The following is a 72089-nucleotide window of genomic DNA, read 5'->3' as shown; positions in this document are numbered from 1 at the left end:
TGTAAAAATCTTTGCTCATTAAAACCTTAATGCTTTAGAGCAATAGTTTGAACAAAGTGAGGAAAGCACAGACATGTATATATGTCTGTGGAGGAAAGACTGCGCTTGAGAATTTGTATGTTATGTATGTTTTTAATAGACAAACTCATAAACAGCTCATTCTTTATTAGTAGAAGCTGAATGCAAAGACTTAGCGGCCATTTTCTCAACAAATATTAACGGTTAAATGCAGTGATAAAGTGATTTCAAAATAAAATTTTCAAATTTTAATATGTCCAAAAGATATAGGTTTTCGTTAGTTACGCGCAACATAAACACACCAGCCATAAACTAGTCGGTTTCGCTAATAAAGTTCGGTAGAAACGGTGACAGAGTTTTATGGTGCTCGTAAAAGAGCAACCGAATAACGTTGGCTGATTGGTATTTCATAAAAATACTGCATTTTTCTTCTATGTTGCTATAAGTGAGATTTTTGAGGAATTTCAGTCGAATTAAATTGACTTGACAAATAGTATGATTATACCTATATATATATACTACTAGCGGTCCGCCCCGGCTTCGCCCGTGGTACATATTTACGTTTTCTCTATATAAGAACCATCCTCGTACTTCAAGGAATATAATAAAAAAAGAATTATCGAAATCGGTCCACCCGTTCTCGAGTTATGCGCTTACCAACACATTTTGCGATTCATTTTTATATATAAGATAAGATATAGGCTACCTTTTATCAAAACACCACGCGGGCGAAGCCGGGCCGCGGGCGGAAGCTAGTTTGTCTATAAATTCAAATAATAAAATGTAGAGTTATTTTAAATGCCTCTGTAAAAGGTAAAATAATTATATTAAGGCGTAAGTCAATATTTTCACTCATTTTTTACAATAAAAAGAAAAGTATTGCATTTTTAGAAGACATGTTTTTGAATACATTATTTTCTTACCGAGATAAACGTATCATAAACATTTTTGGTAAAAAATAACAGTAAATATATTATATAATATATAAATCTCGTGTCACAATGTTTGTCCTCAATGGACTCCTAAACCACTTAACCGATTATATTAAAATTCGCACACCATGTGCAGTTCGATCCAACTTGAGAGATAGGATAGTTTAAACATGTAGGTACCACGGGCGAAGCCGGGGCGGACCACTAGTATTATATAAAAATCTTTAAGCAGTACTTGAAATCAAAGCAATGGGGACCCAATTAAAGAGGGACTGTTTAAGGGTCCATAGACACGAAATCAACATTCTCTTTTTGGTTTATAAGAACCTTGGTGCTCCGCACAAGGTTTGAAAAGTTTTTATGACGAACATGCAGAGAAATCTGACAAGCCGAAATAACAAGAATCATTTATATACGTTCAGTAGTTTTAAGTTATCAGAGTGCAAGCAATTCAATTCACTTTTTTTATTTATAGATTTACTAGTTTTCCGCCTGCGGCTTTGGCCACTTTTTCTAAAACCTCATAAATTGTATACTAAAACCTTCTCTGGAATCACTCTATTAAAAAAACCGCATCAAAATCCGTTAATTTTCAGTTCGTCCGCGTAATTTTAAAGATTTAAGCATACAAAGGGACATAGGGACAGAGAAAGCGACTTTGTTTTATACTATGTAGTGATGAGAACATTTATTTATTTATTTAACATGTAGGACTATCCCTAATACAGATACTTATTTGATTCTGAAATACTATTATCTAGATTGTATTGCTTGTTTTTTGTTAAATTTATCAAATACATCCTATCACGTCTTTTATTTTAGACCTTAGATCAACGAGATAGAAATATATACCTTAAATCAATTGAGTTGAGAGCTATGTTCTATTTTGAGGAGATCTATTGAATTTGTGTGATTTTTCCAATGGAAGTTTGATCCTATTTTACAGCAAATACATATATCATAGACGTGCAAACTGCAATCTATAAGTATTTAGAAACAAAATATTATGGCTGATTTTGTACATTTCAAATTATTAATATTCAGGCTCTAGGTATTTAAATACCTAGAGCCTGAATATTAATAGTTTTTTAACAATATTAAAATTAATTAGTGTTTAATATTGTTAAATAATTATTAATATTCAGGCTCTAGGTAGGTATAAGTAATTTGTACATAATTATACTACCTTATATTTGTATTTAACAATATTAAAATTATATAGTACTAGCTTTCCGCCCGCGGCTTCGCTCACGTTTTCAAAGAAAAACCCGTTCCCGTAGGATTTCCGGGATAAAACCTATCCTATGTCCTTTCTCGGGTATCAAAATATCTCTATACCAAATTTCATGCAAATTGGTTCAGTAGTTAATGCGTGATTGAGTAACAGACAGACAGACAGAGTATAATATTAGTATGGATTAATATAATATTATAAGTACTCTATGCTAGTTTACAGTTTTAAACGTTATGTTAAAACACACAATCAATACTTATCTACAAAAATCATAATTCTAAAAGCATAATTTATTATTTCAGTCACACATTTTCAATAAGTTAAAACAAAAACCACTTAAATTAAGTACATTTCTTTATAACTTGGAAGCAACGAAACGAAAAGACACTCTCATTAATAATATTAAAGACGAGGAGTCACATTAAGAAAATTCAGAAAATATCCATTAGAGATATAACGCTGAATATCCAAAGGCAAGTTAAAAGCCCGTATTTGGATTAGCATAATTCATAGGGTCATAGATCAGGGTAAAAATGGTTCTAACGAGCGCTCTAGTAACGAAGTGCCCTCGTGGGGATCTACACGATGAAAATACGCGATTAGGTTGGGACGAGCCACATCTGGACGTACGGAAAAGTTGTTGCTGAGATGTTCTGATGTATCATAATAATATGTGGCACATAATATATTATCATCATACGTGTAGTTATAAATTAGAATGATAATGAAATATAGATTAATGCATTTAGATGCTTCTAAAATCGCGTAAGTATGAAAATTAAGATGTATGGATACTTTTCACTCATTTAAAACTACATAATGATCCGATTAACACATACGTAGTCCTGCTAAACCACGAGTAACGTTTACCAGCTAGCTTGGAAAATTCTACAAATTAGTCGTTTGCGATATTTTCACGGATAAATGTAGCGTGTCCCTTTCAACGGCTCGTCTGATTTATACACATTGAGAACAATTGCACGATTTGGCAATTAACGCGTCCTGACTTCTTTGTAATAATGTTTGGAGCAAACAGAATATACTGAGCAATTTTTGCGACACAAATTCGCACGGATAAATGTAGTTAGTGTGTGTATTTTTAGATGATGATAGAATAGTATTCTCTTACGTTTGAGTATTTATAATAAACATTTATACTACACTTGTAACAGCATTTATTTGTATAGAATATGCTTTTTAACGGATTTGAAAGGAGATTAACATTTGAAACGACGGGATAAAATAATATAATTAATAAATCGAGTTTGAAATCCGCTAAAGTCTTTAGACGAGGCAAGATACCTACTATAATCTATATTACTATATAGATACTACCACTACCACCACTATAGATACTACTACCTACTGGTATCTTGCCTCGAAGTACTACTTATTGTATAATTCTATACTTTCAATTGAAAAATATATCGACTAGAAATATCTATTTCTATAACATTGTGCTGTTACATATTGGAACTGAATGATTCTCTATTTGCGTTTGGAAAAGTGTAGGAAAGCTTTTCTAAGTAGGTATATATGGATCATAACACGTATTATATTGAATCAAGTTCAAGGAGTTTGTTTAAAAAAGAATAATTTATATTTAAATCCTCTCACTTAATTTAAAGAATATGAAGAAAATAGTAAAAACATTAATTTGATTATTTATTACAGATTCAATAGATCTATTAATGTATAATACAAATTTAAAAATATTAATTCGATTCGATAGTACTAAATTAGTTATACAATTTACAAGCTATTATTAGAGTTCTAATATAATTGTTAATCAAATCAAATCAAATCATTTATTCATCATAAATACAATTAACTACAATATAATTAAATTTAAATATCATTATCTTAATTAATTAACCCTATAAAAAAATTATACAAGGATATTATAATAGAATCTGTTCATTAAGATATGAACTGCAGGCCTACACTAAGACAGCTTGTATCGTAGGCCTGCAGGCTGCAACCCTTCCTAATTGCAAATAAGTTAAGTACTCATTATATTATAATAGGTATTAAAAATTAAAAATTATCTGTTATTATCAATTAAAATTACTTAAACATAAAAAATTATATTAAGATTAAATTTACATTTTTATTTATTAATTTATAAACTAAATGAAATCTGCGCCTATATTAACGCCTAAAAATATACAAATAACATCCCCTTAACATAATATTATATTAAACAATTAGCACAAATCACGTTTGGAGTGGGTACTTGTAACTAATATAGCAGTGAGATATTATACCTTATTAACTAGATTGTTGAAGCAATCAAGGCATTAATATAACATTATTATAAATGCGTAACTCTAAAAATAAATAAACAAAAAAAAAAATGATTCTATATGAGCATTAATATTTCTCAGAAATTTACGATACGTACAGACTTTGAATGACCATGGAATGACTCAGAATTTTGTAATAAATAATAATATTATCTTTAATTAGATAAATAAATAATAATATATAAAAATTATAATATCTTTAATTAGGTTTGGAAAGCTCAAATTCTTCAAAAAATGATGCTAATTTCATTGAATATTTTTAAAGGCTAAGCAACAACTAAAACTTAACTCATGATATATTGTATTTAGACCTATCCTTTTACAAGTCTCTTATCAAAATTATTATTTATAAGCTAGTTATTTATAACTATACATATTTTTCCGTATACGTCCTACTAATATTATAAATGCGAAAGTTTGTGAGGATGTGTCATGTGTGTGTGTGTGTGTTTTTTACTCTTTCACGCAAATTCTACTGAACCGATTACAATGAAATTAAGCACACATATAGAGGGTAACTTGGATTAACACATAGGATAGGTTTTATCCCGGAAATCCCACGGGAACGGGAACTATGCGGATTTTCCTTTAAAAACGCGGGCGAAGCCGCGCGCGGAAATCTAGTATTATATCTTATATATAAAATTATCGTGTCACAATGTTAGTCTGCAAACTCCTCCGAAACGGGTGGACCGATTCTCATGAAATTTTCTGTGCATATCGGGTAAGTCTGAGAATCGGCCAACATCTATTTTTCATATTATGTACCACGGGCGAAGCCGGGGCGGACCGCTAGTAAACTTATAATAAATCCGATTATCCCATAGGTTTCGCAATTTGTTCTCCCATGTATCGTTATTAATATAAATTGAACAACATTAATATGCGGGATTTAATTAAAATCTGTTTCCGTGAACATGGAGTTATTCAACTGTTAATGTATTTGATTGTGCTTTTGATTATCTTAAGGTTATGGGTTCGATTCAAGTTCCGAATTAAAATTGAGTTGAAGTTAAAACTAAAAAAAAAAAAACGATAATAAAACTAATATTACTAACGCAAAATAATATACATAAAATGCTTCAACTATTGAGTAGGTAACCTAATTCTTACGATCATGAAATAATATCCAACTTAATAAGATACTCCAAAACTTAATACCACTACCAAAAAAAGAGCGTGTGTGCCGAGCACACGTATCAGAAGTGAAACTTCTTTGGAAAGATTCAAAGATACCAAAATCGTCGCCACTCCAATACGTGACGGTATTGCCACGACGCAACCTTGAAATTATACTCAAGTTTCACTTCAAAAACATGGCAGTATCAACTAAACAGTATTTCAACCACGTCACAAGACGGAAGCGCGTAAGCACGTACAAAATTTCACGCAAAAAGCGTACCTAATAAAGTTGAGCAATTAAAAATTTTCAAAGAGAAGAGCCGGGCTCCCGAGGGGTCAAATCATCAGTTTTGTAATCTTCGCCGGGATTTAGTTTCGAACCACCGACTCGCTTTTTGTTTTAACTTAATTAACTTTTTGTGAAGAACAGCTAGAAACTTTTTACAGGGTGGCATTAGAAAGTGGTGTAATGGAAGTGTTTGAGAAGATTTTATTTTGATTCATTTTTTCATTATAATCATAAGTCGATCAAGTTTAGATCTATTTTATTACCCTATAGTTAAGGTAATAAGGCTATTTTGTAGGTGTGTTAAATGAGACCCTAGAAGGGTATCATTTAACACACCTACAAAATAGTAACTGAAATTAATCATCTAAAATTTTTGTTACGTTTTCACACGAAAACCAGCTTATTGCATTTGAATGAATTACCATCATAATCCATACTAATATTATAAATGCGAAAGTAACTCTGTCTGTCTGTCTGTTACTCAATCACGCCTAAACATGAAATGCATGAAATTTGGTATGGAGATATTTTGATAGCCGAGAAAGGACCTTTACCTACTTTTTATTGCGAAATATGTACCACGGGCGAAGCCGGGGCGGACCTCTAGTATGTAATATTTAAATATGTATTTGTATAATTTATGCGTCTAACATGGTTGATAGGTAAATGAAACATTATCTATAAACATACCACAGCTACCCTTAATAGGTTTTTTTTTTTATTTTTTTTTGTATCTAAATACATCCCTGTACTTCGTTTTCCCTGTATTTATGCGGTTTTTGTTAAAAAAGCGTGGGTGTTGAGAGTTGAGATGTGTAAATGACCGTTAATTTTATTTTGTCTCGTAAACATAACGTCGTGGTGTGAGATAAACAAGTGTCGAGTGATTTTTTGTTTTGTTTTACTATTTATTTTGTCTAGCATTATTAACATAAAATTATGTTACGGATAAGCCACAATACTAAAAATAATCAATCTTTGTAATTTTAAAGTGGAATAAATAAATAGTTTGGAAAATCCAAAAGTGCACGCCTCATATTTTTTTTAAATAATTATTTATTAATTATTATTTTTGTTTATTTAATAACAATTAAATCACATCGAATCAGACCCTGACAAATGAAAGGGTTCTATTCCTGAGCATACTCAAGCGTAAGAGAAAAAAAAGACTCGATTAGTAAAGTATTTCGGTCGCTATCGTGTTAACAAGAAAATCCTCCGCACATACAGACACACCGTGGACGTCCAAGACAGAACTTTTTTAAACTGTTTTTTAACTAGTTTAAATAACAAAAATGACATCAAAAATATCATGAATGTTAAAAATAGTGTTTTTTCTTAATATGTGTGTGTATGTATTATCTTACAAGTGCAATATATGATACATAAAGACATTTTAAGTTTGAAAAATCAGATGTTTTGCGCGAAGTGACAGCAGTACCCACCTCAACGCTTCGCTTATGAGGCGTGCAATAAATTTTGATATTTGACAATTATCTCTAAACTACAGAAACATAACATAATAATATATTTGTCTTATTACAAAAACAGTATAATGTAGTCATGGTTGACTTTAGAACAGTGGTTTAAACTTGTCATTATTCTTGTCAATGGTTTTACGCTAAAACATGTTTTGTAATAAGACATTAATTACTGCGTTTTAGACCCATTTTATAGTTCAACTGTTTTATAATACGTGTTTTATAATACAACTTATAAAGGGTAAAATTAAATATTTATTTGCATATGCAATTTGGTAGATTGTGTGGATGATAAAAAACAGATAGGTATGACCTCTTGTAACCGCAATACAGATAAATAAATTTCATTTATATTCACGTTATAAACTATCTGTGTGCTTACTTTGACCAAAATTAATCATGTTTTACGCGGTTGAGCACAAACATACAAAGATAAATTAAATATAAAATTGTCTATGTATTTTTGGTCTGCAGAGTGCAGAGTATTTTATTTTGTTTGATTTTACGAAGTATTATTTATTTCGAAATTAATCGCGTTTAAAATCCGTTAAAATTTCTAAGACTGCAGATATTATGACATGATGTAACTGACTTGAAGACGATTTTTAAAGATGATTTACGTATCTTGAGATTGGCTTTAAGATATGATTTAAAATAGAATCGCAGTTAATAAGATATTTTTTTGCTTATTTGATGTAAAATTATAATGACATTTCCTATACCAATAATTATAATTTATCGGAGCTTTATTTAAAATATGTTTAGGAACTCATACTTTTTATTTTTTAAATTCGTATTTTTTTACTATAAAATGTATAAATAAAATTGTTTATTATACTGATGCAGGGACTGTCTTTAATAATTTATTTATATAGTAGATGTCGTCTGCAATTGCTTTACATTTTTCTTTACTTCACAAAGTACCTTTTTCTTCCCTTTGAATAAAATAAATTGTAACTGAACTGTTATGAGTAAGAACTATAAAATACAAAGTTTCAGTGTGTTTATTTAAATATTCTTTGAAAATAAAAATGTTAGCACATTATATAATTATTACTCCTTTCACTCTGGTTCTAATTTCATCCATGTCTAAATACTTATTTTACTTTGAACATCTTACTTGCAGTTAAAGCATTTTTGCATTCATAGATACAAAAGATATTCTATAGAATCGAATGAAATAATATGATAAGTATTCGTGCTTTCTTTCCTTACAAGATTATGAAAGTAAGGTTATTTTTGTATGAAGCTCTGTATATTTTTAAACTAGCTTAAATTATTTTTTTGAAGTGAAACTTCTTTATCGGGGTTGGACAAAAATTTAGTGTTAACATTTTTGCGTTACGCCGTACGCGTGACATTTTTGCGTTACGCCATACTCGTGACATTTTTAAGGTCATAAAGAAGTTTCACTTCTTACGTGTGTACTCTAGTACACGCATACATTTTTTTTGTTATACTAGATGCGATTCGCAGTGTCACCCGCGTGGCTCCGCTTCTGTTGGTCTTAGCGTGATCCTAGCCTTCCTTTATCAAATCGGACCAGTAGTTCCCGAGATTAGCGCGTTCAAACAAACAAACCCTTCAGCTTTTTAATACTAACTAATAAAGTATAGATTAATATCTTTTGCCCGCGGCTTCGCTCGTGTTTAGAAGTATTGTAATTGATTAGGTGTGCGTGTAAAAATTATGGCCTACAAAACTTCAGTAAAGGCTAGTGTCTATTATTTTTTATATTAGCCTCAAAAAATACCAATTAATCTTTAACATTACTCTATAAATAGTCTCTTATCATTTGATCTACATTCAATTTACCTAATTAATGCTTTCTAAATAATTATCTCTATCTAATATAATTAGTAAACTCAAAGGCATCGATCGCGCACCTTCAGCTGTATACGTACTTATGTGAAGCATGAAACGTATTAATTAGAACATTATAAACTTAGCATTTTCAATCTAATTATAATCTAATTAGCTGTGCCCGATTTTACCCACATTTCTATAGCCTTCCTCAATAAAGGGGGTCACTATCTATCTATATAAATAAAACTCAAAGGTGACTGATATAGTGATCTTAGATCTATCAACGCACAGCCCAAACCACTGGACGTATCTGGCTGAAATTTGGTATGCAGGTAGATGTTAGGACGTAGGCATCCGCTAAGAAAGGATTTCCCGAAATTCTTGCGGGAACGGGGAAAAACGGGGATGCACGTACAAAGTCGTGGGCGGAAGCTAGTGAAAATATAATTTGCCAAATCGGACCAGTCGTTCCTGAGATTAGCGCGTTCAAGCAAACAATCTCTTAAGCTTTATAATATTAGTTACAAGCTTTCTGTGCTTCTTATATTTTGATTCTTAGTACGAAATGTATTTTTATTAATTTGCAGGTTTCAGGTTGCAAATAAGCTACAATTAAATGACAATCACGATTAAATGTTAATATACTAAAAAAATAAACAACTCAACAGAAAGGCTCTGTACCATATTATACTAGTTACAAATTTTAACAAATAAGTCTGGCACCAGTTAAGTTTAACAATTTTAAGCAAAATTTTATCGCACCGTGTTATAAAATGAAATGAAAAGACAATTGTACAAAACTTTAGTCTACAAAAATTACCGTCTATTGTTACTTTCCTCCATTAGGGCGCTTGTGCACTACAAGGAATTTTACTGTCCGGCATTCCGATTTTTTACGGTCCGGTGTGGCATGAAAAAACCGATGAATTGCTTGTGCACCTGTCCGTCTTTACTCGGATCAGTGCGGTACAGTTCAAGGAAGTTTGGCGGTATAATGCTATCATAAATGATTGTTTTTGCATTTTACAAGTAACGAGTAAAAAATATAGAAGGTGAAATATTATATTATTTCGTTATAATAAAAAGTAAAGTTCCGTAAGAGATTTAAAATGCGTGTTTCACTTATTTATTTTAATCAGTGACGAGGAGCTAAAGCTATTCCCACTTGAACTTTAACTTACCAACACTTACTTAGATAATAATTATAGGTCAATGCTTGGTCAATGTATATAAAATAACAATACCGACTTCTCAAATCTCATTGCCAACTAAAAGAAAGTAAAACAAGAGCTTGCTTTCAATTGGCATAATATGCAGTAAAAACAGTAAAATCCAAGCAAGTGGGCATTCGAAAACAATTATACCTACAGCGACTCGTAGACACAAAAAACCATCCGGAATAGGGAAAAGTAAAATGTCGGACAGTAAAATTACGTATAGTGGACAAGCTAGTATATAGATTAATGGCGTGCCATACCGGACCGTAAAAAATCGGAATGCCGGACCGTAAAATTCCTTGTAGTGGACAAACGCCCTTACGCTAATTCTAAACAAATTCAGGTAGGAGAGCGAATTGTAGTAAAATTTTAAACATTTGCGATTTTATACGTTTAGTAATAGAAAACCGATTTGAATGAGATTACGAAGGTTCTGTAGCGGGTTTTTAACCGACGTTCACAGAAAAGGAAGGTTATTATTTTAATTCGAATACTCCGTAGGTTTTCAAAAGCAGGAATTTTTTTTATGGTTTAGGCCAGCTACTCATGTACCTGCCGTAGGGCCAATATTGGAACAATCTCGATTGGTCGCAGCAATTTCAGTTGTTCTCTAAATTGCCCCTGCTTGCCTATACACATCACAATTAAGGAGCCAATTAAGGGGACAATTCCAATATACAGGGTGTAATCGTTAAGTGTGCACAGGCGATTTTTCCGTAAGTATTACAGATAACAAAAAACTTTAAACTGATATCGAAAGTACTTAAGGGGGGTTAGGCGGTCAGCGAAAATTCAGCTATTCGGGCCTGAGGTAAGCGGTGAGGGGGTCCGCGTTTAGTATGGAATCAACGTGCTCGAAACTGAAAATCGTAAGCGCCATTCACATTTTTATCAAAAAGTGAATGAAAATATTTAGTATTTTCTAAATCTAAAACAGTCACGAAATCGAGAAGGTAAATACCTATGTATTTGTGATTTTCTACGAATTATTATCGTAAAATACAGTTGTAATGAGAATTTATATGATATTTTAGAGGTAACTTCAGGATTTTTTTTTATCGAGCAAAATTTTTCCAATCGTGTTTTGGAAACAGTCATCCCATCACACATACGTTCTGTAATACATATTAGAAATTTCAGTGCGAAAAAACTTCAATATTTTCAATTATAGCTCATAGAAAACAGTCCATTTTTCCGTTTTCACCTACTAAGGGCCCTTAACCTAATGAGTAAAATGGCCGTAATAAATTTTTAAAAATAAATCGAGAAATATCAAAAAAACTATCTTTAAACCCTCCCATACATTAAGTATGAAATATGAATATCCCATATACATTTAATATGAAAGATTTTAGCTTTCTTTTTCTTTTTTGGTTTTCTGCTTTAATTACTTCGCGAAGTAGCATTTTCCACGCTTTTTCCGGACATTTTCACGCATTTTCCGGGGATTTTCCGGGCATTTTCCAGGCATTTTCCACGCTTTTCCGAACATTTCCACGCATTTTCCGGATATTTTCCAGACATTTTCCAGACATTTCCCTTGCATTTTCCGCGATTTTCCCAGGCATTTTCCGGGAATTTCCCAGGCATTTTACGGAGATTTTCCGAGCATTTCCCGGGGATTTTCCGGATGTTTCCCAGACATTTTCCGGACATTTCCCTGGCATTTTCCGGGGATTTTCCACGCATTTACCGGATATTTTCCGGACATTTTCACGCATTTCCCGGATATTTTCCAGGCATTTTCCAGGGATTTTCCACGGTTATTCCGGAAATTACCACGCATTTTCCGAGCATTTCCCAGGCATTTTCCGGTTATTATCCGGGAATTTCCCAGGCATTTTCCGGGGATTTACCGAGCATTTCCCGGGGATTTTCCGGATGTTTTCCAGACATTTTCCGGACATTTCCCTGGCATTTTCCGGGGATTTTCCAGACATTTTCCGGGGATTTTCCGAGCATTTCCCGGGGATTTTCCAGACATTTACAGGCTATGTCAGGGAAATGTCCGGAAAATTCTTGGAAAATATCTGGAAAATACCCGGAAAATGCGTGAAAATGTCCGGAAAATGCGTGGAAATGCCTGGAAAATCCCCGGAAAATGCCTGGGAAATATCCGGAAAATTCTCGGAAAATATCCGGAAAATGCGTGAAAATGTCCGGAAAAACGTGGAAAATGTCACTTCAAATTTGCGAAGTAATTAAAGCAGAAAACCAAAAAAAGAAAAAGAAAGCTAAAATCTTTCATATTAAATGTATATGGGATATTCATATTTCATACTTAATGTATGGGAGGGTTTAAAGATAATTTTTTTTATATTTCTCGATTTATTTTTATAAATTTATTACCGCCATTTTACTCATTAGGTTAAGTACTTTCGATATCAGTTTAAAGTTTTTTGTTATCTGTAATACTTACGGAAAAATCGCCTGTGCACACTTAACGATTACACCCTGTATACCCCTGCTGCAGGTAGGTGAGTCGGTTTGAAATGAAACTGTTCACACATAATCTGGTCCCTGGTGCGCCGTGTGCGGGACAGCCCCAATGAAATCATGCGCTGTATAGCGAGTCGGCTCGACTGCTGGTATGTGAACCACTGCTGCAGACTGTCTGCTTCCTTGATAGCTTTGTAGCGGTGGAGTACATTTCTAGCAGTCATAATAAATATTATTTTTACTAACATAATTTTTAAGATAATAATTGTTACTAACAAAATGAGTCCTGGTTACTTGAATAAATAAATGAATTATTATTATTATTATAATTAGAGCAACTACAGAAGAAACAAAAGAGCAACTACAGAGTTTCTTGCCTCTTCTATGTAGAAACTGCTTTTAAATACAACTCTTATACGATTCTAAAGAGCTTCTAGAATATATTTTTTCAATTATTGAAAAAAAATATTATAAATATATAGTAATATATATATATTAATTTGAGTTAAGTCATGGTTTAATATTAAAGTGGGGATAAATAAATAAATTGCGTTTTACTCACTTTTGAGATATCTTTGAAAAAAGCTTTTACAGTTAGAATGAGATACAAACGTGACTTTTCATTTTGATTTGATCGTTAATTATACCCATTGTTCATTTAATATAGATCTATATGGCCCTTTACACCGTATGATTTAAGTGAATATTTTCGAAGATGTTACAGATTTAAAAATTGCGGGACGTAGCGTTTGCGGCGGTACCGGCCGGCCGCCCGGCTATATATTTTATACCCGTGCGAAGCCGGAGCGGGCCACTATGTTTTTATATACAACGTTCACAGTTTTTCTGTAGTGTATTTAATATCAGCATTGCACCCGTGCGAAGCCGGGGCGGGTCGCTAGTTATGAATAAGAATAATTAGTAATGGATAGTGTTATTTAGTTTGCAGGGCTACCTAATACATATTTTATAAATAAAGTGGGTTTGTTGTTAGGCAGAAATGTCTGTAATTAGTTACCCAAATAATTTCGGAATTTCTTTCATAAGTAGAAAGCAACGTTATTCCTTAGTAACATATACTATTATTAGCTGGTAATTACTTATTAATATAATATTTCATTGAGAAATAACAATATAACCTATAAGTAAATCATTATTTATGTTATTTCTAAGCCCATGTGCCTGTTGCTAAGTGTAAAACTCGAGAATGTCGACTATTGGCTATTTTTTTTAACGTTATTGATGCACATGCATCACATGATGGTTCTTATGAAGAGAAGAAAAAGGGGCAAAAGGGCAGAACAATTGGGGTATCTAGTATAATAAATAATATTTTAATTGTGAGGATGGATGTATGTTTGTTACTCTTTCGCGTAAATACTACTAAACCGATTACAATGAAATACACACATATAGAGGGTAATTTGGATTAATACATACGATAGGTTTTATCCCGGAAATCTCACGAGATAAATATGCTAGATTTTCTTTGAAAACGCGGCGCGAAGCCGCGGGTGGGGAGCTAGTAAGATATAATAATTGTCTTGTTTGCTTTCTATCCGTTTTTTACTGTGGTTTTTTATGTTTATATTTTTGTGTGTGCATTAAATAACTATCTATCTATGTCAAATATATACATATTATATATATTATCTCCTAAAAACCGGAAACTCTGTATGGAATATGTTTGTTAGTTTTCAGCAAAAAGTACGAATCCGATTAGAGTGAAATTCAGTATGCACATAGATTATTTCGTGGAATAAAAATATAGGCTTTTATCCGCATACTATATGAAAAAGCCATAGATAAAGCTAGTGGCAGTAAATTCTTCGTAAAAATCGTTACTAATATTATACAGCTGAAGAGTTTGTTTGTTTGTTTGAACGCGCTTATCTCAGGAACTACTCGTCCGATTCGAAAAACTCTTTCGGTGTTAGATAGCCCACTTATTGAGGAAGGCTATAGGCTAAGACCAAAAGGAGCGGAGAACAGCGGGTGAAACCGCGGGGTATAGCTAGTAAATTATAAAAATGTGTTTGGATTAAAATAATAACCTTCTTAGTTCTTTTATTTCTCTGACAGTGATGTTATAGTTTAAGCAAATAAAAGTAAAACGACATTAATTGAACGCTTGAATGTGCTTGAAACAGAATTGTTTGGGTATATGGGTATAAATATGGTCAAAAGTAAGAAAAAAAAAGACGTGTGGTACTCGGGGACTGCCGCGATAAAGCTATTGCATGCTATGCCTTCAAGCCACACCTCCGTGCCCGTCGGAGTGGGGAGCGTGAGGTTTTTTCGTTACGGAATTTCTGGATTCGGTCCCCGCGCTCAAGGCCCGCGATAGAAGCTATGCAATAGCTTAAAAATAGCTTCAGTTATAGAACTTTGAACCTTGTGTGTTACAATTATTATGAAATCTGACTATTGATATCTGACTATCGGAAAACAACAAAGGCAATGGTTAATATAGTAAGACATTTTACATTAAACAGGACACATAACATACAAATAACCATCTACGTAGGTAATAGGTATCATCATCATCATTGTCAGCCTACACTTGCCCACTGCTGGACATAGGCCTCAGTCATGTCACGCCACTGCAATACTTAGTACATAACATGAACAGTAAGACACATAACATACAATACCATCTACCAATACCAATCGGCTTTTCCAAACGGCTATGAACTGGGGACCTTCAAGAAAAGAGCATATTCCTACCTGAAAGGCCGGCAACATACTCACAATGTCTCTGGCACTGTGGGTACGTATGGGCGACGTGGAGCAGTTACCACCAGGTGACGCGTCTGCTCTGTTGCCTCCTATTGCATAAAAAAAATATTGCGTTACATAATGAAAACTACAATAAAATAGAGCCAAATAATACCTTGTTTGAACTGAAAATGCTTACCTCAGTTACCCTATGCAAAGCTTGATTTTATCTCACTTTTATATGAACTGGCAAGCCGCCCGTTGTAACATTGTAGCAAAAGTAGGATTATGTGCTTAACGGCCTTATACGATAAGTAGGCTTGATTTATTTAGGAGGCCGTTGACCTGTGTTTGGTATAAGCAAGTTCAGTCTGCACGAACTTTTGTTTTTGCATATTATATTTGTAATTTTTAGGAGGGTGTCATAAAAATGATTACAGATTTTTAATTCATAACATTTTATTGCACGCCTCATAAGCGAAGCGTTGAGGTGGGTACTACTGTCACTTCGCGCAAAACATCTGATTTTTCAAACTTAAAATGTCTTTATGTATCATACATTGCACTTGTAAGATAATACATACACACACATATTAAGAAAAAACACTATTTTTAACGTTCATGATATTTTTGATGTCATTTTTGTTATTTAAACTAGTTAAAAAACAGTTTAAAAAAGTTCTGTCTTGGACGTCCGTGTGTCTGTATGTGCGGATCCTTTTTCTTGTTAACACGATAGCGACCGAAATACTTTACTAATCGAGTCTTTTTTTTCTCTTACGCTTGAGTATGCTCAGGAATAGAACCCTTTCATTTTTCAGGGTCTGATTCGATGTGGTTTAATTGTTATTAAATAAACAAAAATAATAATTAATAAATATTTATTAAAAAAAAATTATGAGGCGTGCACTTTTGGATTTTACAAATTATTTTTTAAAGAATACAATAAATTCGATCGCGAGCCGGGATTTGAACCCGCGTCTTTATGTCAAACAGGGCAACGCCTAGCCTCTTTTCGTCGGTTGAAAAAAATGGTATAGTTTAATATGATTAGTGCTTAATTATAATAAGAATTTCATGATTTATATTAACAATATTCTTTTAAGCTCTAACATTGAATTCGGAAAACATTACACTACCGCATTGAAAGCATCCTACATTACAAATACGCTTAAATATTTACGCATATAGCAGTAATCTTGGGTGCGACAAACATACGGCCATGTTAACATAATTAAAGCTGTGAAACGGTTCGAATTAATTCACTGATTATAATATCTTCACATTATTTTCATAAGACAAGGTAGGTATTACATTGTATGAAAATTAGAGGTGTTTCCTGATTCAATCATAAATAAATATATTAAAAAAGAGCGCGTGTGTCGAGCACACGTGTCAGAAGTGAAACTTCTTTGGTAAGATTCAAGTATACCAAAATCGTTGCCTTACTCCATGACGTGACGGTATTGCCATGACGCGACCTTCAAATTTTACTCTCAGCGTGCAATGTTTCACTTCTAAAACCTAAAATACACGTTTTAGTAACACAGGAAATTATTGCATTGTCACCGTCCACCGATCATTGATAAGTGTAGGTACAAGGTTTGAATCACAGACATGTATCAAGATAGACTAAGCGAGTGTATGTACTCCCCGTGTCCAAACTAAGTTTATGAAACTTACTTGACGCTGGCCTACACTCAGTCCGCGCTTGCAGTTCGCCAAGGAAAGACGTGAAGCTGAATAAAGTAAAATGCCGAATTGCGCCGTTATAAACTGTAGAAACTCCACAACTGTGAGTGGCCGAGTTAGCAGAGATGTTTCCTTCCACCGGTAAGTAATTTTCTAATCAGAATATGCACTATTTATTTTAAAATCAAATAAAGAATATCTGTGGAAAACGATCGTGACAAACACGGATACCAACTCATACGAAATGATTCGGAATACATTGCGGCTTTTACTTGGCACGGTAAAGATCGCGTCGTATGATAACAAGCAATGAATAGCGTCTTCTCATTTTTCTGTTCTCATTTTTCTGTCCAATTTTGTGGTTAGTGATGTACATTTGATGCAACAGTTCTCGATTCTAATCGATTTTATAATCGAACAGAAAAATGATAATTTGAAGTAGCAATTTTTCAGAAAAAAGGCATAGATTTTTTTTGTCATTTTTTTTTTGACCTAGAACTTTTAAGTATTTTAATACAAAGGTACTAAAAATAAATATTATGACATGGACGCCATTAGTTAAAGTGTCATCTTGGGAGTTTTTTAAGAAAACTCCTTATTGCTTAGACTATGTTTGTTTTTTCAGTTTTCCAAGTAACCCGAACATAAAAGAAAAATGGATCGATGCAACGGGACATAAAGATTGATTGATTGACAGTTTCATTACTTTCTTTCGATGGCCTCTCTAGTACGTAGTACATGGTAACTCAATGGGCATATGTAAGAAAAAGCTAAAACACATTAGTTTACTTGTTAGAATATTAAAAGGTTTATAATTTTATTTTATCATTCCTCTGTCTATGGTAATTATCATTTTTCTGTCTTGAATCGATTTAGTAATCGATTACGATTCATTTATTTAACTACCTCTTAGACATAGATCTGTCTACCTCTTAAAACCTTTTGATCTGATTTCTTTCGATTTACTTCGATGGGATAGGACGATACTAGAATCGCCGCGCGAGTGGCGTCCTAATCGATTTAGCGTAAAATGAAATTACCATCACTAAAAAGCGCTCGTGACGACATAACGCGTCAAGGTCAGTACAAAAAATATGACACGCTTGGTTTTCATACAGATCGCGGTACTTGCGATGTCTACTAAAATATACATGTCTGTGGTTTGAATTAAAACTGAGTGGGTCAAAATCGAGTCAAGAGTTGGTTACATACAAACCTACAGGTGAAGCTAATAGAAGAAGGACTATTAACTTACTTAATTTAATTACTTTAAGACAAATCTTTGTACGAGAAATCATTTAAGTTTACTAGAAAGTCTCCTTATCTTTATTCAGTATCAACAATAAAAATCAGCATGAATAATTCTAATTGTACACGTTTTACGGAAGTTAAATTCTTCAGCAGTTGTAATACTTGTGAATAAATTTAATGGCAAGCTTATAATTGTTTGTTTAGGGCGTCACGTTTTATCTTATTCGAATTATTTAACTTGTCACGGATTAAAGTTTTGTAATTATTAACTTTGTGTTGATTCATTTTTAGACAAATCTTGTTTTATGGAAATAATATAAGTAAATTCATGTATCTTTCTTCTTATCTTGCTCATATAATAAACGAGAAAGTTTGTGAGGATGGATGTTTGTTACTGTTTCACAGGAAAAACACTGAACAGAGTTTGATGCTACTTGGCAGTGATGTAGCTTAAGTACTAGAATTACAAATAAACTATAGAAAAACTTGCTTATGCCTGCGGGTTCGTCCCCAATTGGTATTTATGAATAAAAACTAAAAACAAAAATTGCATTAGCCGTAGTATATACGTATCTACTATAATAATTTAATTACTCTTTTACTGGACTATGGTTAAAGTTACATTCTTAAGTCTTTTTAGTATGTTAGAAAGAAAGAAAAGAAAGAAAATACATTTAATCACAAATACTTAATTACAATTTTTCACTTATAACTAATACACCTTTGAGAACAATACACATTAATAAATTTTAAACCTTAAAATACAATAAATATATTAAAATATTAGTCGGTATTCGTGATTAGGTGGACTACTCAGCATTTGCCTCTCCGTGTTAGAGGAGAGGCGCCGGTTTTCAGTAGTCCCCTCGACTTGCTACGCTTGGAGTACCAGAACGGGCAAAAGGGGCAAAAGGGCAGAACAATTGGGGTATCTAGTATAATAAATAATATTTTAATTGTGAGGATGGATGTATGTTTGTTACTCTTTCGCGTAAATACTACTAAACCGATTATAATGAAATACACACATATAGAGGGTAATTTGGATTAACACATACGAAAGGTTTTATCCCGGAAATCTCACGGGAACGGAAACTATGCTGGTTTTTCTTTGAAAAGGCGGCGCGAAACCGCGGGCGGAAAGCTACATAATAATTGTCTTTGTTTGCTTTCTATCCGTTTTTTATGTTTATATTTTTGTGTGTGCATTAAATAACTATCTATCTATGTCAAATATATACATATTATATATATTATCTCCTAAAAACCGGAAACTCTGTATGGAATATGTTTGTTAGTTTTCAGCAAAAAGTACGAATCCGATTAGAGTGAAATTCGGTATGCACATTGCACATAGATTATTGCGTGGAATAAAATATAGGCTTTTATCCGCATACTATATGAAAAAGCCATAGATAAAGCTAGTGGCAGTAAATTCTTCGTAAAAATCGTTACTAATATTATAAAGCTGAAAAGTTTGTTTGTTTGTTTGAACGCGCTTATCTCAGGAACTACTCGTCCAATTCGAAAAACTCTTTCAGTGTTAGATAGCCCATTTATTGAGGAAGGCTATAGGCTAAGACCAAAAGGAGCGGAGATCAGCGTGTGAAACCGCGGGGTATAGCTAGTAAATTATAAAAATGTGTTTGGATTAAAATAATAACCTTCTTAGTTCTTTCATTTTTCTGACAGTGATGTAATGCCGGGTCCAGACTGGTGAAACGTAACATGCAATGTAACATTCTGCCTTTCATTGCATGTTCGCTGCTGGTGTGGACGCATAGCGCGCTCATAACGCGCATTCACTACGAACATCCCGCGTTCGTCTGTTTCCGCCATTCTGCCGAGAACACGGCCCTTCGATACACGTTTTTTTCGTGCGCGTCAAACCGGTAGATCACACGAAGCATGGAGTCCGAAGACCACGTTCTTGCTATGACGATTATCAGTACTTCATTATTAATAATACATCAACTCATGAAAACACGCCGAAGACCCTTTCTTTTGCTCATTCCACGCAGTCTCGTCCTCCATGTTCATTGCGTTCTCAAACGACCGTCCACATTGGCTGCTCCGCGCACCCTACGCGCCCCTTTGTGTTCGTCGAAAAACCGACAAATTTCGGATCGCTCCGCGCGCGGCTTGTAATGCTCGTAGCATGCGCGTGTAATGCACAATTCGCGCGCGCAAGACGTCCAAACTATGAGAAATTGTTACAAAGTGTGTTACCTTTCATGATACATTGCAGCAATGTGGACGGTGAATTCTTTCATTGCATGTTACATTGCATGTTACGTTTCACCAGTCTGGACCCGGCATTATAGCTTAAGCAAATAAAAGTAAAACGACCTTAATTGTTTTATCTTATTCGAATTATTTAACTTGTCACGGATTAAAGTTTTGTAATTATTAATTATGTGTTGATTCATTTTTAGACAAATCTTGTTTTATGGAAATAATATAAGTAAATTCATGTATCTTTCTTCTTATCTTGCTCATATAATAAACGAGAAAGTTTGTGAGGATGGATGTTTGTTACTGTTTCACAGGAAAAACACTGAACAGAGTTTGATGCTACTTGGCAGTGATGTAGCTTAAGTACTAGAATTACAAATAAACTATAGAAAAACTTGCTTATGCCTGCGGGTTCGTCCCCAATTGGTATTTATGAATAAAAACTAAAAACAAAAATTGCATTAGCCGTAGTATATACGTATCTACTATAATAATTTAATTACTCTTTTACTGGACTATGGTTAAAGTTACATTCTTAAGTCTTTTTAGTATGTTAGAAAGAAAGAAAAGAAAGAAAATACATTTAATCACAAATACTTAATTACAATTTTTCACTTATAACTAATACACCTTTGAGAACAATACACATTAATAAATTTTAAACCTTAAAATACAATAAATATATTAAAATATTAGTCGGTATTCGTGATTAGGTGGACTACTCAGCATTTGCCTCTCCGTGTTAGAGGAGAGGCGCCGGTTTTCAGTAGTCCCCTCGACTTGCTACGCTTGGAGTACCAGAACGGTCTGTAAAGTAACATTTTTTTGCTCTGATTAGTATTGAAATTAAAAACTCGTACTTCGCAATTTATACGTGTAATTGACGGTAAGGTCAGCAAAATAGCAGGCGGGTAGACACAGACAGCAAGTGTAGACTAATTGAACACCCCTTGGTGTGAAGCGGAAAGTACAGTCGGCAAAACAATGCAGTCTTTGTGTTCTAACGGCTATTCAAATTCGCATCATTTATGTGAGAGCTTTTTATGGTTTAATGTAGCGAAGTACATTGTAGGTACAACTTTGTAGCTAGTAAAGGATTATTCTGTAAGTTTTTTTTTCTATCGCTACATTTCTGCTCATAATATACAGGTGAAAATGTGGTATGCTATCACGCAAAAACAACTGAGTCGAAATCGGTAAAATTTATCTTTAAAATTTAAAATTGAATACATATAACATCTTAGGGATAGATGTCCAAAATGTATCTCTCCAATAAGCTTGAAAAAGCATATCTTTTTTATTGTGAAAACGAAATAGAACGTCATGCAATACGGGATAAAAATTTGTTTACACTATCGCCTGATAACGAATATGCGTAAAAAAGCTTTTAGAATTACAAAAAAGGATTCAGAATTTATATTCAAAGGCGGTTACGTAAAAAATGCTCTCCTTGATAGAGTTTCAGGAAAAAGATCCTGATGGACGGATAGCATACGAAAAACAAAGTGTCCTCATAAGGGTTTTTTCATCTTGGCGAGTAAAATAAGTGGAGTAATTTTTCTTCTGACCGTACTATGTGTCACGTCGGCTATCAATCGTTATTTATTGTGAGCTTAAAATCGATAGTGTTATTGTCTGTACTTTTTTAGTGTATGAAGTTTAGTGGTTTTATCAGGTTACGTGTTTATCTGAGTTACTATATGGTACAGCTTCATAATGGATTATAATTATTATAGGTTTGATGTGGTTTTATGGAAAGACTTAATGAAAATGTTGTGCTGTATTATAATGTTTTAGATGCTAGTTGCTGAGTTCATTTTTATATACCTACTTTATCCCTACTTCCCTACTAGTAATATTATTATAAATGCGAAAGTAACTCTGTCTATCTGTCTGTTTATCTGTTAAACTTTCCCGCTTAAACCTCTCAACCGATTTTGATTAAATTTGGCACAGAAAATCTTTAGACCCTGAGAAAGAACATAGACTACCTTTTATTGCGAAGGCGGGGCGGACCGCTAGTATACTATATAAATAATTTGGAAAATCCAAAAGTGCACGCCTCATATTTTTTTTTAATAAATATTTATTAATTATTATTTTTGTTTATTTAATAACAATTAAACCACATCGAATCAGACCCTGAAAAATGAAAGGGTTCTATTCCTGAGCATACTCAAGCGTAAGAGAAAAAAAAAGACTCGATTAGTAAAGTATTTCGGTCGCTATCGTGTTAACAAGAAAAAGGATCCGCACATACAGACACACGGACGTCCAAGACAGAACTTTTTTAAACTGTTTTTTAACTAGTTTAAATAACAAAAATGACATCAAAAATATCATGAACGTTAAAAATAGTGTTTTTTCTTAATATGTGTGTGTATGTATTATCTTACAAGTGCAATGTATGATACATAAAGACATTTTAAGTTTGAAAAATCAGATGTTTTTCGCGAAGTGACAGTAGTACCCACCTCAACGCTTCGCTTATGAGGCGTGCAATAAATATGATTTTTATTTAAGAAAATAATTTGAATATAAGAAATAAGAAGGTATGTATTATAAGTGCTATTGTATATATCCCTACTGCTGCAAGATCAATATTTATAATTTTATAAAATTATCAGGATCATTATTATTAATTTATTAATTATAAGCCTACGGGCTATGGCTTATAATTAATAAATTAAAAATAATGATCCTCTTTATTTAAACTTGGTTAAATGGCATGTTTAAAATTACAGTATCTTAAAATACACATGAGTTATTTCGAAAAGTTGTAAAACAGTGTTGAAAGGGCCTTAATTATTTGGTAATCATAGCCTTATCTTGGGTCCATTCAATGAGCCTCGGTTTCGATTAATTACTTTTCCCAATAGGGTTGCCAACGTAATGTAATTTGATTTTAATTTTGTGATACGTTTTTGCTTAAGTATCGTTTGGTATGTTTTGTTTTGTTTTGTAGCACTGAAACAATAGAATAGCTACGCTATAGCACTCAAAAATGTATTATAACATATTATTTTAGATAGTTTAGGACATTCTAGGATGATAATATATTTTTTAATGTTCGAAAGTGCCAACCCTATTGCGAATGAGATTCCAACGCCTGATAGTTTTATATGATTTATATTTAAAATTAATGTTTAATGTGCTAATGGATTAAGTCGACGGATCATTAAGTTTTTACGGGCAAGGACTAACGAATGGGCAGTGGACGATAAGCAGCTTAACATTAATTAACTGTGTGATTAATAAATAATAATGTAAGTAATATTGTAATGTAATACTTACGTGATTTATATGCAGTTTTCTTTTAACATGTACTGTTTAAAGTTCACGTTACGCGTTTGTAATTTGTTTATCGTTATTATAATGTATCGTAACGATAGGTAGTAATATAAAAAAAATCTACATAAATACTTTAAATACTAGACCAGTCTGTATTATATCGCCTTTTTACTAGCTGCGAAACAATATATTGAAAACACTTAAATTTTCATAAAACTGACAGATTACATAATTTATTTTTTATTTATCTTACCCTTAAGTTACGATTGCTGACGTCACTAAAGGTCAACCAAAGGTCAAACATAATTATAGATAATATTATAAATATAAATTTAATTAAACGCGGCTTTTAAGCTAGAACTCTTCAGCTTTTTAAGCTGCTATTGAAAAATATTTTATTACTAATATTAAAAAGAAATTAATATTACAGATTCGTAAAACATTCTTCCATTGCAATTAATTTATGGTAGTGAATAGTGACGTCACGGTGTCAGTAATTAAAACAAATAGTTTGCATGGACGCTGGTCGAGTTCTATCAACGCCATGCGAACAGCAGAGATTTATGGCTTTGTGCGTTTGATATTGGGGTTCCGTACCATGTTTTATAGTTTTGATTTGATTTAAGACTATTTCTAACATAATATAGCATTTGCCTTAACGATGCAATCATAAAACTATTCAAAATTATCATATTCATTTTATTAGAAAGAAGAAAGAGCCATTATTAATTTTGACACATTAAATACGAATGAAAAAAATAATTTGAATTTGAATTTGACAAAAAAAGTGAAAGAAACATTGAAGTTTAAGAACTATGCTGTGGATCCGATAGACATGCGAAAATTCTTCCATTTATACGGAAAAAATAAGAAGTTTGTTTCCTAATCATATAAAGAGAAGAAAGATGATAATAATAAAAATATACGGAACCATTTGAATCTCACAAAGATTGAATCATTTTTGTATTGAGCGTTTAAAATGTTTGCTTTAAAGTTTAAACCATTTCATACTAAATTGCTTGGATATGTTTATCATTGAAATATAGAGCATTTTAAACTATTTGATAGTACATAAACTATTTCTTACACATAGAGAAAGGTAGTTATTATATATATTGATTGTTGATCTATATCTATAAATATAAAAATGTGTTGGTAAGCGCATAACTTGAGAACGGCTGAACCGATTTCGATAATTCTTTTTTTATTATATTCCTTGAAGTACGAGGATGGTTCTTATGTAGAGAAAACGTAAATATGTACCACGGGCGAAGCCGGGGCGGACCACTAGTATTTTCATAAAAAGAAACAATAGTATTGAAATAAAACTAGATTGATTTGTCTATTCGTAATTTATACAGAATAATATACTTTAATTTTTATAAACATATTATTATTTTTCCTTAGTTAGCTTCGAATCTACTGGACCAATTTTATGTCACCAGTTGAAAGCCGCATTATTGCTGAGTTAAATATTTTTGTTTTTTAAGGGCCAATATTTCAATGCTTGGTTAAAACTTATCCGTCTAATATTATACGATAATATTAAAATGTCACGTAAACTGTCAAATACAGGCAATTAAAATACGTTTTTAAAATGGTAGTTTTAAACATTATTCCACAAATAAGTTTTAACCGAGGATTGAAAAATCAACCCTAAATAAATAAGATGTTGCCTGTTTGAAGACATCTTTTCTTCAAATAATTCAACTTTCTTATTATTACAACACCTTCAAAATCTGCGTAATCTCTCAGTTCTGAGATCAACCGATTTGACCGCACTTGAATAATTCATGTCTTCATAGTTGGGGGCGCACTTTCTGATTTTATATGTATTCAAATTCAATTCAAATTCAAATGTGCCTGAGAATCTTCAAGTGTAAGGAAAATAGGCATGACGACAGTATCCATAAATGATCGAATTAGTGTTTTTAAGGGAAAATTTATACTAAATAAATTAAAAATAGTCACTTAGAAATAGTAAAAACATTAAGATCAATGAGATTATCAATAAAATAAAACATTGAAATTCTGCAGTCGGCCATCTTGACAAAAACACGCGTGACGTCACGTCTATGTAAACAGCTTCGCGTCAGGTATATTTTGTTGTTATGAATATGTTGAGAATACGCATTTTTATTTATTTTCTATTTTTTAACGTATGCTTTATCGACTCAGAACAGAAATATAATTGCGAATTCACGAATATGTGGTTCGGGTTTCTCTCCGTCCAATTTATACAATCATTTCATATTATTTTCTCTTTAATACTTTTTTTGGGTATTATTTTTATGTAGATTCACATTGCAATACTGCACACCACTTATAAACTTTGAAATTAGATTCTATAATACTTAATAATTAAATATTTGTTTAATTTTGCTTCGCTATGCATACAGATAATTATGTATTTACGTAATAGTGACGTCACGCCTACGCCATGACACCTGTGAGCTGTTTTGGCACAGTTAATTAATATTTTTTGAAAAATAGCTTTTATCTTCGTTAAATTTAAGTATATTAGCGAAATATAGGGTTTTTCTAGTTTAATAAACGTATACACACATTATGGAAGAGGTTTTGAAAATCTTTCGTCATGCCTATTGTATTCAAATATGATATGGAAGCTACACTTTGATACAAGATTTTACGATTTTCAAGTTTCGTGATTTTGCTGGGACGATGTTAATTTTTAACGCTGCATCTTTTTTTTGTATAAGTTTTTCTAATTTTTAAATCGATTCTATACTGAATATTTTTCGATTGTACATGTTACTGTTAACACACGTTTTACGTATCAATGCGATTTTTCTAGTTCTGTCTAAACGCCTTCGATGCATCTATTCATAAGAAAAACGCGTTGTATCCGACATTGGGTTTTCCCTGGGTAACATAATACATAATATACATAAGTGTTTAAAAATAAGGCATCTTCTGACACCGAACATCATGTTAAAAATCCAGAATACGAAAAAAATATAATAAAAGTAGCCTAGATATTTTCCCTCCGCCTTTAACTAGTCTCATTTCGAACCTTATTGATAATTGTACTGCCGTTTAGCAATGGAATTTATATCAGACGGACAGACTTGAGAATTTATACTCTTAATATAGCTAGCTAATTCCACTACTCACGTATTAAATTCCACTCAAATTGAAACATCACGGAATACTCCTCGTTGAATAAACATCTCCCAGAACTTTTAAACACCAAATTTCGTTGAAGTAAACAGCAGAAGTGGAGCAAAACTATTCGTTTATATGCCGGTTACTAAAGTTTGCCTTGAGTGCGGTTTGAGTGAGAGACGTTAGCGTATTTAACGAAATAACGGTCGACAACAATTCTGTGCCTCCAGTGAATAAGGGAGTAAGACGAGTTATTCCCTTTGGTTTTTATTGCACCATTGGATTCAGCTCGTCAAAATACACAACATATCAAAAGGTCATATCTCTAGCTGCGTCCTAACCCATTTTTTCGAATGACCCAAACGGTATAAGTAGGGTGTGATTAACGGTATAAGTTACCTTATCCATCATTTTAGGCAATCGCAAAGGAACTATTCGTCTCGAGTCAAAAGTACCCACGAACACAAAGACGTATGTGTAGTTATACTTTTTGAATAAAGACTTAATTCATTTTGTTCCATCAGTCCTAACACTATTTTTAGTATAAACGCATTTGTGTCATTTTTCTAACATGAGCATAAAGGAACAACTCTTTTAGTGTCATTGGTTCAAGTGACGACATGAGACAGTTTGGCATTAATGCTGGCATTGTTTGGCATTAATTAATGTTGCTATTAGTCTAATAATTAAATACTGCACGGAAACAACACACTCTATTCCTTATTATTTTTAAATCGTTTTTTTAATAAATCTCCAACAACAAATCTTTATATTTTTTAAAAAAGGTATTTATCAGTTAACTTGGGATACTAATATATTTCTATGGAAATTAACTATTTTTTGCAATAGATATTAAAAATACAGTTAACACATTAAGTGCATTTAATGATATTATACTCTTTGTTTATATAAATACAGAACGATAATTGAATCATCTAAAAAAAGCCAACAAAAATGTTAAACTTATAATTGGGTAAGTTTTTAAAATATAAGTAACTCGTTTTTAATCTTTTTTTTTTTAAATATCTTACTACAATAATCAAGACAATAATATTATAGTCTATAATAGTCGCATAAAAAAAGTATTTATAACCAGTCTTGACAATTATGAATATTGTTTTCTCCGCATATAGCGTTTTAGCCACTGTGCTTTGGTAATTTGCCTTTTTTATAGGAAAAAAATCCGCAATATCGATACTTCTTTGGTCCTGCATTTTCGTACATTTTATGGATACTCTGGTACCACATATTTTGAAAAAATTGGGGTATTGTCACGTAGAGTCTCTTCAAAGTGCGTGCCACAAGTCGTATTTGCATCCAAGGCACCTTCATTGCTGCATGCTTAATTTTTTCATAAAATCTTTGCGGCTCATTGTATTTTCTTTATTTATCTACATTATTTTGATATTATATGATATAGAAATTGTTAAAATTCTATATCATGCCGTAAAAAATCGCCACTGACCACCTATAACTTTTCCTGTATTAATTGTATAGCATTTAACTACATAGTACTGTATTATTGAAAGATCGATTAAACGTTTATTTTACAATCTACGACTTTCATTATACATGGGTAACAAAACCCCATAACATATTCGGTTTTACTCCGGACAACATCTTCAGCCACCCAATCCCCTTGCTTGAAGTCCAAATCCAGCGGAGGACAATAATCGTCATTTACTAAAATTGAAGGTTTTTCGTCCTTGTATAAAAGTTATCTGGATCCCATTTTATACTCAATCTATAGTATAATACTATAGATATCATGTGAAACGTGACGTGGGAAAAAAATTATTCAAATAAATCACAAAATAAAAATTTGAAACAATCTTAAAAGTTACGAAAAGCCCAATTATACGTCAAAATGACGCACAACATCATCTTTACAACCAAATGGCGGCTAATAAGTTGGTTCTGGATTTTGCAGCGATTCGATGGTAAATATAGAAGAGTTCATACGTCAAATTTACGTAGATTGGACTTCTAGGGTTAAATGCATAAATACTTAAATGTTGTTTTGTTTTTATTATCTAATAACGATAAAAAACCCGTTGATTTCATTCGTTTTTCAAGCTACGTGCATAGTTTTTCCACTAAAATGCCTCAATTGAGTCATAAAGTACACAAATTTCAAGCATAATAAGTCACATCATTTCTATAAAACCCAAACTGGCAATAATATAAGTCGTGTTGTGCGATTATGAACATAGTGCATAAGGGCATAAGTCGTTATATTGCAAAGAGTAAGAAAAAAATTATGTGAATACATTCAGTTATCCCATGAAGTACTCGTTCATAAGGCCACAACTACAAAAAAACACGAAAAAAGTATCTTTATCGGGCTGTTACAATATGTGTTCATATGTAAAAATATAGTCTAACATCATATCTTACACATACAAGCTTAAAATTTTGAATTAATAAAGATTTAGTATTGATATATAGTTTTTTGTCTCTCCTGAAAAGTGCTGTTTTTGAGTTATTCCCTTATTCACTGGAGGCACAGAATTGTTTATTTATTTATTTATTTAACACTTTATTGTGCAAAAAAAACAAAATATACATAAAGGTTACAAAAAAATAAGATTAGAAAGCACAAAGGGCGGCCTTATCACTATGCAGTGATCTCTGCCAGGCAACCACGGGGAGAAAGGCAAAGAAGCGCAAAAAGTTGTCGGACAAAATAAAAACATATTTTTAGAATAGGGTAGAAATAATAAGAGAACACAATAAAATATATACACATTTTATACAGTACATGATATAAATACGCAAAAATGAACAAAAATAAAAAAAAAAATAAAAAAAATATACCTATATAAATAATAATATTACTAATATTACCTAAATAAATATATGAAATACAAATATATCATAAGATACACATACATACACATATGCATACTACATAGTAGTAACTATATAAATATTAAATATATATAATATATATATATATATATATATATATATATAAATAAATATAAATATGTCTAAATAGAAGTATACTACATAAACTAATCCGAATTAAAGGCAGTTAAGAGGAAATGATTACGGACATGATGTTTAAAAGAGGATAAGGAAGGAGCAAGTCTGATTTTTAAAGGTAGGGAGTTCCATAACTTGACGGCAGAGACAGCAAAAGAACCCGCATAAAAATTGGTGCGATGAGAGGGAATACACAAAATAAGTTTGTCAGCTGATCGAAGAGAGTAGTTTTCGCAGTGTTGAAAAATGAAGTTATTCTTAAGGTAGGAAGGAGAGGAAGGATCGAAAAGGATACGGTATAGTAATTGAAGACAGTGGAGATGATGTCGGAGGCGAATAGGGAGCCACTTGAGGCGTCTGCGATAGAAAGAGACATGGTCGAATTTGCGAAGGCCGAATACAAATCGAATTAAAAGATTTTGCAGACGCTCAAGTTTCTCCATATTCTCAACCGTAAGGTCAGGAAAACACACATCCGCATAGTCGAGGATAGGGAAGAGAAGGGATTGAGCTAACATAATTTTTGTTGGAATAGGCAAAAAGTTACGTAGACGCCGAAGAGTACCCGATGCCGCATACACCTTACGACTGATCTCTTGTAGGTGGTGAGACCACGATAGTGTTTGGTCGAGATGAACACCTAGATTTTTAACCACCTTACAATAAGGAATTGTTACTCCACCAAGGCAGACACTGGGTAAGGCGCCCCAGTCAATTTCGGAAACGAGATACGGACTTCCCATGATAATCGCGTGACTCTTTGCAGGATTGATTTTTAGACCGTATTCGTCACTCCAATTGACCAGGGTTGCTAGTTCGGCATTGATATGTCGGATAGCACTAGGTAAATTGTTGAGCGAGGCCTGGGTGTAGATTTGTAAGTCGTCAGCGTACATATGGTAGAGAGAAGTGAGGCGCGAGGTTAAGGAATTTATAAAGATAGAAAAGAGGAGAGGTGACAACACGCCACCCTGCGGCACACCGGCGGAGACAGCAGCCCAAGAAGAGTGGGTGTCACCCATCAGAACACGCTGCCGCCGGCCACGCAGGTAATTACGAAACCAGTCAATCACCGAAGTTGGAATGTTAATCAAACGCAGCAGACTCAGCAGTATGTCAAAGTCGACTGTATTAAAAGCATTGCTGAAGTCTAGAAGAGTAAGAACTGTGAGCTGCTTATTATCCATCCCTGCACGAATGTCGTCTGTTACCTTCACTAGAGCAGTAGCTGTGCTGTGGCCAGAGCGGAACCCGGACTGGAAAGGACTCAGGATATTGTTGGAGTTAATGAAAGTGGTTAATTGTTGATGGATAAGGCGTTCAAGGACTTTGGAAAGGAAGGGTAAAATAGAAATAGGACGATAATCGGATAACAATTTAGGACTAGATTTTTTAGGTAGAGGAATAATGTGGGCATCTTTCCAACAGTTAGGAAAGGTCCCGGACGAAAGAGAGAAGTTAAGGATATGGGTAATGGTGGGATTAATTATATCGAGGATAGGGATGAGCATTCTACGACTCACAAGGTCACAGCCGGCAGCGTTAGAGGCGATGGACAATATGCTTTTCTTAACATCACAATCGGTGAGTTGACTAAAACTGAACGGGGGAAATTCTGGAGTTGGAAGAGAAGCAAGGTTATCTAGTGTGATTTGTTTTAAAGTATTGTTGATATAAACTGAAGATGAAAAATGCTGATTTAAATTATCTATATTGACATTGGGAGAGGACAAAGAATGGGAATTTTTACCAACTCCTAGACTTTTTAGGAAGTTCCAAATTTTGACAGAGTCGCCGTTCTCGACAGATGAATGGAAATGGCGTCGTTGTGCGTCTCTACACAATATGTTGCAACGATTACGAATTGTTTTGTATTTCTCCCGGGCATCGTCTGTTTTTGCAGATTTAATTTTGGCCTTAGCTCTATTTTTCTTATTTAAAAGTGATTTAAGGTCAGGAGAAAGCCAAGGAGCTGGAGTATGTTTTCTCTTCACAGGTCGAGTGGGTGCGTGTTTATCGTATAGGCCAATTACAAGATTATTAAATAAGGAAACCTTGCCATCGATGGATTCGGCATCAACGACACTCTGCCAATCACACAGCTTAGCATCAGCAGAAAGCTGACTTAGGTCTATCCCAACAAAATTACGTAGCATAATAGTAGAGGGTTTGAATTTAGGAGGACGAAGGTTATAGGACAGATAAAGGAGATCATGGAAGGAAAAAGCGTCAGCAGGGCATTGACCGTACTTAGCTACAAGACTAGGTGAAGATACAATCATTAAATCAAGGAGGGAGGGATTACAGCCGGGAAAGAAATGGGTAGGATTAAGTGGAAGAACCTGGAGACTGTGGGAGTTTAGGAGGGAGAGTAACTTCTTGCTACGGCTGTCGCCTTTTAATAGACATGTGTTGAAGTCACCCATAAGGATTAAATGATCATATTGGGGAGAATAAAGGTCAAGGAGGTCTTCAAAACTGGAAAAATAATCGATGGAGAGGGAAGGACTATAAAAAACACCGACAAGAATTTTGGAATAGGGCAGATGGACTTCAAGGAGAATATTTTCGGTGGAATTAGGGGGCGGGGGTTGAGGAGAGGAAAATACCAATTTATAGGGAATATGGGAACGGATGTAGATGGCAACTCCACCACCGCCTCTCACAGTACGGTCGTTGCGAATAAGGCTGAAGCCTGGAAGGGAATATGCGGATGAAGGAAGATTAGGCTTGAGCCAGGATTCAGAAATGAGGATCGCGTGTATGTTGGTGGAAAGGAATGAAGTGAGTAAATCGGGAAAGTGGGCAGGAATGCTTTGAGCGTTAATGTGTACAACATTAAAGTTTCTCGGGACATCCAGGAAAATAGAGGAAAGAGTTATATCAAGAGATGGCGGAGACACACTACGAAAACTATCCTCACTGCTGCCAAGAGAATCGGAAGAAGGTGAATCTAAACAATCAATAAATTCGGAACTATCGTTAACAGACATTATAATAATATAAACATAAATAAATATGTACTATAATAAATAAAATATAAGAAAAAAAAAATATATATATATATAAATCGCTTCAATACCCCTAACCCACCGGAAAAAAAAAATAAAAACAAAACAAAAACAAACAAAAAAACGACATTTACAAATAATAAAACATAAATTTGAAAAACCGATAAACGCATAGTGAATGTTAAGTCTTATTTACAACACTAATTCCATATGACAGCTGTACGACTTGACATTTGACAGCAGAAAAAGAAAAAAAATATGACATTTAAGTAAGGTAAACAATAATATAAACTACCGTGCGAAAAATTTGTGAAAGCTATAGAATAATATGTAGAAGTAATAATATAATAAAATTATAACTAAACAAGAAAACGAAATATACAAAATATGAGACACTAACTTAAATGATGAGAAAAAAATACAAATACAAATCTTCTAATATTATATGGGAAGACAGAAGTTTACAATCTTTAGAGTTATTTGTTAATTAATAAGGAAAATAAGGAAAGGCACTATTTAGCTCTATTGGGTCTCCTATTACGCGCTGCACCTTTGACATCCATCGACGATGAAGAATCAGTCTTCGCAGGCACACTGACACAAGGCTTATTACCAGTATCACTCGCAATGGCCTTCAGATCAGCGTTGGTTTCAATACGGTGGCGTGAACCATCAGGAGCAATCACATAAATGCGACCATCTCGAGTCCAACTTTTAGTGACACCAAACCGCTCTCTAGTGGCCATGAAGAGATCATGCCGGTGCTTAGTAAGGAACTCCGATAATGTGACGCCAGATCCCTTCAGCTTCGCTTTGGCTGACCATAATTCTTGTTTCAAAGACAGATTGTTAAACTTCAAGAGAATAGGTCTCGGCTTGCCATCCTTCAGAGATCCCAATCTGTGACATTGAGTTATGCAGTCCGCAGACAAGTTAGGAACCTTCAAATGTTTGGACATCAACTCAAGAGAAATGGTGATGGGGCTTTTATCAGTATCTTCGGCTACACCATGAAGCAACAATATCTTCCTCCGATTTCTCATCTCTAAGCTGTCATACATTTGACTCAGAGAATCAACTTGGGTTTGAAGGCATTGAAGTGATGTCACAACAAAGGAACGGAAAGCAAGGAAATCAGAGGCCAGACGAGATGGAGGACTTGCCAGAGTGGTAGTTGAAGTGGACTTTTGAAGTTCCTGCTGGAAATCTAGCATTCTTTTGTTGAAGAGTTCAGACATTTGTGCTAGAGACTGTTGTATTGCCTCCATAGTGAAATCAAGTTTGTGAAGTGATGAAATCAGCAAAGTTAAGGATTATTATAGTGGTTTTTTTTTATGGAAAATATAAAAGTACATCCGGTGAGTGTTTTAGGGGCTAACTTATAGCATAATTTAATATTTATTCAATTCAAAAGTATAGAGCAAGAAAAAAGGCGTGCTTACTTTTTTGACAGCTACCCCCAAAAAGCCCTATGTTCCCCTATGTTCTACACAATGGGCAGCGTTGGCGCAACAAATGATCGTCGATGTTTGCGGCAATTATGGCCTTTTGAATGAATATCTATAATGACAATTATCATAGATAATACTGTATATACATATAAGAAAATTATCGATCTTAGACATTTAGTACCTCTACTCTATCGGGATTGCCTCTACTCGTCTAAAGATGCCCATTGTAAAGAGGGCCCACTAGGGCTGATTTATCACTCCTGAATCTACATTCCAAATTGCCTTTAGTTTAATAGCAATATTATTAGCATAGGCTAAACCATAGAAATCTAAATAACATGTGTCTTGTTATTTAGATTTCTATGGGCTAAACATATTTTATGATTAGTTTGCAAGATAATTCACAATAATAATTTAAAATATACATTTTAAATAATTTTTGAGCAACAAAATAATTGTTGTATTACCAACAATACACTTCTTAAAATAATTAAATATCTGCAAAACTCCTCATTTGCGCGTCTTCCATAACTTAACTCTGTATAAACTTTTATTATAGCCAGCTTCGCTTAAACGTGAAGTTGGTTATTTTACTAGGTGAGAACGCGGGCTCTTTATGATATTGCCAAAGCCTTAGCATTCGTGTTTAACTTCAGGGGGGTAACCGGCATCTCTTATAGCAAGCTTATTATAACATTACTATGTCTTTTCGTACCGTGACACCCTTAACGCAAGCTTGTTGCAGCGTTAAACTGATTTTGTTTTTCTAGCAATTTTGATGACGTCACTCGTAATAGTTCACTCAATTATTGGGACCGGTGCGAACTGCGATCTATTTGACAATTTGACAGTTATCAGATAATAATAGAACTTTACATCGGCTTGTTCGAAGAAAAGGTTTTTATTGGGTGGAGCCATTAATTAAGAGAAGAAGAAGAAGAAGAAAAGGCTTCAAACCTTTTGATTTAAGCAGAATCGTGTACCTAAATAGTAAACAAGTGCGTAATCATCACGAGTCCCTATGAGATATGGGGGCATCATATGAACAATTTGAAAATACAATATAACCTACAGATTTATCTGTGTAAGATAAAAGTAATGTAAGTACCATACCTTATGCAAATCTATTTAAAAATACGTCTGTATAAGTACACATTCTCCACTTGTTATTTCTCTGTATAATAAAATGCAACTCTACTTATTCCCTAAACATAAATTTTATCTAATACTTAATGTAAATCTATAAAAGATTGTTTATTATTTCTTCATGATTCAATATATTTTATCATGTTATTATTTACCTATATAGAATATAAGACTATAAAAGTAAATCTACACTCAAATGCACTACCCATATTATACTTATGTAATCTGTTGTTAAGGATCTCATTTAATTTTGAGCAATAAAACCATTATTTATTTCCAGATTCTACAATCAATTCCGAGCACATAAGATTACCCAGAGTAACCACATGGAAGCATTGATAGTATTCAAGAAGCTATAAAGTGCCAGCGCAACATGAATATATTTTTTTCAATAGGAAGCAATATCATACTTTAAATGTTTAAGTGCAATAAAAAACATTTATAAATCCAAAATCTTTATTTAGTCCTTTTTATTTATTTATTGACAAATCATTTGCTCCTTTACTTCTCTTGATATCATTTATATAAAAAAAAGTGATAAAACATGGAAGTATTCGAAATTAGATTCAATTCTATTTAGCTTAAATATTTATTAAAAACAATTAGGTAGATATATATAACTCAAATCCAAATTTGTAAGTAAATAGCATATTAAAAACACCCTTGATTAAAAAAATTAAGTTTTATTTATAGTAAGTACCAACCTTTAAAACTTAAAATGCAATAAACAAAAACTTTATATTTACATCACAATGAATAATTCCTACACTAATAGATTAATGGTATTTATATTTTTATTTTAAATTTAAATCAATTATTGTATTTGCATAATAAAGAGTAGATAAATAATTTAAAAACTTGCAGTACTTATGTATACTTTTAATTTCATTTTTATTAAACTTAAAATGAAAACAATGTAGGTACTATATTAAGGTACAATTAAATTTTTACATTTTCAGATGTATGATACAAATATGAATATTTTAAGTGTAGACATGGTGGCGCCTCCCCCAACTTGAAGTTCTCACTACCACATGATCATCTCCCAAGCCGGTACTTCCTTGTTCAATGTTTGGGCAAGCCGGCAATCAACATAACTGTGAAAGATAAATTGGACTTAAACTGATTCTTTGTTGCTTTAAAATTTAATAAGTACATTTAATATGTTTACTTTTATTATTAATCCATCAGTCCTCGGAATCACAGACACAATAGAAAATCTATTGTGTCGCGCCCCGATCGGGCCTTACGGTGGTCAATGGGTTAAAGGGCTTGTCATGGTGTATGTAATTTTAGATGTTTTTTTAAACAATGTCGGTATAGTTTGTTAAATAATAAATACTTTATTTGTTAATCATTTTTCAAGTATTTTAACATTTTAGTTGTTTATCTTGCAAATCTTAATATTGTTTTAAAAAAAAAAGTTAAATGTGTAGGTGTGTAATTCCTTACAAAACTGTTAATATAAGTATCTTCTAACCAAACATAGATAGGTTTGCTTATAAATTAATATAAATATTTACTTTTGACCAGCTGCTCTAGTTTTTGTGAACTCCCAAATCATTTGCACTTATACTTTCAGAGAATTCTATCAACTTCGTCTCAGCATAACTTTTAACTCGTTAGGAGTTATTTATGTACCTTTGTCTTTGTAACTTCAGGGTCAGGGAGCTTCGCGCATTCTGCACAATGTTCTGCTGCAAGTTAAATAAAAATTACTTCAATTAACAATAATCAAAACAGACGAAATCATGCAAAAACCAATACTTTATTCGTAAAAATATATCTGTGTTGTCATAAATCGTCCAATGTTTTAGATATATTTATTACTCGTATATTATCTTACCTTGCTATTTCAATTGCTCTTTCATGCCTCTTTCATGCATTCTTTAATGCATATTACTTATCTTTCGCAATTTTTCAATTTGATTTATCCAAATTTCAGTTAATAATACGAGGACAGTGATTATGACATTTGGATTTTTGACGTTTAATTTTCAATCACCGCCATTTTTATAATAACAACCTTGTTTTGTTGAGTTCACAAAATAATCTTACTTTATTTTGGTACCGGGAGCCTTTTCAACATGATTACTATACGATTGCCTACAATGTCCAAAGTTGGTCCAAAGAGCGAATGAATTCCGAAGTTTTGTCTATTTTTTTAAGATTAATGGCTTGGCTACAAGGCTTTTAGGCCAAGTCGTAATGATTTGTATCGAACATTAAACGTCAAAAATCAAAATGTCATGTCACTGTCCTCATAATTCTTATTATTATCTAAAATTTCAGATAAACTTAAACTTAAATATGTGAATCTCATCTCTGGATAAATGAGAAAGTGCGAAAAAGCAATATTGAAATAGTAAGATAAAGTACGAGTAAGGACGATTTATGATAACAGACTACAGAGATATATTTTTACGAATAAAGTTTTGGTTTTTGCATGATTTCGTCTTTGATTATTGTTACTTAATTGAAGTAATTTTTATTTAACTTACAGCAGAACATTGTGCAGAGTGCGCGAAGCTCCCTGACCCCGAAGTTACAAAGACAAAGATAGGTTCATGAATAACTTCTAACGAGGTAAAAGTTATGATGAGACGAAGTTGATAGAATTCTCTGCTGAAAGTTTAAGTGCAAATGATTTGGGAGTTCACAAAAACTAGAGCAGCTGGTCAAAAGTAAGTATTTATATTAATTTATAAGCAAACCTATCTATGTTTGGTTAGAAGATACTTATATTAACAGTTTTGTAAGGAATTACACACCTACACATTTAACTTTTTTTTTTAAAACAATATTAAGATTTGCAAGATAAACAACTAAAATGTTAAAATACTTGAAAAATGATTAACAAATAAAGTATTTATTATTTAACAAACTATACCGACATTGTTTAAAAAAACATCTAAAATTACATACACCATGACAAGCCCTTTAATAATAAAAGTAAACATATTAAATGTACTTATTAAATTTTAAAGCAACAAAGAATCAGTTTAAGTCCAATTTATCTTTCACAGTTGTGTTGATTGCCGGCTTGCCCAAACATTGAACAAGGAAGTACCGGCTTGGGAGATGATCATGTGGTAGTGAGAACTTCAAGTTGGGGGAGGCGCCACCATGTCTACACTTAAAATATTCATATTTGTATCATACATCTGAAAATGTAAAAATTTAATTGTACCTTAATATAGTACCTACATTGTTTTCATTTTAAGTTTAATAAAAATGAAATTAAAAGTATACATAAGTACTGCAAGTTTTTAAATTATTTATCTACTCTTTATTATGCAAATACAATAATTGATTTAAATTTAAAATAAAAATATAAATACCATTAATCTATTAGTGTAGGAATTATTCATTGTGATGTAAATATAAAGTTTTTGTTTATTGCATTTTAAGTTTTAAAGGTTGGTACTTACTATAAATAAAACTTAATTTTTTTAATCAAGGGTGTTTTTAATATGCTATTTACTTACAAATTTGGATTTGAGTTATATATATCTACCTAATTGTTTTTAATAAATATTTAAGCTAAATAGAATTGAATCTAATTTCGAATACTTCCATGTTTTATCACTTTTTTTTATATAAATGGTATCAAGAGAAGTAAAGGAGCAAATGATTTGTCAATAAATAAATAAAAAGGACTAAATAAAGATTTTGGATTTATAAATGTTTTTTATTGCACTTAAACATTTAAAGTATGATATTGCTTCCTATTGAAAAAAATATATTCATGTAGCGCTGGCACTTTATAGCTTCTTGAATACTATCAATGCTTCCATGTGGTTACTCTGGGTAATCTTATCCCTAGTGCTCGGAATTGATTGTAGAATCTGGAAATAAATAATGGTATTATTTCTCAAAATTAAATGAGATCCTTAACAACAGATTACATAAGTATAATATGGGTAGTGCATTTGAGTGTAGATTTACTTTTAAGTGTTTTATTATATAAATAATATAACATGATAAAATATATTGAATCCAGAAGAAATAATAAACAATCTTTTATAGATTTACATAAGTAGGGTTGCATTTTATTATATAGAGAAATAACAAGTGGAGAATGTGTACATAAACAAACGTATTTTTAAATATACTCTTAAGATTTGCATTGGGTATGGTACTTACATTACTTTTATCTTACACAGATAAATCTGTAGGTTATAATTGTATTTTAAGATTGTTCATATGATGCCCCCATATCTCATAGAGACTCGTGATGATTGCGCACTTCGCAATAATAAATTATTTACACGATTCTTCTTAAATCAAAAGGTTTGAAGCCTTTTCTTGGAACAACCCGATGTAGTTATGTTAATTTTGCATTTTTAATATAATAAATGTATTGTCTTCTTTAAAAGCTTCATTTATTAAATAGATTTCCAACTACATACGTTTCACTTAAATTTGATGTGTATTCTTTTAATAATATTGAAAATAATGTTATAAAAGTTCCATATTTACAACTTCACTAAAATTGCTTAAAACTGTCATTAATGACATTATAACAAGAATGCTAAATGTCAAAGAGAGCGTGCCGGTTCCAATTTTTCGATTGACGTCTCGAAACCGCTCGAAACAGTCTTGTTGCAATTGGTTTTCATATGTTTTAGAAGGTCCCGGTGCCAAAAAAGTAAGATTATTTTGTGAACGCAACAAAACGTACCCATAATAAGACTGTTATTCTAAAGGTGCCGGTTACCCCGAGCTGTCTACACAGCGTTTCATAGTTGGAAAAATGGGTTTTTAGTTGTTTAAGGACAATGGAGTAATGTGTATACTTTAGACAAGTACGGTGGTTGACGTTAAATTATTGCCCCCCTAGTCAAGTGGCTTTCTGTTAGCGTAGCGTTCAATAGAATAGACTACGAATGTATGAGATTGACGTAGGCTGTAGATACGTAAGCTGTAGATACGTTTATCTACAGCCTACGTCAATCTCATACATTCGTAGTCTATTCTATTGAACGCTACGCTAACAGAAAGCCACTTGACTAGGGGGGCTTGTATACTTTAGAATGTTATTTTTTAAGAGGTTAATATATTTGGTAGTTGTAGGTATAGTTTAGTTTCTTATGAAGATCCCTTAAATGGTGCAGTAGATACTGTAATTGATAAGCCATTGGAGTCAGAAACATTTTGTTAAAATAATTTTAATATATTGTGTCTATTAAATTACACTTTGTACTTTAAATTGTAAAGTAAGTCGTTAGTAGAGTCTCTATTTAAACATAAAACGAATGTAATGTAATTTAATTAATTAACCGATTTTATATTATTATTAACTAGCTTACCGCCCGCGGCTTCGCCCGCTTTGTCTAAAACCCAACTTGAATCACTCTATCTATTAAAAAAAACCGCATCCAAATCCGTTGCGTAATTTTAAAGATTTAAGCATATAAAGGGACATAGGGACAGAGAAAGTGACTTTGTTTTATACTATGTAGTGATTAACTGAATTCATATACCTATCATAAACTTATTATATTAATATTTGCTTTAATCGAAACAATGCAAACGATTCTTAATGTCATCTCTGAAATAATGGTAATTTTAGGGTAACCACCAATAACTATTTCAGTATATTTAGTAATTGGGCATAATCAATGTAATTGGTATGGTATGTTCCACTTGGTTCTTTTTAAATAAATGCTCCTAATATTAAATTACGCTTTATGTCCACCAAATACCAATCCTTAACACTTTTACTCTATAAAGTAAATATAGCGACCAATTATTGAGCTATAAATTTTAAAAGCAAGTTCATTTAAAGTGAAACATTTATTTATTCAACTAAAAATCCTTCAGAAGCGCTTTCGAAACGTTTAAATACATACAATACTACAGAGCCGGCAAGGAACACTGTCTCTAGTTGTTCTTTTGAATTCATATCAACATTGTACACATTATTTTAACGCGGAAATTTGTAAGAATGTATGGATCGTCTATCAAACAGAAACAGCTGATCAGATCTGGATGAAGTTTGATACACAGATTGTCTGTACTTATACGACTTTTTACCCCGAAAAAAATTGAGTGAAGCTATCTGTCTCCGATAGTTATATTTTCTACTATTTTCGGTTATAACATTTTACCAGTATTTATAAAAAATTATTTAATCCCTATAAGCCACAGTTCCAAGTGGAACACACCAAAACCAGCTACGTAATGGCGGGTTTATAAAATAACAATTTGAATGAAATTTTAGTTAACAATGCGCGATAGTAATAATATAACATTACCGATAGCGATGTTTCAGATTAATTGCCAGATTAAATTAATGTATTGTGTAATTGAATGCATGTAAATAGATGGCAAGTTTATGTATTCGTGAATATTCATTTAGGAGATTTATTTTGTTGGATAGACGTATTATCTATTTATTTATTATTTTTCTGTAGCAAATCAGTGGAAAGTCGAAAGCACACCCTCCATTCGGTCTTGACAGAATACCAGCGCTGTAGTCGCAGCTTGCTGCGACTATGGCAGAAAGCTGAGTCAAGACCCTTTTCTGGAAATGCAGTGCACACACAGTACCAGATTCTCAACAAACATGGCGTCTAATTTATGTCTAATTTTATGTGTCGTACTTTCTTTCTTTTTCTATTATGTGTTTGCTTCTTGTGTGTGTACCTTTTTCTAGAAATAAATGTTTTTTCTTTCTTTCTTTCTTTCTTTCTATTAGTGTAATCGGTGGTATTAGTATACATGGGTCGTTTTAGTAAGGTGATGTAGGACAACAGCTAAGATAATTTGTAAAGAACAATTTATTAGCTATTGATTTAAAAAATAGATCACCAAACTGATTAAGCTCTTGACAATATTATTATTATTGATTCAAAAACTCATGTTTATTTGCAAATGGTTATCACCATTTTTATTTGCGCTGTAGGATAGATATCACAATAAACACTAGGTATAGATATTTTATTAATTATTACACATTTTCAGGGATTTTATATCCCTGTTTTGAAAGGTATAAGATAGCATCTATCTTCTTGTTCTTTGTAAGGCATAGACACACATTATTGCCAATATAGATGCAAATTAACAATAATATAGGAATTACATGCAATTCCATAGAACTAATTGTCATCGTAATGCGAAATTAATTCACATAGAAGATGTTTACACTAAAGTTCCTTACGTAAATGATTCAGTATTGCTATGAATTTTGAATTCAACAGGAAATTGTAAAAGCAAGCACGTTTCGGAGCTACGTCGCAAACTTGGGACAAACACACGAAATAAGTTTATTTCGTGATTGTTGCGGCAAGCTCATAGTTGTTTTATTTATGTTTTGAATGATTTATTAATTTCAATTTTGTTTTATTGTGTTTTATGTTTCCTTTTGAGAAATCAAAAATTTGTATTCGTGCAATTTATTACCTACATAAAGTAATATATTTTTAGGGATTGTATAAGTAGGTATATCTCTATCTATAATATATATATATATATATATATATATATATATATATATATATATATATATATATATATATATATATATATATATATATATTATATATAAAAATGAAACCCGTTTTCCTTGGTCACGGCATCACGCGTGAACGGCCGGACCGATTTCGATAATTCTTTTTTATTATATTCCTTGAAATACGGGGATGGTTCTTATGTAGAGAAATGTAAATAAAACGTAATAAACCATGAGCGAAGTCAGTGCGGACCGCTAGTTATTTATAAGGGTGCACTCACACACATCAGTCACCGTCACGGCACGTCACCGGACAGGATTAAAAAAAAATATGTATCAATAGTTCTAGTATGACTCTGTTCCCACACGACAGTCGCCGGCACGAAATCTATCAGTGACATCACCGGTCAGGCACGTCAAATAATCTTTCCATACATGTATCATACTTTTATCCCCACTCACCCGGTGCCGTCACGTCTCAGTTCAGTCAGCGTCGTGCTACCGTCAATAATTGCTACATGTTCTCTAGCGTGACACACGTCGAATCACTGACTAACCTGATGTATGTGTTCAATGATTCAGTCAAACCGGCGACGTGACTGACGGACAACATGACGGTGACTGGTGTTTGTGGATACGTACACAAACCGTCACCGATCAGTCATCGGTGACTTGACGGTGACTGATGTGTGTGAGTGCACCTTAAACGATATTTTATGGCTCCGATTGGTTTTAAAGTGATGATGATAAGTATCTGATGTTTTTTAAATGATGTTTTTAGTTAAGGATTGGACTAGTGTTCATATAATAATAGTCTACTTAGTTAAATATCTAGTTGTAACTCTACACTTGACAGTTTAATAAACAGACAACTTCAATCTAAATAGAATGAAATGAAATATAAAGTTTTCCGAGCAATTATGATTATTTATTATTTAAATTATATTTTCATCTTTAAACTATGATCTCTCTCGCATTTGCAGGAACTCATTTAAACTTAATAATTTATAATTAAATTTATTCATCAATAAATATTCTTATAACTCGAATTTCTTATTTCTTTGAAACATACCTACAAAGTAACTACAAGCGCTTACAGCGCTGTCTAGAAAAAATACTACGACATAGCAATGACCATAATTATTTCTTCATTCCTTCAAACTTGGGCATAAACAAAAAAATCTCTTTTGAATGAAAACAAAGCAGTCGCTAAGTTTTTCGAAGGAAACCGTCCATTTAATAGCCGTTGAAAATTCTTGGCTAAAACAATTCTTTATTCTTGATTGCTCGGCCATTGTTTTCAGCGATTTAATCAAAACAGTTGGATAAATTATGGCTTTCAATGCGAGGTTATTTTTGTGGCTTAACGACATCGTTTAAGGGGGCGCATAAAGCAAAATAACCAATCTTCTATTAGATGATACGTGTAATATGCAAGACCAAATCTAAAAAATAAAATATATATCAAACTAGATGATATGTTCAACGATTCTGTTTAATCAAAAACATAAAATATTAAAATTTACTCGATAAAAAAAATCACCAAGTTAGCTCTAATTTTCACACTTTTACGTTTTCTACTTGACATGGTAATACTTATTATGATTTTTTTTTCATAAACAATTATATTAAAACATTTGCAAGATATTTGTCAGAGCATTTTGTGTAATTACTTTTAGTTTTGGTTTTATCTGCGATAAACCACTTTTGGCGCTCTTTTTTTCTCGAGATAAACGTTTGATTTTGTCACGATAAAAGTGGTTTATCGCAGATAAAACCAAAACTAAAAGTAATTACACAAAATGCTCTGACAAATATCTTGCAAATGTTTTAATATAATTATTTATGAAAAAAAAATCATAATAAGTATTACCATGTCAAGTAGAAAACGTAAAAGTGTGAAAATTAGAGCTAACTTGGTGATTTTTTTTTATCGAGTAAATTTTAATATTTTATGTTTTTGATTAAACAGAATCGTTGAACATATCATCTAGTTTGATATATATTTTATTTTTTAGATTTGGTCTTGCATATTACACGTATCATCTAATAGAAGATTGGTTATTTTGCTTTATGCGCCCCCTTAATAAGCTTCTGGATCCGCTGAATTGTATTTTAGGAGGGATTTAGATCAAGTAAATGTAAGAGTAATTAATTTTAGATACATTTTGTACTAAGAACAAAGGATGGAGAATAGCAAGTGCGAATTAGTTGTAGATTAATTTAATGAAATTAATTGTGAGTTGGTCTGTTAATATCGAACATTAATTATTTCGAAATGGTATTACGTAATTTAACTACAGGCTGTTATGTTTACTATTACGAAGGTACATTCCTATTAGAACAAAGCATGATGCTTATTTTGACACAAAATCCGTAAATAAATGATATAGATTTCTATTATTTAGGTACTCGTTTATCTGATTGACCCATTTCCTTGTACCTATAAGAGAATAGCTGTGCCCAGTTATACCCGCATTGCTCCCCTCCTATTGGTTTTAGCATGATGAATGATGATATATCAAATAGATATAGCATATAGCATTTACATATATATAGCATACAGCTTTCCTCAATGGGCTATCTAACACTGAAATAACTTTTTAAATCGAACCAGTAGTTCATTTGCAATAGCAAATTAAATATATTAACAATTAAATATAATTGTTCTAAGTACTTTAAGAGAATTATAAACAATCCTTCTCCAGTATAAAGCCATGTTAAATTAATTCTATGAAACATACACATCCCCTTTATAAATCTACCTAGAAAATATAAAGAAGAAATCTTTTTAACACTGCTTTCTACAACAAAAATAAGCAACCCATATCACTAAGCGTTAATATCAAAAACAAAGGGTCGTTTGCTTGAAAATGCATTGAGTTTCGTTTAAAATTTGTGGACAGTCATTACACTTGGAGGTAAAGTGGCCCCGGAGGTTCAACGAAAAGAAAAATCGGTCAAGTGAGAGCCGTACTCACAGCACTAAGGGTCCCGTTCAAATAAACTAAATAGGAACTGTAATAAAGATTACTAATCCAATTTATGACCGTGCCAACTATTAACAATGTTTTTTTATTATTTGTTGTTATAGCGGCAATAGAAACGCATCATCTTTGAAAATTTCAACTGTTTAACTATCAAAATTGATGAGGAATAGTCTGGTGACAGTCAGATGGACTGACAAACAGATAGACAGACAAAAGATAGAGCTCTAGAAAGACAAATAGAGCGAAGTCTCAGTAAAAGAGTCCGGTTTTACCTTTTGGGTACGGAACCCCAATAAACGATATAACGTTTTTAAAGTTACGCTTGCAAAATTAAACCTAGTTATTTTTAATTAGTTCTGTTCGTTGCATTGTATTTTGTGATTTCACTTATAGTCCAGTCTGTGGGGAAATGTAAAAGCCTCTGCTCTACAAAAGGTGGCGTAGAAAATGTTTTGAAACGATATTGTTTAGGTATGAAAGGTTAATAAAAATCCAAGTTTTCGACCTTGACGGACCCAGGCGCTAGCCTCCATCTTGAATTAAAGGTGCTAAAATTAGGTATATTTTAAATAACTTCTCAATTGTTTACTAAATCACAAAAGTGTCTATGAGGGGTTCAAAGAAGACAAAATTACCTACATTTTTTTCATACATGATTATTCTGTAAGTAAGGTAAAAAGTTACAAGCGACGGAAATAATAATATTTACAGAAATCATATAATTTTAATTTTGTTTAAAAATTGTGCAGAAATCTTTTTTTATTCTTTTTGATGGCCCGGGCTGGTTAATGGTGGCTTCTTCATTATCGTCGCTGAAATTTTCTGTTTCATTGTCTGTATTTTTAGTTTCCAACCATGAAATTTCGTCGATTAAATTTACTTTTTATTGATAACTTTACGAATCGTTCATATCGGATATCTTCTAAGGATTCCTTATCCATGTCCCCTCCGTAAAAATTTACTAGAAAGCGTGCTCCAGCGTCTTCGATTTCTTCTGGTCATGATGACGCAATTTCATGGTTGGAAACTAAAAATACAGACAATGAAACAGAAAATTTCAGCGACGATAATGAAGAAGCCACCATTAACCAGCCCGGGCCATCAAAAAGAATAAAAAAAGATTTCTGCACAATTTTTAAACAAAATTAAAATTATATGATTTCTGTAAATATTATTATTTCCGTCGCTTGTAACTTTTTACCTTTAAGACTTACAGAATAATCATGTATGAAAAAAATGTAGGTAATTTTGTCTTCTTTGAACCCCTCATAGACACTTTTGTGATTTAGTAAACAATTGAGAAGTTATTTAAAATATACCTAATTTTAGCACCTTTAATTCAAGATGGCGGCTAGCGCCTGGGTCCGTCAAGGTCGAAAACTTGGATTTTGATTAACCTTTCATACCTAAACAATATCGTTTCAAAACATATTCTACGCCACCTTTTGTAGAGCATAAATACCTACAGACTGGATTATTAGTGTTTTAATGGATTTTTACCGCGCTTTTTGTTTGAATAAGTTCGCTTTGGGAAACGTTTTACTGTATGGAAAATGCAATTTAATTTATTCGGGTAATGTGAACCGTATTTCAAGTTTAAGATGCTTATAATTTTAGGAAACGGTAGAACAGTACGTACTATTTTTACAATTATGCAGATTTAATCCCTAAAAGAAATTTTATTTTCGAACACGTGGAAATAGGAAAATGAACCAGGAGACACAACATAGCACAAGTACGTCAGTACTTATATTATATGCATTGACTTTTTTTTTATAGTGGTGCATTGACTCCTAAGACCGCTCAATGTAATTCTTACTGAGATAATTTTTAATATAAATAAAAGTTACCTACACATCGAATATTCTGTCGTTTTCGGCAAGATCGGGATACAACAATAGAAAAATTTACTAGGCATATAATAAAACACCACTTCTATAATGATACTATTGATTTCGTTATTTAAATATAAATATATATAAATATTTAAATGTAATTATACAACGACATAATATTATATTATAATGAAAAGTCCCACGTCAATATACATTAATATGGTAACAGCATGATCCATCATATTCAAATGAAGTGCTTGACTATAATTAAGATATTCATATCTATTTTGGTATACAAACTATATTCAAGGTCTATACTCATTAAATACTATAATATCAAAGCTATAATTTAGGCCGGGACTAACTTTGAAGGCATAAACACCTTCATTATCAGTTCACAGCCGAATAATAGCGTTTATATTGATAGACCATGCTGATATTCAAAGCGGTTTAGGCGTTTTGTATACGCACGACTGGGATATGACATTAAATTAATTTTAAAAAGAAAAAAAAAACATTCTGGGATTTATTGATCATTTTCATAACATAGGGTTATTGAAATATGGAATATAGTACCTACTTGTTTATAAACCACACACCTAATTTGTTCAAAATTCTCTGCTTTGAAAAAAACGTAGAGCTCTTACTGTATGTTATGATTTCTGAAGATTTTTTTTTACAATAAAAAGACGTATGGCACTCGGGGACTGCCGCGGTAAAGCTATTGCATAGCATGCCTTCAAGCCACACCTCCGAGCCCGTCGGAGTGGGGAGCGTGAGGTTTTTCGTTACGGAATTTCTCGATTCGGTCCCCGCGCTCAAGGCCCGCGATAGAAGCTTTGCACTAGCTTAATAATAAACTATTTACAATAAAGTTGTAACATTTGGATTATTCATAAATAGAAATATCAATGATCAAAATATGTAGTCAAAGATAATGTACCTAATGGTTTAATGATATTCACTACAAATAACCATCTATAACTGATAAGGGTGAATTTATCGGTTCAATTATTTCATAATTATTCTAATACGAACACAGTTTGAATTAAGATAGGGATTTAACAAGTTACTGTGAGCACGAAATTATAATTACAATTAGTTCACAGAATACATTATTATGGAGATGATATTATAATGAATTTTGTAATTTGAAGAGTCAATATAATATAAATCACATTTTTCAAAACATACTTTCGCTGCAGGAATATGTAATTAAGTAATTGTACATTTTGTAAAAAAACTTAACAAGGTAAATACTACTTATTTCGCTAAAACAAAGATGCATTTAATCCCGCTACACTCTAAAATTTCTCCTACATTCTGCACTTTTAAAAGATTATAGAACATGACAATGAATACTTCCAATACGACGACTATAGAAAATTACAATGAACTTTTTCAATAATCCGTCGTCGAATAAGTCTTTCGTCTATACACGACCTAATTATTACACTGAGCCAGCGCTTTTCAAACTTCACGTGAAATCTCTTAAGCCTTTTAATGGCCTTAATTGACCCCGAAATGTCTGTCAAACGGTAGTCGGATAAAATATGACAGCTCCAGGTTGATTTATGCGTAGTTTGAATTATGTACCTCTTAGTTCATAAATTAGGGACTAAGTTCCCTTGTCAAGGTGTGTTTCTGTCTTGTGTAATATGTGTGTATAAGTGAAATGAGTCTGACGTTGTTTAGTTTATTGAATGGTGATATTTTGTTGAAATTGTGTTTTAATTTTAAGTCGATTAAAATTATGTGTATTATTTTATTCGTGTGATTTGATTATGAAGTGTGATGTTATAGTATTTATTTTTTTAATCCGTAGATACTGCTTTCTGAATCGGTGGTAAATGTTAAAATATGTAATGACGTTTCAAAAGTGCTTCTTGAAGAAGTCTAATTGAATAAAAAATGTTTGAGTTTGAGTTTGAGTTTAATGATGGACATAAGCGTTTTCTTATCTATTCGATGTTACGCTAAAAAAATCCTAAAGACTTGCTCATACAACGAATTTAAAAGTTACCTCTATATTTCTTATACGAACATATAAATTGAGTTACACAGTTTGTCTACAAACACACTCCAAAATATTGAAAAATCGTAACACACATTCGTTTAAAACATACCACATTACCTCCCTATCATGGTACGAGTTTCATCACTGTACAAAAATTACACGTTTTCTATTTAGCTACACCCTCTAAAGTTTAGGACACACTGTCCCAAGGTATTGATTAATTACAGCCGCGTCCGCGGTCGCGGTGTATACCATCCCTAATGAATGATATTGAACTAATTGTGGGCACTGTATATAACTGTAACTGATAAATATTTAATCATCATTATGCACAAACCATTAAAATGATACAAAATTTACCTAACATCGCAAGAACTTAATCACAACAATGACCAGTTTTAAGCTTACCTACACGCTCTAAAGATTAGGACGCACTGTCCCAAGGTATTGATTAATTACAGTTGCGTCCGCGGGTCGCGGTGTGTACCGTCCCTAATGACTGATATTGAACTAATTGCGGGCACTGTATAATGATCGGATTGAGCATGTTCAACCCTAAATTATGTTTGCACAGCACAGCCAAATTTGTGGACTCCCTAATTGAATGCTTTCAGTGTTTGTCGAGTTTTGTAATGCAATGATTGATTATTTTGAATCTGTTTGTAGTGGGATCAATATTAGGGAAGGAACAGGTCCCCTTAATACAGGTTATACGTAGTAAGGGGGCCTGAACCCCAATCCAATATGTCAAACTTATGTATGAATTCAAATAAAGATTTTATTTATTTATTTATTTAGTGGAATATGGACAGGTTGGGAGTAGGTTCTATATTGAATGTTGTAGAATTAAGAGCTAATCTATACTTTTATTATAAAGCTGAAGAGTTTGTTTGTTTGAACGCGCTAATCGCAGGAAATACTGGTCCGATTTGAAAAATCCTTTCGGTGTTAGATGGCCCATTTATCGAGGAATGTTATAGGTTATATATCTTCATCCTAAAACCAACAGGAGCGGAACAATGCGGGTAAAACCGCAGGGCACAGCTAGTTTATTATATTAATGTATAATTTTAAGCTATTATCTATAAGTGATCTCCAATAGGAAGAGCTCTACCATCTTTTTCCAGTTTTCCTCCGAACTCGTTTTTCCTGCTGTTTTTTATCATATTATTGACGTTTCTTTCCTTTGATTTACAAAAACTGTTTTCCTGCTTAGTTCCGCCATTTCCTTGTTCAAAGCGCCACTACACAGTGGAAATAATTTTATCGTAGAAGGCGGATATGGCACACTGTTTAAGCAGATAAATAAAAAGCATTTTTGAAATAATCAGTCATATCGAGTTACAGTTCAATCATGAGTTAACTAATAGAACTAAGTCGCTTTATCTATCCCTATGTCCCTATGTATGCTTAAATCTTTAAAATGATACAAAATTAACTTTCTACGAAACGGGTCGTTAAAACTACTCAACGGACTTTGATGCGGTTTTGTTTAAAAGATAGAGTGTTTGAAGAGGAAGGTTTATATGTATCATTTGAGACAGCGGGCGAAGCCGTAGGCGGAAAGCTAGTTACTAATAATATTAACCACGTACCAGACAAATTATCATCTCCTATTTCAATTTGAACGCAACTTCAATTATAGGCGAACCTACAGCAGTGGATATACGAGTAAATGCATCAAGCTCATCTCCAACAATTCTGTACCAAATAATTATTTGTTAACATCTAACTAAACCCTCTTCAAATGGGCAGAACTGGACAAAATTTAAACGGGACTAACCAGTAGGAAAATATAATCACCAAAATTTGTAGACCCAGTCGAAAATTCAGAAATAAACCAAAAAACAAACGGTCGTATTGAGAACCTCCTTTTTTGAAGTCGGTTGAAAACATGAAACATTTCGGTCAAACATCTCAAGCTCGTAATTAATGACGTCACAGCACTTACAGCGAATTTTTATCACCCAACTCCATTCAGAGAAAAAAGAGAAACGGGGCATAAATTAAAATCATTATGACGGGCGATTTGCATAAGCTGTTGCGACCGTAACTCATCTGTAATAAGATTTATTTTAAACAAAATAAGTTTAATTAGTACTGACGTGTGACGTATGGTTGAGTGCAGACGGCGCCTGGAGATTAGGTATTATTGATGGCGCTGCTGAGAAAATATCGGCCACTTGTCTTTGCTTCGGTGCAAGGAATGCTCAATGCTCATTGCTCATCTTGGCATAAATTGTAATTCTTTTGTTGCCTTTTCTACTATGAAGGCAAGTAGAAAGCCAATTTATACAAGTGCATAATATTATAAAGAGCAATTATTGATTCTATAATTTGGTAATGTGCATTACGACTGTTTTTAAAAATCTTTCATCAGCTACTTTTGATACGGTATCAACTTCATTCATGATATTATATTTTAAATCAATCAACATTAATTTTCACAAATTTAACTGTTTTAGGTAATTTATAACGCACTCAGATAATAATATTATTTGTGCGATAGTAATTAAAATCTAGCAAATAATTTTTTTTTGTGTGTGTGCCGTGTCAGAAGTGAAACTTCTTTGTGAAAATTCAAATCGTCGCCTTAATGCCAACGTAACGTAAATGTGACGGTATTGCCAAGACGCAACTATGAAATTTTACTACGCCTAAAGAAGTTTCGATTCAAAAATTGTTAACACTCCCAGATAAACACGGGTGAGAATCTAGTTTCAAAACAACACAGTTTAATGCGGTGATTAACTAGAATGCTCGTTAATTAGTCCTACCTTACGCCCCATTAAATTAGTATACATTTGTGTAACATCTGCTTAACCACTTAGAATAACATATCGTAATCTTGGAACAAAGATACGCTATTCTTAGACACCCGGAGTGTGACATTCCTCTTTCAGTATGTATATTTTTAATCTGTTGTTATAGTGTAACTAGCTTTCCGCCCGCGGCTACGCCCGCGTTTTCAAAGAAAAACCCGCATAGTTCCCGTTCCCTTGGGATTTCCGGGTTAAAACCTATCCTATGTGTTAATCCAAGTTAACCTCTATATGTATACTTAATTTCATTGTAATCGGTTCAGTAGAATTTGCGTGAAAGAGTAACAAACACACACACACATCCTCTCAAACTTTCGTATTTATAATATTAGTAAGATAGACTAATAATATACTTACGCCCTTACTTCTGGTTATTTGAGTTTCTTTTTTAATCAAAATATTGTTATACATTGGGTAGTTTTTCATCCCAGTTGTACCTACTCTAGCATAATGCAGTGCTAAGAAGTAAAAACAAGATTATTAATTTTTTAATTTGTAGTTTCTTAATTGAGTAAAATTTATATACGTTAATTTTTTTTTCAGCGCAATTAAGCTGTAGTCTTTATATCTTTCATACACTTATCGTCATAATATTTCAGTCAATTAATTTGTCACATGCACATAAACAAGGAACCTTTCTACTTGCAAAATACTTATCAAAATCGATTCTGTAGTTCGGAGCTTACTTAAGCATAGATAAACAAAAACATCTCTATTAGTATAGTTTATTTGCGTTAGCGAAACCGATATACACTTATTTACCCAAGAAAGTCAATTTAACCAAAAATAGCTCAGCCTTCCCGACGAGTTATGTTCGTGGAATTTAAATTGTTCCTTATATACGGAGTGCATTTGTCTGTCTGTCCACTTTATTAGAGACAGCCAGATTTACTGCTTTCTGACGGGATTGTTTCAAAAGTTTTAACGTTTTATTGGTAAGGTTTTACGATGAAGTTAATCTTGTTAAATTAGATCTGGTTTGTGGTTACGTGGGTTGTAAATGTAAGTATGTAAATTATAGAGAAACTTAAATAATAAATAACGAATATTATACACTAGCTGTGCTCCGCGGTTTCACCCGCATTGCTCCGCTCCTGGTGGTCTTAGCGTGATGATAATATATAGCCTAGCCTTCCTCGATAAATGAGCTTTCTAGCAATGAAAGAATTTTTCAAATCGGACCAGTAGTTCCTGAGATTAGCGCGTTCAAACAAATAAAACTTCTCTGCTTTATAATATTAGTATATAGATTAATAATATTCGTTATCTATAAGGAAACATTACTAGATGTACTAATATTTAAATACCTTAATAAACGTCGATAAGATAGCGTGATTGTAGCTTTGATAGAATGAAGAATCATAATAAAATATTCAAATTAAAATATGGTTCACACTCATTTACAATTAAATTAACAAAAAAGATCTAAAATTTTAAATACTTAAATTTAATTTTATTTACATTAATAGGTATTTTATTTGAAAATGTACTTCAAACATTCCGGTGAATGATTGTTAAAATTTATCTTTGGAACAAAATATTCATCGTTATTTTATACCTGTAGTGACTACAAAACCTTCAGGTTATAAGGTTAAGATAAGGTTATCCCTGATAAATTCTTCCATAGCTTCTACCGCGGGCCTTGAGTGCGGGGACTGAATCGAGAAATTCCGTAACGAAAAAACCTCACGCTCCCCACTCCGACGGGCTCGGAGGTGTGGCTTGAAGGCATGCTATGCAATAGCTTTACCGCGGCAGTCCCCGAGTGCCACACGTCTTTTTTTCTTCATCTCCACCGGGAATCGAACCCAAGACCCCTCGGTGCTACGTTCACGCGTCAACCACTGTACCAACAAGGCGGTACAGGTTCCATACAAGTATATAATTATACATACAGGTGAAACTTATAAAAGCGTGTTAAAAAAAATAAAATATAAAAACCTTAATAAACAATAAGTTTTACCAAAACAATTAACAGTTAGGTACCGCCGAGCGAACAAAGCCGGTTCGCGCCAATTCAGCTGCCATATTGGTGACGTCATATATCTATGCTATCGACGATTATTATCTTTTACGACTATTGGCCCCTGTTCGATCCATGAATTAATTTTAATATATCTCGGTTAAAATGCATAAAGTTGGCGCGTTCGAAAGCGCTGACAGCGCAATGCATTGGCTTTTCAAGCGCTTTATTATGTGGCCAAAAATTTGTTTTTAAGGTTCATAATTGAATGTACTTGATATATAACTAACTTAATAAATGTTCGAATGGATATGTGTAGTATCATGGGATTTTATACGTTATTCAAGTGAGATAGGTTTCAGTATCTTTTTTCTTTTGATATTGATAGCTTGTTTAAAAATAGTGGAGTCGTCGGTGTTTGATATTCGACCGCCATTTTAACGACCCATACCAGAAAAATAAAAATATATTGAACATGTTACCTTACAAATGAATTGAATATAATACATTTTAATAAAAGGTAGAGCTCATACTTCCTTTATGTTTTAATATTTATAAATTATAGGTTATCTTTTCTGACAAAATATTGAATAGAATTTTATAGGTAAGGTTCTTAAAATTTAAACTAGTAGTTACTCTACTCTGTTACTAAAAGCAGAAGTAGGTAGGTAGTTAAATAAAACTTTATTATCAATCTTATATATAAAAATGAATCGCAAAATGTGTTGGTAAGCGCATAACTCGAGAACGGCTGAACCGATTTCGATAATTCTTTTTTTATTATATTCCTTGAAGTACGAGGATGGTTCTTATGTAGAGAAAACGTAAATATTATGTACCACGGGCGAAGCCGGGGCGGACCGCTAGTCTTATATATAAAAATGAATCGTAAAATGTGTTGGTAAGCGCATAACTCGAGAACGGCTGAACCGATTTCGATCATTCTTTTTTTATTATATTCCTTGAAGTACGAGGATGGTTTTTATGTAGAGAAAACGTAAATATTATGTACCACGGGCGAAGCCGGGGCGGACCGCTAGTCTTATATATAAAAATGAATCGCAAAATGTGTTGGTAAGCGCATAACTCGAGAACGGCTGAACCGATTTCGATCATTCTTTTTTTATTATATTCCTTGAAGTACGAGGATGGTTTTTATGTAGAGAAAACGTAAATATTATGTACCACGGGCGAAGCCGGGGCGGACCGCTAGTAACATATAAAAACCAAAGAAATATAGTTCAATTGAAACTATGTACATTCCTTGTATCGTAAACTTTTTCCCAATACACAAGGCTGGCAAGAAATTGAAATTTGAATATTTTCGCAAAAACCTATCCAAGTTTTGAAGTTGAATGGGTGCCAAAAATAATTGTTTTCACGTTATTCGAATTGCTTTTTTTGGATGGACTTTCTATGGATGTATGTATTGAAGATTCGTACAGAAATAACTAGTTATATTCAAAAGAACCAAAACAGCAAAAATCAACATAAAAATATGCATATACTGAAAGAATAGAATAAATTCGATTGCTCTGGCGGGTCACGAGTGGCTGAGTTGGTCAGGCATCCGCCCCGGAATGGCGCGAAGGATGCGGGTTCGAGTCCCGCCTCGTGATCGAATTTTTTCTATTCTTTATCACTACATAGTATAAAACAAAGTCGCATTCTCTGTCCCTATTTCCCTATGTCCCTATGTCCCTATGTCCCTTTGTACGCTTAAATCTTTGAAACTACGCAACGGATTTTGATGCGGTTTTTTTTAATAGATAGAGTGATTCAAGAGGAAGGTTTATATGTATAATAACATCCATTAAATAGTGGAGAAGTACTGTTATTTTTGAGGTTTCTAATGTGATGTCGAAAATAATTACATTTTATCCGCTTACATTGCAAACGCAGGCTAAACCCTACGAGTTTTATCAAAATAATGTACTAAGTATTGTACACATTGAAAAGGTCTACAGAAAAGTCCGCGATGGCATATGTCTATCTCTTATGGATAACCCACAATAACTTTTTTTTGTCATTTACTTTTTACGACAAATAATGGCTAATTTTCGAAGCGATTTTAACCAATACAGCATTAATCCTTAACCAATTAAATACCTTGAATACATTGTTCATTTAATATAGATCTATATGGCCCTTTACACCGTATGATTTAAGTGAATATTTTCGAAGATATTACAGATTTAAAAATTGCGGGGCGTACCGTTTGCAGCGGTACCGGCCGACCGGGCCGCTATATTTTTATATACAACGTTAAAAGTTTTTCTGTAGTGTATTTAGTATCAGCATTGCACCCGTGCGAAGCCGGGGCGGGTCGCTGGTAAATTTATATTTATAAAGCATTTGAATGCCATAAAACCAAAAATATAAATTCATACCTAACCGTTACCAACATATTTACTGAAATCCAATATCAGAATTACCAATTTAATGCATTCAGAGATAAAAAGCGGCCATCGTAATAAATTATAAGCTTTGATTGTAACCCAATTAAAATCTATGTTCGTCATAAAAAGTTATTCGTCGAATATCGCGAACGCTTGTTTTGAAATATAGGTTAAATAATGGTTCTGAGGTTGGAGTTCGTACTTGTAATGTGACATTTATCTTTAATGAATGGAAGGTGTGTTGTGTTTTTATTTTAATGTATAAAAAAACCGTCCGCACACTTTTGCCGCGTGAGTTTTTCGAGGACCCTTTTTGATAGAGTAAAGATAAAATATAAATCACAAGTTTTCTATTGATTTTTGATTTGATTTTCAGCAATATCAGAGAGACCATGCAGATAGATAGGATAAAATTAGGAAAATACAGTTTATTGAAATTCATATTTCGTTTCAAGCATCGTTTAGACTTTTATTTTGACGTTTTAAAACCAGAAACTATTCGAAAAATTTCATATTCAATTCGCTATAAATTAGTTTTCATATTTGCACTGTAATTTGTAGTGTAATAATTATTATAATGCATACATTATGAATTATAATACAAAACACTTTGAATTACATCTAGTATGTAATATAAATTGCACCTTTCCCATATATACTTACCTGTATCCTGATACCTATGAAGCTCCGAAGAAATACTATTCTAATATTCTAATATTCTAATATATATTATAAAGGCGAAAGTTTGTAAGGATGTATGGATGTATGGATGTATGGATGTATGGATGTTTGTTACTCTTTCACGTAAAAACTACTGAACCGATTATAATGAAATTTAGCACACATATAGAGGGTAACTTGGATTAACACATAGGATAGTTTTTATCCCGGAAATCCCACGGGAATGGGAACTATGCGAGTTTTCCTTTGCAAACGCGGGCGAAGCCGCGGGCGGAAATCTAGTGTAAAATAAACTGAAAGTAATTAGAAGCTCATCTCCTGAACAATATTCACGTACCTAAAAACTAACAGTATCTTTACTTATATCTATTTTTACATTCTAAATATTTCCAACCCATGTGTTCTATCGAAATACCACAAATTACATTAACCAAATATAACTCCATTCAAGCGAAACGAGGTAAATAAAAGAGGTATAGAGTGATACTTATAAATTAGTTTCTCGAGGGACATGCGCAGGCGCTTGTCAATGATAAATTGTGACTTTATTTCAATGTCTCTATATTCTCTTTATTCTGGAGAGTTCTCGGACATCTCTTGGGAATGCTTTGTTTCAATAATATGATTAAGAATACTGTATTTAGAGATTTATATTAATTCAAGTCAAAATTACGTACCTATCTAATAATAATTCAGTCTATTGAGAATAATTTACTTTCACTGGTTTATTACTTTTATTGAAATTTCAAAATTGGTTAAGCAGTTTACGAGCTAATGAATTGACTAACATATAAAATCAATATATAAAATATAAATGAATAGTCATTATTAATATACAGGAGAAAGATTAGACCCATGTTATATTAGGTTTATCCCAACTCAAAATATTTAGTGTCAATTTTCATTTCAACACACAAACTGACCTAGCGCATCGCTTAACAATATTCTAAACTATCTGACAAGTATCTGACAGTTGGCAGCTCAAAACATATCAAACCTATTAGATATTTCAACTATTCGGAACTTGTCATAATGTACATATACCGTTGCCATGGTAACGCTTGAGCACGATTTAACATGGCGCTTTCGCGATTAACCCGTGCGAATGGAATTGGATTGATCTTATTTGGATTGGATTTGAAGGTTTTTTGTATAAGTTTAGGGAAAAGTTAGAAAAATCGTAAAGGAAAAGTGAAGTAAAAATATACAGTTATAATTTATTTATTTATACAATTTACAATAGATATGATTTTTCAGTGAGAAGTGTTTACGGCGTTGCTGCTTCTGAATATTGTCCCGGGATGATCTGGAATATAAAAAACATCATTATAATATAATATACACATCAACTTCTTTACAGTAACATATTATACACAATCATTTATACCTATTAAAAGCAATATCAAAAGAAAATTGTCGTAATCACCCCTAAAATTATCGAGACTGTGCCAAAAATGTCATTTCAATAATGGTTCCTTAAATTGATAACAAGTCACGTCAAGACAGAAATGGAACATCAAATATGTGTACCAATTAAATAGCAAAATTTGATGTGACTGCTAAAACTTTTCCTTGTCGTGTACAGAGTAATTGATTACAGAGAGTTACAATTAATTTCTCAAGGGAATTTTATTTCAATATTTAGTCTAGGTTGGTACAAATATGTTTAACGTTCGTTATTTAATTTGAAAGGTACTTCGTAGTCTTATTTTTAAACCTATTTTAAACCGCAAATGATCTAACGAAACTCGCACGATTATAATATATACTGTGCAAACGGCTGAACTAATTATTACCTAAATTTTAGGCCCAAGTAATTAACAGACTTTTAGAAATAAGCAAATACCATACCATTTGCTAACTGTAATAAAGACGCACATAAAACGGAAAGACGTAAGATTCTAGAGAACAAAACGATTTATGTGTCATTTACATAGAATTAGCGAACGAAACGTCCCCAATCAAAGCACAAATTATCCAAGATTTATGTCCTTGATGCATGCAATTTGGCGTAAACAAGTAAAAACACAACAAAACAATCCCCTTTAAAACTGAGAGACATTTGTCAGTCCCCAGACATTTACGACAGTCTACAATCTACAATGCAACTTGAACCTTAACTATCAAAACTTAAAGTTGCATTTGCTCATTCTGTGTTATATTAAGGCCAACACACACAGCTAATTAAGGAGATTTTTGAAGAACAGGTGAATAAATGTTGATGATTAAATTAGTTAATACATCACTGTCTGCACAAGGCGCGTCAGTTTGATGGATTGTTCCTACCAAGTTCCTGATGCCTGTTTTATTTGCGGGCTTTTGAGTTTACTCACTTCTCATATTTAAGTATGTGTGAATATACTCTAATTCGATTTGGTTTAATAACAAAGTCAATAAGGTTTTTAAAGTATACCTATTCGGATGCGGTGTTCAATTAAATGTTGATTGATTAATTATTATTTGTGGTGCCTATGTTCGATGAATGTTTTATTTTTCGTAAAAATAATAATAATATATACTTGTTGTTATAATATTATACAAACATACACTTGGTGTTTCATCAGCAAGTCGAAAATAAAATATGGCTCTACTTGTAGTTTCTAACTCTTTCTCTACCATTTATTTAAGCCTTTTTTACACAATAACAGAGATCTAGATATAATTTGGATATATATGATATAATCGGCAACGTTTTAAATACGTACTGTATTAGTAAAATCGCTCGCTAAACTTAATATAAAATCATTATACATAGATATATCTACAACAGATTGTTGTAACTCATAAGCGTATTCCCGAAGTTGAAACAACTAAAACAGCTATTTAAAGACGGGCTCTTTGTGTTTTTTATTAAATTTCAAACTTATAACGATGCCTCGTAGCAACTTCTGAAATATGCGTGAAAAAGTTAAAGACCTGTATTGCAAAAATATAGATAAATGTTTATTGTTTGTTATCAAATTATTAACCGACTGGCATAAAGGAGTGTTTGGTTTTTAGAAATTACATTTATAATAGAACATAATTATGTAGGAATGTATTACTGCAGCCCGCAACTTCGCTCTATATACCTGGGCGCTCTATACCTGGGCAAATGGTAATAAAATAATAATAATGAAAGGTTTTATTCTGAACTAGTATCTATATTATATCGTGTGATAGCGACTATTATCTATCTTCATAACTAATTTTATGCAAATCTGCTCAGCTGTTTCTGATGCAAAGATAATACACATCCATGTATTCATCTTCACATATTCACATTTATAACAGGAAATATATTAAAATAGGATGTACGAACTTGTATATGTGTGAGTTTCGTTATTTCATTATATCAGAATGTCGGAATATTTGCATGTAAATATACAGTTACGCTATATTTTGAGAAACCCCCAGTTACTCGAAATAGTGAACCGTTTCAGAAATTATTTAAATACTGAGAAGCATGTACATTTAAAACGTTGATATACCTACTAATATAGTTCCTTAAATTTTCGTATAAAACTTTAAAAAACTACCTATTTAATCATATCCATTTTGTAACAAGAAATATTTTAGTAATTTTATCTGCACAAAAAATCTATTAAAAATGGTCAAGCTGTTTCGGAGGAATTTAGAAACATTGTGATACGAGAAGGTTATAGCCATAGAGATCTAGAGAGATGCCAATCGCTTGCGCTGAGTACGAAACCGTGTCTCATAAAAAATTTACGCACACAACTGCAGTAAACAAAATCAAAACAATCAATCAATATCACGCACACACTTCGCGTTGTGTGCGTGTCATCACACAAAAATATGAGAGCGACTATTCGTTCGCACACTAGATTGTAAGTGACGTACGTATACAGCACCACTACAGCTTGTTCTTTTTTTGGGCATATTGCTGCGACACCGGCCCCGCTCCCTAACCATATCTCCACATATCTCCCTTTAGTTTCTGTGATCTGTGGTTATAGCATACCTAATATATGCTTTAGAAAATTATTCTGTATTGTAGAAGCTGAATAAGATTCACTAAATTGCACCTTATAAACACCAATTAAGAGTTTAAATTCAAATGATGGACCAAGATTCTAAGGTAAGCTGAACAAAATACACCTGCGTCAAGAACTACTTCTAGGAAAGTGAATTTAAGTCTTCCACTAACTTAACAAAGTATATTTTTTATGTGAATCTACATAATACATGGTATAACATGTTATGTTGTTAATTTACGCTGCATTTACATCACACGAACATAGAGCTAGAGCAAGAGCATTCTTTCTTGATCTTTTATTATAAACGAAAACACGTATTCAGTGATGTTCAGTATCAGAACATTGCATATAATCTTTTCTAACGCACTAAGAACAACGAAAGAATGCGCTACGCCTTAAATAATTTGACATAGTGCGGTTAGAATGAGCATTCGCTCGTTTGATGTAAATGCACTGTAAACGAAGATTATCAGCTCATGCGATGATTTGAAATAAAATAATTAAATAACGAAACAATTCAAAATAATGTATTTATTTATTTTCATTTTAAATGTTTTAAGATGTTTTAAAATAAATAACAAAGCCAGAAGACAATTTAATATAGAAACAATAGGAAATACATCTTAATTTATTCAAAGATTTCTTTGTAACTGTGTCCTGTAAACTTTAATTAAAATGTAAGCAGACTTGTTTCAAAAAAAATCGCATCCAAAGCTAAACTTATCCATCGCTTTTAAAACTCGCAATTAAATTTAAAAACTCGCTCGCAATCTCAATTTAAATGAAATAAGACCTAACATTTTCCAATCTTGCAACACTCGAAAAGTTAATGGACTATTTTTATATCGAATGCAATTCACGTAATCGAATCGAGAACAGAAACTGTTATTATCGAGAGTTTATTTTTTTAACCCGATATAATTAAGGAAACTTAATTAAATCTGGATTGAACCCCGTTTGGGATTCGAATATTCCGATAGTCGAAACTCGATACTTATTTTACGAATGAGAATAAATAGTAATTTAACAAATTTGTTTCGCAATGCAACGATTTTTTGGTGTTATTTCACAATTTGTTCCTTGATTCGATATAAATAAAATTACAATTATATAAGTGTGTGTTTTGCGAAAGAGTTATTAAACTGAAACATACTTTTTCAATCAAATAAAAAAATAAAGTAGGTACATAATAAAAATTACAAATATTTTACGTACTTAATTTTTTAAATTAACTATGTCATAATGTATACTGAGATTTATATTGTGTACCTAGTCCTCCTTCACGACTGAACCGGTTTTGATATTAAAGACACTAACGTCTTTCATTCGATGGTTTACATTTTGTTAGGTCCGCTATTACCACCATTGGGCATAAAAGTTTCGTATGAAATCAATGTATATGAAATACCTACATTTATTATGATTCGCAATTTTTTTATCATTTAGGTAGTCATAATGCTTAACTAAGGTTAACAAGATTTATACATTTAAATATGTACTTACCATCAAAAATAGAAGGCGAATTCGAATCCGCGTCTTTCTGCCTTGCCTGAGCAACGATTAGCCTCTCTAGCGTCTGATATTTAGTTTTATACTAGCGGTTCGCCCCGGCTTCGCCCGTGGTACATATTTCGCAATAAAAGGTAGCCTATGTTCTTTCTCAGGGTCTAAAGATTGTCTGTGCCACATTTCATCAAAATCGGTTGAGAGGTTTAAGCGGGAAAGCGTAACAGACAGACAGAGTTACTTTCGCATTAATAATATTAATATTACCTAGTAGGGATCATTCAAATGCTTTACAAATTTCTAATAGCAAACGCTAAAACATTTTCTATGTCGCCTAACGCACTTTCAATTACACGAACAAAACCGCAGAGTGAATCCATTACGGAAATCATTGAAATAACCGAATTTAACAAATAGCCACTACATATGCCAGTGGATTCGCCTAAATAATTGTCAGTGGGGCTATTATTTCAGTTGGACGTTCGTGGTCTGCCGATATCACGATATATCATTGTTGTTGATATTTATATGTAGTAAGGAAGTATCGTAGGTAGTCTATAAAAGATGTATGATGGAAATAAGAAGTTTAAAATATTTAGTGTTAACCCCTCGATCCCGGTATCAAACTATCAAAATTTGGATGACATCGCATGCGCAATTTCGCCACACCAAACAATAGGGCCTCTAAACGTAGATAAAAAATATAGAAGCGTCCATAGTTCACTGAATTCTTTCGTTTGACTCGATGGCATATTTATCAATGTTTGTCTATGACTAAACTTGTTCAAACAAAAGTAGACTCTAAATATATTATATTTCGGGTTAAAGTCGATGAGGAAGCGCGGCCCGATCGGGCCTCTCGGTGTTGAACAGAATGGCGTATTACGTCATAGCGCGGCCCGATCGGGCCGCTCGGTGGTGTATTGTAAGTGGAATGAAATAAGAAGTAAAATAATTTGGAAAATCCAAAAGTGCACGCCTCATAATTTTTTTTTAATAAATATTTATTAATTATTATTTTTGTTTATTTAATAACAATTAAACCACATCGAATCAGACCCTGAAAAATGAAGGGTTCTATTCCTGAGCATACTCAAGCGTAAGAGAAAAAAATAGTTTGGAAAATCCAAAAGTGCACGCCTCATAATTTTTTTTAATAATTATTTATTAATTATTATTTTTTTTTTGTTTATTTAATAACAATTAAACCACATCGAATCAGACCCTGAAAAATGAAAGGGTTCTATTCCTGAGCATACTCAAGCGTAAGAGAAAAAAAAAGACTCGATTAGTAAAGTATTTCGGTCGCTATCGTGTTAACAAGAAAATCCTCCGCACATACAGACACACGGACGTCCAAGACAGAACTTTTTTAAACTGTTTTTTAACTAGTTTAAATAACAAAAATGACATCAAAAATATCATGAATGTTAAAAATAGTGTTTTTTCTTAATATGTGTGTGTATGTATTATCTTACAAGTGCAATGTATGATACATAAAGACATTTTAAGTTTGAAAAATCAGATGTTTTGCGCGAAGTGACAGTAGTACCCACCTCAACGCTTCGCTTATGAGGCGTGCAAAAGACTCGATTAGTAAAGTATTTCGGTCGCTATCGTGTTAACAAGAAAAAGGATCCGCACATACAGACACACGGACGTCCAAGACAGACCTTTTTAAACTGTTTTTTAACTAGTTTAAATAACAAAAATGACATCAAAAATATCATGAACGTTAAAAATAGTGTTTTTTCTTAATATGTGTGTGTATGTTTTATCTTACAAGTGCAATGTATGATACATAAAGACATTTTAAGTTTGAAAAATCAGATGTTTTGCGCGAAGTGACAGTTATAGTACCCACCTCAACGCTTCGCTTATGAGGCGTGCAAAAATACTACGTGATACTTTATTTTTAGAGGTATAGAGTAATATAGACTCACTGGCTTGCTTGCGGCTTTACCCGCTCTTTTGGATTAAGTACTAAAATCTCGTATAACTAACTAAATAGTACCTGTACCAAATAATTGAATTGTGTTTTGAATCTCTTCTCTTCCTGAAGAAAGGAAATACTCAGCTTTATCATACCAAAGGGTAGGTAACAGAAACCTAAACAAAAAAAAGACGTGTGGCACTCGGGGACTGCCGCGGTAAAGCTATTGCATAGCATGCCTTCAAGCCACACCTCCGTGCCCGTCGGAGTGGGGAGCGTGAGGTTTTTTCGTTACGGAATTTCTAGATTCGGTCCCCGCGCTCAAGGCCCGCGATAGAAGCTATGCAATAGCTTAAAAAATTAAATTCCTTCTTTAAATTTTATTAAGCTATTGCATAGCTTTTATATTAAAAAAACGAAATGGTATGTAAATATTTGATCTTTCAACAGAAGTAGAACTATTTATTATTCATAACTACTCACTACTCTAAGAACCACTTATTATGTGTAAGAAATGAAATTTCTCATTTAAGAAAATAACTGTGTTTAGCAACGGAGCGTTATCAAATTGTATGTTAAATTCAATAAAGAAGTTAAAAGCAATTTCGTCCAAATATCCATTATAGCTGGATATAGCCATTATTTTGATGATATCTCACACGCAAGCTATCGGGTAACAGTAACGTTTATTTTGTAAACGGAGTTTAGCGATAGTTTAACTAACCTTAATTCTTTTATATGGAAAAAATAACCGAATGTGTGCTTTTAGCCATTTGTTAATTATTTTTTGAAAATTATTATTAGGTATATTGTTTTACCTTTGGGCAATGCAGTTATGTTATAGAGAGGCATATTCTGAAGCCTCCAAATTTTTTTGTTGTAAATTCAGGAATTCAAAGTCGAGTCGAATTAAACGAGAGTATCTGTAGTTAATATTATAAAGCTGAATAATTTATTCGTTTGTTTGAACGCGCTAATCTCAGGAACTACTTATCCGATTTGAAAATTTCTTTAGGTGTTAGATAGCCCATTTATCGAGGAAGGCTTATAGGCTATACATCACGCTAACACCAACAGGAGCGGAGCAATGTGGGTAAAACCGCGGGGCATTGCTAGTAAATAATAAAATGGTTATTCTATTAATTTGATTATAATGTGATTCTTGACCATGGTTCTATAACTATCATAATAATTATTAAAGAATCTTCATCAAATTAGTCTTATGATAATGATTCAAATGATACACAAGTAACAACCAAATACATTATGCAAAATAATTGAATACTCCAATTACGAGCACAATTCTAAACCAGATAAGCAAATATAATGAGAATTATGTTAAATCATTAAAATGATTTATTTTTGTTGTTAGTATTCCAATGGAGTTCCATTTGCATATAATGTAATCGTTTTCAGTAAACATGTCTTCATTTGATTTGGTTTTAAAGGCATATTAAATTAATACGTGGGTGTAGTTTATAATTAGCATTTATTTGCATTGGATGAATCATAAGTATTTAACATTTGTTTGAATTGCAACAATAATTATAGCTTGGCAAATTAAAATTTTTGATATTCTGTTTGGTAATTTCGAACGGTAAAAAAAATATTATTTACACGCTGTAAGCATAGACTATTATTATAATTTTCTAATACCAAATAGCTTAATACATACCTATTTGGTTATATTAACATATTTTGTATTCTTTTCAATTTTAAACCAACACTACATAGTATTAAAGAGAGTCAGTGTAGCTGTCTGTCCATGGTCCAATCTTTAAGAATATGCAACGAATTTTTGATGATGTTTTTTTTTAATAGATAAAGTGGTTCTTGAAGAAGAGTTTAGTACATAATTTATTAAGTTTTACAAAGTGGGCGAAACCGCACGCGGAGTGCTAGTAATAGAATAAAAACTTAGTGTGTTTAAAGGGTATAGCTTATCATAGCACATCGATTTAGCCAGTTTCTAAAACAACTCCAATAAAGCGCATACCCAATCAATACGTTACAAACTAATTAATGACGAAACTTAAAAAAAGTCGTACAAAGTCAGAACTCTCCGGTCAGTAACAAAGCGACCGATAAATTACAAAGAACGCGTTTATTATTCAAGTCACGGGAAGACACACACTACACTTACACTTAGCTTGAAGGCTGTGTACTGTTTGCATGTGGGGAGACGCGACTGTATCGCTTGGCGTAGGTACATTGCGCGCTGTGTATGAAATATGAAGGTAAATATGTGTTATATAGTATGATAAGGAACGTATACAAAAGTGAATATAATATAAAATAATTTGGAAAATCCAAAAGTGCACGCCTCATAATTTTTTTTTAATAAATATTTATTAATTATTATTTTTGTTTATTTAATAACAATTAAACCACATCGAATCAGACCCTGAAAAATGAAAGGGTTCTATTCCTGAGCATACTCAAGCGTAAGAGAAAAAAAAAGACTCGATTAGTAAAGTATTTCGGTCGCTATCGTGTTAACAAGAAAAAGGATCCGCACATACAGACACACGGACGTCCAAGACAGAACTTTTTTAAACTGTTTTTTAACTAGTTTAAATAACAAAAATGACATCAAAAATATTATGAACGTTAAAAATAGTGTTTTTTCTTAATATGTGTGTGTATGTATTATCTTACAAGTGCAATGTATGATACATAAAGACATTTTAAGTTTGAAAAATCAGATGTTTTGCGCGAAGTGACAGTAGTACCCACCTCAACGCTTCGCTTATGAGGCGTGCAATATTGCGCGGTGTAATGTGTTAGAAAAGGTTGGAATGTGTTAGGAAAAACAACATGGTTGTTGATCTTGTGTTACAAATATGTATAAGTTTAAATACATTATCTCTTACGTTGCATAGGGAATACGTTTATTAAAGCAAAAATTATTTATAAATGTATTTAATGCATCAATTATTACATAAATCGTATCACAGAAGTTTGGTAACAACATGAAACAAAGTAACAAAACAAAGTATATAATAACTTCTATAAATATTACCTATATCATGCTGCAAATGTAAATATTGCAGTCAATTTATCAACAAATTTTTTATTCGTAATAAACACTAACTTGTTAGAGCATAATTAAACGATATTCTCGTAAATATTTACCTCGTGATTTACCTATTTATCTATTCTAAAAATACAAGTTAACTTTCAATGTAAAATACACAATTAAAAGTATAGTTTACATCTTTATTCAAATTGATATAGAAATAAACAACTTAATAAAAGGTTATACGTAATCAGGAGTCACGTTACAAAGTGGGGGTCCAAACCCCTAACCCCTCTCCGCAACTAATGGGTCTGGATGATTAATGATTTTGGGCGTTTGTCACTTGTCAAGTGGTAGCTCTATTTGTGACTTCCTTTCGTAAATGTATAAAATTAGTTAATCTAAGAGAATGTTTTATATCTACCGCATTTGCACTATCTGCTATTGTACGTAGGTATATCAAAAACTGTGTTTGCATGTTTTTTAGTCTATTACTGTACTAGGTAAATGGATGTTGATCATAGTGTAAGTATATCGATTATATACTTTACCATATTCGACAGGTAAAGCTGGAGCGACTGCTTAGCTTATAGACATCCAAGTAATTTAATAATTTTAGCACCAATTAAATGTAACAAATCAAACGATTTCGTTTCACTAAAAATAAATCGACAAGACCTACAGTTTCAAAGTAAGTCCTAATACTAACACAGACACTCAACAATTCCCATCCTAAACTTTTTAATCCATACAAACTTTTACAAATATGCTTCTATGATGCATGCATTTACTCCCGATACAAAATAAGAGCGTGTCTTCCGAGCATACCTGTCAGAAGTGAAACTTCTTTGGCAAGATTCAAAGATACCAAAATCTTCGCCTTACTCCATGACGTGACGGTATTGCCATGACGTGATCTTGAAATTTTACTATCAACGCGCATAAAGAAGTTTCGCTTCAAAAACGTAATGTACGACAAACACTGCGATATTTTCGCGTCATAGATTAGTTAGTACACAGGTACATCACACTATGTTGAAGTGTATTATGCCCGCGCTTGTTTCAGCGCGCCTTTTGAATAAACATGTTTTTATTAATTTTTTTTCTTTATTAGGTGACGAGACGTGACGTTTTCTGAACTGAAGTTGTGCTGCTGAGAGTTATAGCGTTGGTATGGTACTTGTAACTTGTGTAGAGTTGTGACTGTGAATTTACTCACACTCACAAAGTCTACATGATATAAAATAAAGTTGCTACCATCTGTCTATCTAGCTGTCCATATTATGCATGCTTAGATATTGTAACGGATCAAGATGATATTCAAGAAGAATGTATAAACTTCCTAATATGAATTGCATTAACATTTTAATAACAATTACATCTTAATAAGCAAAACTTATTTAAAGTTCACAAACAGCGATATTAATAAATAGTCTTCGATATCACAAGGGAAAATATTATGCCTGTTAAATCATCACAGTGAGGCTCAGATTAAAGAATACGATACCAACATATTGCTACTTTCAGTATATTCTTTCAAAAATGATAAATATCTCCAGCCACTTTCCCCAAAAGGAGCTCAGAATCAGTTTCACCGTGTCGTTAATCAACCGTGGCTGAAAGATTAAACGAATAAAAAGGGCGGGAAAACGTTCAGAAGTGGCTCACAAAAAGTGCAGCGCGTTCGGATTAACGAGACAGCAAGGAACGGCCCGTGTCGTCTCATTTTACTTGACAAATTGCAGATGCCACTGCGAGTATCCGAATTCAATTTTCGCGCGCTGTCACAAGATGTACAGATAACAAATGTTATGCATTGTCAGTGTTATATTATCTTTGGTGGAAAAACATGCCGCGGGCGATTGGAAAATTGTGGCCGTAGTGAAATTTATTGAAATTTTGAAGTGATATTTGTATGCAAAAATGTGATCGGTGCTGGTGCATGTAATTGCATTTAATCGTTTTTATGGTGAATTTATTCTATGCGCTTTATAAATAATACTATAATATGCAAGCATACAATTATGAACATTTAAAAATGTATAGTGGGTGTTCAACAGCTGTCTACTTGTATGCTACTGAATTAAATTTCCAAAGCGTGTGAGATTTTTAGTCTACAAAAAACGTGAGAATAAATAAAATCAAGTATCTGATTTCGAAATTCGAATCTCAAAGCATTCCGAGGGGCATAGATAAAAATAACTATTGTTAGTTTTAAGTGAGGGGTTTTCGACAACATTCAAAGATAACGGACGAATTTCGACATTCGGAATTTAAATTCTGAAAATGTAAAGAGCTGGCAACATGGACAGACAATATTTTTGAAGAACAGAATAAAGTTGCAAAGAATTATAAAATGTTGACTTGAATGCCATTGTCTTCAAAATACTTTGCACATCTTTTGAAATATTATAACGGTAAAATATTTTGAAAAGTTCCCAATGGTTATAATCGTAGACAGAGAAACCAATAGACAAATTGATAGTTTATGTCGCATTCACACAAGAAAAAGAGCAACTTATGCCGGTGTTGTGTAAAGAAATGAGAGAGAACGATAAAATTTTTTGTTTCACCCAGCGTGCCACTTTTTTCAAGAAAAGAAACCTACTTTGCTAAACAAAGTTTGACAGCTAACTATCGTCTTCCCTAAAAATATAGTTTTTACATGTTCTAAGTTACGTAATTCATGGTATGTTTGGTTTTTAATGATTTAGACTTACTGTTAATACCTTATAAAATAATACCATGGTGCGGTGTAGCGTTAAAGGGTGTTAAAGTGATAGTGGAACGAAAATGCCTGGATTGTCTTTTCACTCGTAAGTATACAACTCTTTATCAGTTTATAGGCCTTCATGATATTTCAGCGTGTTAATATATTGTGTATCACGTGCTGTTGACTTGAATACATTGTTTAAAAACCACAAAAATAACAATTATAAATTTTAACCTAAAAAATTTTGTGTTGCCAACTTTTCTACAAATTGTTACCCACTATTATGGGAAATAATAATATATATTCTGCAGTGTGTATTTAATTAAATATCTGAAATATTCAATGGCTTGTTCCAGTTTTCCTGAACCGGATAATTTACGACAAATTTGGATTGTAGCTACAGGATGAACAGATTGGAAACCAAAACCGAAGGTTAGAAAGTATTACGGCAATCACCACCACCGCGACGCTGCCCCGCCGAAGACAATGGACACTCTTGGTTCCAACTTCCAACATTGAACCGGAGGGACGTAGTTAATTAAGTTAGAGATAATTTAAATGTAATTTTTTTATTACAATAAATTATTATTAAGTAAATTTCGTTTTTTTTGCGCGTTCGCGGGTCGGTCAATATAATTAATGTGTGTATCTGTTAATACTTACGAAAATAAACATTCTTTTATTTTTTTTATTTTATTTTATAAAAAATAATGAACAATCCAGTTTTCATCTACATTATCATTACATACACATTTTTATATGGGATTATGATAATGATATATATTATACATACTAGTGGTCCACCCCGGCTTCGCCCGTGGTACATATTTCGCAATAAAAGGTAGCCTATGTCCTTTCTCAGGTATCAAAATATCTACATACCAAATTTCATGCAAATTGTTTTAGTAGTTTAGGCGTGATTGAGTAACAGACAGACAGACAGAGTTACTTTCGCATTTATAATATTATATAGTATGGATTATATAATATATAGGTATGTGTATATACATAATATGTATTAC

The 72089-nt window shown here is 32.6% G+C and overlaps 2 long non-coding RNA genes across 5 annotated transcripts; both read left to right on the top strand.

Annotated features, from left to right (window-relative positions):
• The first annotated feature begins 38015 nt into the window (after positions 1 to 38015).
• Positions 38016 to 38873, top strand: LOC149901556 (uncharacterized). 4 transcript variants are annotated; one of them, XR_016457640.1, is made up of 3 exons: positions 38016 to 38128; positions 38257 to 38437; positions 38780 to 38873. It is a non-coding gene; the product is annotated as an uncharacterized LOC149901556 (long non-coding RNA). The 4 variants fall into 4 exon arrangements; XR_016457641.1 differs by having other exon boundaries at positions 38034 to 38134; XR_016457642.1 differs by having other exon boundaries at positions 38035 to 38118.
• Positions 38874 to 70811: 31938 nt separating this feature from the next.
• LOC149901555 (uncharacterized) lies at positions 70812 to 71664 on the top strand. The gene is made up of 2 exons (XR_016457611.1): positions 70812 to 71170; positions 71424 to 71664. It is a non-coding gene; the product is annotated as an uncharacterized LOC149901555 (long non-coding RNA).
• The last annotated feature ends 425 nt before the right edge of the window (positions 71665 to 72089 follow it).

The sequence above is a fragment of the Colias eurytheme genome, chromosome 16 (assembly GCF_061535395.1).
Source record: "Colias eurytheme isolate Ceu_HAF_F1 chromosome 16, ilColEury1 Martin Lab GWU primary, whole genome shotgun sequence".
In the NCBI taxonomy this organism is placed as follows: domain Eukaryota; kingdom Metazoa; phylum Arthropoda; class Insecta; order Lepidoptera; family Pieridae; genus Colias; species Colias eurytheme.
The sequence above is the reverse complement of the archived record's forward strand: the minus strand, read 5'-3'. Positions and strand labels throughout refer to the sequence as shown.